The sequence below is a fragment of the Hevea brasiliensis genome, chromosome 10, assembly GCF_030052815.1.
Source record: "Hevea brasiliensis isolate MT/VB/25A 57/8 chromosome 10, ASM3005281v1, whole genome shotgun sequence".
Lineage (NCBI taxonomy): Eukaryota > Viridiplantae > Streptophyta > Magnoliopsida > Malpighiales > Euphorbiaceae > Hevea > Hevea brasiliensis.
In genome coordinates, this window is record NC_079502.1 from 83,086,675 (window position 1) to 83,156,856 (window position 70,182).

Genomic DNA, 70,182 nt, shown 5'->3' on the forward strand with positions numbered 1-70,182 from the left:
CAACGCTGGAAGTAGACAAGCTGGTTCCTTACTTTAAGGAAATTTTTGCTCTAGCAATAAGGGAAGGTTACCTCTGCCCTCAGGTAGTGGGATTGGAAGAGAGTACGGGGTGTCCTTATCATGGAGGGGCAGCTGATCACGAGCTGCAGGGCTGTGAGGGATTCAGGCAAGAGGTTCGGAACTTATTGTTTCTCAAGGTTCTGAGATGCCAGACAAGGTCAAAGGTGGAAGAAGGAGTGAACACCACTAGATACGGCCAGAATACTTCTACCCCTAAACCCAGAATCACTTTCTCACCCTCGGTAGCCTCACCACCGGTAACGGTTATCCGAGCCCCATCTCAGCTCCCTGTTACCAACACCCATGCCTTACCTTGGAACTACAATTTCCAAGTCTTCACTCAAGGAGCGTCGAGCAGTATACCGGCTCCTAGCCTTGCTTCACCTCCTAAGCCATGTTTCACTCCTCATGCACACTTTCATATGACTTATGCTGGGCCCACCACCAGTGCTACTCCTCAGGTTGATCCCCAACCCGTCACTACCACAAAGCCCTCCTCCCTGGAGCAAGAGGTCGAGTTCATAACTCGAAGTGGGAGGTGTTACAGTCACGAAGAAAAAGAAAAAAGAAAAGGGAAAGTAAAGGTGGGAGAGTCATGGAAGAATGCGGATGAGGATGTAGAGAAGACAGAGGAAGCAGAGCCTGCTGAGCATAAAGCAGAGGAGGAGTTGTTACTCCAAATAATGAAACAAAGCGAGTATGATGTGGTGGAACAGTTGAGGAAGACGCTGCCGCAGTTTCACTGCATCATCGATCCTGAGCTCAAAAGTGCACCGTCAAGCCCTGCAGAGAGTTCTGGATCAGGACTTTGTAAACCCCGACATTACTCCGGGGCAGTTCGAGAAGATAGTGGGACAAATCCAGGCATCCAGCTTTGTTACTTTCTCGGAGGACGAGATAGACCCTGCGGGTTTAAGGCACACTAAGGCTCTACATGTAACAGTGAAGTGTAAGGGTTGTATAGTAGCCAAGGTACTTATTGATAACGGGTCAGCTCTCAATGTACTCCCTAGCGCTACCTTAGCTAGGTTGCCAGTTGACCAATCGGATATACGTCAAAGTGCTATGGTGGTAAGAGCCTTTGACGGTACCAGGAGAGAAGTGTTGGGAGATATTGACTTGCCACTTCAGATTGGCGCATGCACTTTCAGCGTCACATTCCAGGTGATGAATATAGAGCCAACCTACACTATGTTGCTGGGGAGGCCTTGGATCCATTCTGCCAACGCCGTTCCCTCAACTCTGCACCAGAGAATAAAATACATCATGGATGGCAGAATCATCACGGTGAGAGGAGAAGAAGCCTTATTAGTCACCAAGCCACAATCACTTCCTTACGTGGAAGCGGCCGAGGAGTCGTTGGAAAGTTCTTTCCAGGCCCTTGAGTTACAAGAAACCAGAAATGAAGGGGCTATGGCTATGGTGGCCAAAGTAATGTCAAGGAATGGATATCAGGAGGGAAAAGGCCTAGGCACTGCCTTGCAAGGAATTGTGGAACCCATACCGGCTATTCAGAAGGTAGGCCGATGTGGTTTGGGATATGAGGAGGATGCCCTCATGGATGGGCGATTCTGGATGAGGAAAATACTTCGGGATCAGAGGTTCGATCAGAAAATGGGCAAAGGAAGGGTAGTCCCGAGAATCACGGAGATCTTCACTAAACCGGTCATTCAGCATCCGGCAAACACAGAAGAATCACCCGATGATCCATCCATAGATGTCATCCAACTGGATTCCCTGTATGAGGCCCTAGTCTCGCCAATGACTGAGGGGCAAGAGCTGAACAACTGGACAACCGAGGACGTCCCTGTACTCAATTTCGAGTAAAGTACCTTTGGTTATCTACACTTGATCATTTTGTCCATGGTGACAAGTGTAATACTGTAAATGGACCTTTTCTTATGGCACAAACGTTAATGAATTAAATAGCGCATTTTAAATCCAATTCTCTCTTTCTTTTGAATTCCATCCTTAATATACATTTTTTTTTATTCATTCAGGACCATTCATCAATTTACACCTAATAATCCAATAGATTCAGAGATTCCTCTGATTAATTTTGAAATCTCCTTAACTGCCATTACTTCAAATGATTCTGAGGAAGACCCTACACAAGAAGACAGTGAAAAGGATGAGCCCTCCCTCGTGCCTTGTGGAGACGGAACGCGCACCATAAATTTAGGCACAGAAGAAGTAAAAAGGGAACTCAAGGTAGTGGAGAGTGAAGAATTGGGAGATATGATCAGTCTGCTTAAAGAATTCCTCGACGTATTTTCCTGGAGCTATGATGATATGGTGGGTTTGGACCCTCAGATAGTGACGCACAAAATTCCCCTAATTCCGGAGACAATCCCTGTAAAGCAGAAGCTAAGAAGAATGAGCCCCGACACACTGCTCAAAGTTCGGGATGAAGTCAAGAAACAGTATGACGCTGGGTTCCTGGAAGTGGTCAAATATCCCCAATGGATAGCTAATGTGGTCCCGGTAATGAAGAAGGACGGGAGAGTTCGGGTGTGCATCGATTACAGGGATCTCAATAAAGCAAGCTTGAAAGACGATTTCCCTCTCCCTCACATTGATGTGTTAATTGACAATGCTGCGGGATTGGGCAGGTGTTCGTGTATTGATGGGGCATCAGGGTATAATCAGATCCCGATGGACGAGGAAGATAAGGATAAAACTGCTTTCATCACTCAATGGGGAGTATTTTGCTATCGGGTCATGCCTTTTGGGTTGAAGAATGCTGGTGCTACCTACCAACGTGCGATGGTCACATTATTCCATGATATGATGCATAAAGAGGTGGAAGTATATGTGGATGATATGATCATTAAATCCCGGGGAGAAGAAAGTCATGTGCAGGTACTGAGGAAAGTATTCGAGAGACTCAGGAAATACCAGTTGAAACTGAACCCTGCCAAATGCATATTCGGAGCTAGATCGGGAAAGTTGTTGGGATTCATAGTAAGCGAGAGGGGAATAGAGGTTGATCCAGACAAGGTTCGAGCTATTCAAGAGATGCCATCCCAGGAAACGAGAAAGGGAGGTGCGCAGTTTTCTGGGAAAGTTGAACTACATTTCGAGATTTATTTCCAATCTCACTGCCAAAGCTGAGCCAATTTTCAGGCTACTCCGGAAAAACAACTCTACCCAATGGGATTCAGTTTGCCAAGAGGCTTTTGAGAAGATCAAGCAATACTTGTCAAGACCACCAGTATTGGTCCCACCTGTGGCGGGCAGGCCTCTGATCCTGTATATGGCAGTCCAGCAGAACTCGATGGGATGTGTGTTGGGACAACACGATGATACCGGGCGAAGGGAGAGGGCTATTTATTACCTGAGTAAGAAGTTTAATGATTGTGAGTCGAGGTACTCTTTCTTAGAAAAGACTTGCTGCGCATTAGCTTGGACAGCGAATCGCCTCAAGCACTACATGTTGAATCACCAGACATGGCTCATCTCCAGGATGGATCCTATCAAATATGTATTCGAAAGCCCATTCGTGCCAGGTAGGATAGCCAAGTGGCAGGTTATACTCTCCCAATATGACATAGTCTATATGACCCGAAAAGCGGTGAAAGGTAGCGTGATTGCTGACCTCCTAGCAGAAAATCCTATCCAGGATTATGAAGCTCTGGATTTTGAGTTCCCTGATGAGCATATTAATGAAGTGGATTGCGAAGAAGAGGGGACAGCCGATGTATGGGAAATGTATTTCGACGAAGCTGTCAATTTGTCCGGGAATGGAATTGGAGCTTTATTGATATCCCCGGATGGAAAGCACTTCCCGATAGCCGTTAAGTTGAGATTTGACTGCACCAACAACGTCGCGGAATATGAAGCTTGTGTGATGGGTCTACAGGCCGCCATCGAAATGAAAATCAGGAAGCTGGAGGTATACGGAAACTTCGTACGATTATTTATCAAGTCAAGGAGAATGGCAAACCAAGGATCCCAAGCTAATCCCGTGTCGAAGTACCTATTGGGTGATCAAGAAATTCGAAGAAATCTCTTTCACTCACCGTAGTAGGGACAAGAATCAATTTGCTGATGCCTTAGCTACTCTAGCTGTTATGGCTCAAATCGAAGAGGGTCAGATGATTCAGACATTGAAGATTAAAGTAAGAAGTGAGCCAGCATATTGCTTCATGATTGAAGAAGAGCCCGATAGAAAGCCTTGGTATCATGACATCCTGGTCTACTGTAGAACCAGAGAATTCCCTTTGGGGGCAAGCAAGAATGAAAAGAAGATGATTCGAAGATTAGCGTTGGGATACTTCCCCAGTGGAGAAACCCTATACAAGAGGAGCTCCAACGGCGAATTATTGAGATGTGTGGACGCAAAAGAGGCGAAGAAAATCCTTTTTGAGACTCATGAGGGAAATTGTGCAACCCATGCCAATGGGCACATGATGGCTAAGCAAATCATGCGACATGGGTAAGTTTTGGACCACAATGGAAAAGGATTGCGTAGAGTATTTCCGAAAATGCCATAAGTGTCAAATCTATGCCGATCCAATCAATGTGCCACCTCACAAGTTGTTCAACCTAGACTCACCATGGCCTTTCGCAATGTGGGGCATCGATGTGATTGGTCCCATAAATCCCAAGGCATCCAATGGGCACAGATTCATCCTTGTGGCCATCGACTATTTCTCCAAGTGGGTCGAAGCAACATCCTATGCGCACATCACATAGAATACGTTTCTCAGATTCCTCAGAAGCAACATCATCTGTCGGCATGGCCTCCCCAATGAAATCGTCACTGACAACGCCAAGAATCTGAATGGCCCGAAGATCCAGAAATTGTGTGATCAATACAAAATCCGACACCTCAATTCCTCCCCATACCGTCCCCAGATGAATGGAGCGGTGGAAGCTGCAAACAAAAATCTCAAGAGGATAATCCGGAAAATGACGGTCACGTATAGGGATTGGCATGATATGCTTCCTTACGCTCTCCACGCATACCGGACTTCTGTGAGAACCTCAACCGGGGCAACTCCATACTCGCTGGTTTACGGCATGGAGGCAGTATTGCCTATTGAAGTTGAAATTCCTTCCCTAAGGATTCTGAAGGAGTCAGGAATTGATGAGTCAGAATGGATCCAGTCAAGGTTGGATCAGTTAAACTTGCTTGATGAGAAAAGGTTAGCAGCAGCATGTCATGGGCAGTTATACCAGATGAGAATGGCTAGAGCATTTGACAAAAATGTTCGCCCACGCGAATTCCAACCCGGGGACTTAGTTCTGAAGAAAGTACTGCCGAATCAAAATGATCCCCGGGGCAAATGGTCACCAACCTACGAGGGGCCCTATGTAGTTAAGAAGGCATTTTCTGGAGGAGCCTTGATCTTGACCCACATGGACGGTGAAGAGTGTTCGAGACCTGTGAATGCTGACACCGTCAAGAAATACTATGCCTAAAAAAATAAATAAAAAATAAAGGTAGGGGTGAAAACCCAAAAGGGCGCTCCTAGCAAAATGTGTGAAAGAAGGCGAAAACCCCGAAGGGGCGCTTTCTGTAAAACGAGTGAAGGATGAAAACCCGAAAGGGCGTCCTAAAAAAAAAAAAAAAAAAAAAAAAAAAAATCTAGGGGTGAAAACCCGAAAGGGCATCCCGAGAACAAAAGGGAGAAATAAGGAATGGGGGGGCATGAAACCAGGATGAAGAGGAAACTGTCACGGCATGATGCTTCAGAGAACTTGAAATAATGGCATTTAAGGGATTTCAAAATCAGCCACAGGGAATATGTGAGATCTATCCTTGTACCCTTATTCTTTAAAACTTCTTCTTTGTGTATATTAAACCGTAATAAAATCGCACTTCATTCCCTATGCTTCTATCTTTCCCTTATATTTTTCCTTCTGCAATCTCGTTAATGCGCTATTTAAATCAGTTAAAATTTTTGCCATAAGATTAAGATTTGACAATTGATAACCTCACGTACTTTACTATGAGATTTGCAGGGAATGACCTAAAAAAAAAAAAAATCTAGGGGTGAAAACCCGAAAGGGCATCCCGAGAACAAAAGGGAGAAATAAGGAATGGGGGGGCATGAAACCAGGATGAAGAGGAAACTGTCACGGCATGATGCTTCAGAGAACTTGAAATAATGGCATTTAAGGGATTTCAAAATCAGCCACAGGGAATATGTGAGATCTATCCTTGTACCCTTATTCTTTGAAACTTCTTCTTTGTTTATATTAAACCGTAATAAAATCGCACTTCATTCCCTATGCTTCTATCTTTCCCTTATATTTTTCCTTCTGTAATCTCGTTAATGCGCTATTTAAATCAGTTAAAATTTTTGCCATAAGATTAAGATTTGACAATTGATAACCTCACGTACTTTACTATGAGATTTGCAGGGAATGACCTAAAAAAAAAAAAAAAAAACTAGAGGTGAAAACCTGAAAGGGCGCTTCTAGTCATATAGACGAAGGGGAAGTGAAAACCCGCGAGGGAGCTTTTTGGGAAAAAGTCTCAAAAACAGAAAATGGGCATTTGAAGGAACAAGGCCATAGGTCAAGTCTTGCGACTCGTCCTCCATTCGTCATTGGTCTTCGAGATTCTGTTAAGTACACTTCATTGGGGAAGAACTTCTTGTGTCCGGATCAATATTGCTTTGTGAGTGCAATTTAAATTTCCTGTTATCAACCTCTGGTTCCTTGATCTAAGTTGATTTTAATTTCCTGCAATTTAAATTTCCTGTTATCAACCTCTGGTTCCTTGATCTAAGTTGATTTTAATTTCCTGCAATTTACATTTCCAACTATCAACCTCTGGTTCCTTGATCTAAGTTGATTTTAATTTCCTGCAATTTACATTTCCTGCTATCAACCTCTGGTTCCTTGATCTAAGTTGATTTTAATTTCCTGCAATTTAAATTTCCTGCTATCAACCTCTGGTTCCTTGATCTAAGTTGATTTTAATCTCCTGCAATTTAAATTTCCTGTTATCAACCTCTGGTTCCTTGATCTAAGTTGATTTTAATCTCCTGCAATTTAAATTTCCTGTTATCAACCTCTGGTTCCTTGATCTAAGTTGATTTTAATTTCCTGCAATTTACATTTCCAGCTATCAACCTCTGGTTCCTTGATCTAAGTTGATTTTAATTTCCTGCAATTTACATTTCCTGCTATCAACCTCTGGTTCCTTGATCTAAGTTGATTTTAATTTCCTGCAATTTAAATTTCCTGTTATCAACCTCTGGTTCCTTGATCTAAGTTGATTTTAATTTCCTGCAATTTACATTTCCTGCTATCAACCTCTGGTTCCTTGATCTAAGTTGATTTTAATTTCCTGCAATTTAAATTTCCTGTTATCAACCTCTGGTTCCTTGATCTAAGTTGATTTTAATTTCCTGCAATTTATATTTCCAGCTATCAACCTCTGGTTCCTTGATCTAAGTTGATTTTAATTTCCTGCAATTTAAATTTCCAGCTATCAACCTCTGGTTCCTTGATCTAAGTTGATTTTAATTTCTTGCAATTTACATTTCCTGTTGTCGACCTCTGGTTCCTTGATCTAAGTCGATTTTAATTTCTAGCAATTTACATTTTCTGTTGTCGACCTCTGGTTCCTTGATCCAAGTTGATTTTAATTTTCTAAGTCCTTTAAACTTCTGTTGCCTATCTCTAGGTCACTGGTTTAGGTATGCTTTAGTTCCCTAACTTCGAGCACTTAATCGTCCAAAATATGAGTCTGAATCTTTACATAATTCCTACACGGGAAATTTTCCCTTTAATAGAAATTACGTAAAGAGGGGCAGCTGTCGACACCATATTTTGGCCGATCCCCAAAATTAATAAAACTTTGGAACTGACCTCAGTACTAAGTCCCCTTTTGACAGCTAATCACGTTTCCGATCTCTCTTTGATAGACAGTCACATTTCCGATCTCTCCTCACAGAGAATTAAATCAATGCTAGGTCCTCACATCAGTCAGAGCCTTACCGGTCTATTAAATCGCTCACCGATCTCTCCGACCCGTTGTAGTATAAACAAAGTGAACTAGATCTTTTCTTACCAGTTTTATTGCCAATCTCCCTTTCAAAAGTTTAAGAGTTAAGGTTTTGGTCTGGTTTAATGAGGATTTCGATCTTAAGTGTTCAAATCAAATTTCCAATTTTAATCAAGTCCCGTTCAGCATTTCTTCCCTACCGATCTCATACTCTTTGTGTTTTCCGATCTCTCACACTTAGGTTAATAATCATCTTCAGTTATTTCAACATACTCAGACAATCAAGTGTTTAATAATTTAGAAATTTTCCGATCATAACCATTCATCGAACAAAAAGGGCATTCCACTTCATTTCATTTCAAAAATTTGTACAAGTCATTCGGCTGGGGGATCACCCCCAGCCTGATCTACATTTTGCTCATTTTCTCTCTCACCCTCGGCCTCCTCTTCGCTTTCCTCCTCGCCTTCAGGAGCCAGGTCGGCCATCCAAGAGAAGTCCTCTTCCGGGTAACGCTTCTGGAGTTCGGCCAAGAGGTCCTTGTGAGCATTCACATAGGCACCAGCTATCCCCGTCACCATTTCCTCGTCTTTCGCCTTAAGCTCCTCGATAAGTTGGGCGACCTGAGAAGCTTCGTTGGCCCGGAGCGCCTCGACTTCCCTGAGAGCCCGATCCCTTTCAGCCAGAACATGATTCTGTTCGGCCACTCTGTCTTCATAGAACTTCGCCCGCCCCTCAACTTGAGATATGTAATCCTGAGTGGATGCGAGTTGGGATCGGAGGGAAGCCATTTCCTGATTCTTCTTCTCGATCTCCTTGCCCAGGCGATGAGCCTTTTCCCGAACTATGGTTTGGTTCACCAGGCACTCCACGTTCAGGCTCATGGCGCGAGTCAAGATATCATCAAGGTTGTCCGGGGATAGCCTTTCCCGATCCTCCCGAAGGCAGATGGAAGACCCCAACACTTTGGCAAAACCGGGGTTCTCCCGAATAGTCCGGTTATTCTTCAGGGACTCCATCAAAGTTTGAGCGCCACGAGAGGAGGATCTCACAGAAGGTTGAGAAGGACCCCTTTCTGTGCTTGGAGCAACTGGAGGGGGTGGAGCCGGCTCTTCTTGTTGAGGAGGAGATCGGACAGCTTCAGTGATCGGCGGCCCTGAAGGTCGGGACGGGCCTCCTTGCGTCTCCCCTGGTTCATGGCCGGGAGTTCGAGGCATCTCCGAACGCTTCATCTCCTTTACTTTCCGGGAGATCTCTCTTTCCTTCTTCCGCTTCCTAGAACCCTCATCACCCGCCATACCTGCACAAAGGAGAGGTCAGTGAGATCGCTAAGGTCCTGAGATTTGAGATTTAGAAAATACCAGTGCCGAGGTCAGAGAGCGGAAGTTCGCGATCTTGGCCGATGAGCAGCTGTAGGGTCCAATGGTGCAGCTCGGCGGTCACTGCGTCTAAACAGGAATACTTTTGAGTGGCAGCCTGACTTTTCAGATCCATCACTATTAAGCTTTCTTCCTGGTTCAGGTTAACGTGCTTCGGAAGCAAGGGCCCCTGGTGCCACCAGCTACGAGGGAAGTCCTCAAAGCAGGTCGGATTTTTGCTCCTCAGAATGAAGAAGCGGTTCTTCCAATTTTTAAGGGAGGAGGGCAGATCGGTGAAGAGCCCGCAATGAGGCTTCGCTTGAAAGAACCAGTGATCATCGTCCTTTCGGCGAGTTAGCCTGTGCAGTTCGGCGAACACCTTAGCCGTAGGTCTGATTCCCTTAGATCGGCATAGACCTCGGAAAGCTACTAAGATCCGCCATGAGTTAGGGTGAATTTGAGCAATGCATACCCGGTGAAGTTTTAGGACCTCCTTGAAGAAGTCGTCCAGAGGGAATCGAAGACCGGCCTTTAACTGTTCCTCGTATACCATAACCAGGTCATTTTCTTCAAAGAAGTGATCGGCTCGGTGATCGCCGTGGCACCGGATAAGTTCGTACGAATCAGGGCGAATATTGTACTCCTGGCTAAACGATTGTAGATCGGACTCTTGTAAGATCGATGGCAGCTCATCCATAGGGAGATTCTCCCTCCCTGAAGAAGGTACGTGCCTTGATGGTCCGACCCGCCCCCGAGTTGGAACAGAGGCCCTAGGAGGTTCTGTTTGCGCGCTTGGCCTGACCACTTCTTCTTCGTCAGACGATCACGAGAACTGAATGGAGGGAGGACTCGCCGCTCTTTGACCTTCGGCACCGCTCATTTTCAAAAGAAATGAAGAACTTAAACTAAAAAAGAAGATCAAAGCCCTTACCGGAGTCTGATCGGCGTCGGAAGAACTTGAGAAAACGAGAGAACTTCGAAGTTGTGAGCAGGGGACTGAAAATGGAATGAGAGAACAACTGGCTAACCCCCCACCCCTATTTATACTAGTCCGAGCATTTAATGCTCATGAGGCTCTAGGCAACGCATCGATTGGTGGGACTCGCCAGTTGTTCTGACACTTCTCTCAAATATTCGAACATTCCAAAGAGATCGGTTAAATGGAGATCGGCATAATAAGTTGAATATCTTGAATGAAGGATTAGTTAAGAGTCGTTTTGTTAGGAATCAGATCGGACAAATATATCAGAGATCGGAAAATAATCAATAATTGGAGAAATAAGATTTTTATTTCCAAAAGATCGGATTACATCATTTGGGCGATCTCTAGGGATCGGATTACAATAAAGGTCTAACTACGTCATTTGGGCGATCCCTAGAGATCTGATTACATTGAAGGATTACATCATTTGGGCGATCTCTAGAGACCGGCGGGACATCCTATCTAAAGAGTCCCAGGTTTATAACTGATCCCAAGGGTGTCACCGATCGGAGCTTAATCCGCTGTCGGAACACCCAATGTGGGAGGAAACCGCTGTCGGAACACTCAATATGGAGAGAAGCCGAATGAACTTGAGGAAGCAACCGCCAAGGATCAGCGGAGCATCAAACAAGGTTATGCGATCACCGGGGTCGTAAATCTTCAGTCGAGGAATAAGGAAGTCCATCGGAGAGGGATCAAAAACCACAATCATGGCCGGAACGACCGCCAGAGCAGCTAGAACTGGAAAAGAAAGAAGGAAGAGGGAAAAATCAGATAAAGGAAATTTTAAAACAATAAATTCAAAATAACCTCAAAATTCTATATTTTCATAATTTTTTTTTAATTTTTTTAATTTTACTTAAATTTATGGAAGAGGACAATTTCATTCATTTTATAGTGAAAGACTAAATAATTTAATAATTAAAATAGAAAATCAATTAATAATTATAGCCAACTTATAAAGCAAATAACAATATACCAAAAGGATTTAATAATAGGATCAGGCATGGCCTAAATCATATTTAGTCAGCTTTTTATTATTATTTTTTTATATAATGAGTTAATATTAAAAATTAAACTCACATCTTCACAAAAAGCTAATCTGAACTATTACACTATTAGTCAAATCTTGCGATATTTCTACATGTTTAGAAAAAGCTTTTATGTTGCATTTTTTAATTTGTTTTTTAAAGAAAAATTTTTATTTAAACTTGAGCTATTTTAAATTTAAAATATAAATATATGAGACTCATATATTTAATAAATAAATCACACCATATATCTTATATATTGAGCCTATTTATACTAATATTCTTTTAATCTGTCCCTTAGCAATTTTTTTAATATGATAATATTCATATTTAATTCAGAAAATAACATAATATATAACTATAATATATGGGGATTTTAGTTAAATACATATATGTTATAAATATCACTATTATAATCCTGCTCTCTCATTATTTAGAAGAAATAAAAAAATCTTCAACGTATAAAAATATTTCCTGCTTTTGTGTTGGTATACAAAAATAAACTTCAAAGATCGTAAAAAAAAATCACAGCAAGATTCAAATGTTGAATATTTATTCAAAATAAATAAAAGTATAAGATTAATGTTAAACAAAAATCTCAAATTTTGTTTTTTTTTAATTTATTTTTTTTTCTTTAATTTTACCAATTTTACATTAAATATAAAATTAAGAATAATTTTATATAAATTTAGAGAATTATATATATACACACTTTTTTTGAAGCATTTATATAATACAGAATCCTTTTCCTTTTTTTTCCTTGTAAAAAAATAGAATTGCGATTTTTTTTTTATCCAAATAAAAATACATTGACTTTTAACAATATAATAATATATTAAAATATTAAAATATTATAAATAATTTCAATAATTAAAAAAGAAGAGAAAGAAATGTTAGTGCTCATATGGGTACCAAAAAATAATAGTTGGAAAAGCTTGACTATTTGTTCAGGCGGGCAATAACCGGCCCGTGAAATATATATATTTTTTAAATATGGGCCATGATTTATGCTTGTTTACTTATATGGGCCAAGCTGATAATGTCTTCTTAAAAAAAATTGTTTTGCTTTGAATATTGTAAGAGAGGAAATAATCAAAAATAAATTTAAGGTTAAATTATTTTTCTTTTAAGATTAGGCAAATTGATGAGTAGATTTCTATTATTTTAATAAAATATCCTTGTATTTTAGTTTTGTTAAAAAAAAAATTACTTCATTCATTTAAAAAAAGTTTTATTGTTATCATTATTAATGTTAAAATGATTAAGGGCCTGTTTGGTTTAACTGTTGAATACAATCGATAGTTTGTTGGTGATAAAATTCTTGTTAGGTGATAGTGATAACCGATAGTGATGATAATTTGTTTTATGTTAAGTGTTTGGTAAAATTATATTTAGTTGTTGCTGTTAATATGTGAAATGACTAATAAGGGTATATATCATATAATTTATTTTATTATTTAAATAAATATAAAATTATAAATTTATTACATTATATTAAATATATAATTATTAAATTAATATATTATATTATTTAAATAAATATATAATTATTAATCTTTTATATTATATCATTTATTTTATTATTGAAATAAGAAAATAACTATTTTTTAAGATAATTAAATAATTTTAAAAATATAAATAAAATAATAAAATAATTATTATTGTTAATAGAAAAATTTATAATTAATTTTAAGTTTTTAGATATAAATAAATATTTTATATTTTATGTTATTAATAAAAAAATATTTTATCAAAATTAAAATTAGTTAATTAAAATGTTAAAATTTAAAATGAAAAAATAAAAATATTAATAATATTAATTTTCTAGTTAAATAAAAAAGGATAATATAGTCAAAATAAAAAATAAAACCAAATCAGCTATCAGCTGATGAGAAACAGCTCTAAAAATAGAGCTGATACAAACTGCAGCTGATGGGTATCATATCAGTTGCCCATCAGCTATCAGCTCTATTTTTTTGAGCTTGCCAAACACTATAGTTCACCTGTTTGGGTGTCTATCAGCTATCAGCTGCACCCAACAGGTAAACCAAACACCCCCTAAATTAGTCTTGTTAAATTGTATTTCTTGCAATAATTAATATTAAATTTAACAGTAAATTATTTTTTAAGATTAGGTAAAACTTGCTAGTAGATTTTTATTATTTTAACATTAAATTAAAATATCTTTGTATTTTAGTTTAGTTAAAAAAAAAAAAAAGCTATTTCATTCAAAAAAAAAGTTATTTAATGATTATGTTTTACTTGCATAAACATGATGGGCTCTCTTAACCCTACAAATATTAAGCATATCATGAGTACCAACTTCTCCAACTATCCTAAGGACTCTGAATACAAGGAAATGCTCGACATTTTTGGAGATGAGATTTTCAACTCCAATTCTGATTTATGAAAGCATCAGAGGAAGGCTATTATTGCACTCATCAATCATGAGTAGTTTCTTGGATTTCTCTTGAAGGCTGTAAATGGCAAGGTGCGAAAGGGGCTCATCCCAATTCTTGAATATGTCTCTAAACATGGCCTAATAATAGACATGCAAGATTTGATTCGTAGGTTTACATTAGATGTTACATTGATTTTAGTTGCAGGATAGGACCCAATGTCTCTCCCCATTGAATTCCCTGAAGATGAGGTTGCAATTGCCTTGGATTATGTTGAGGAAGTCATATTTTATAGGCATGTTTTACCAAAACTATTTTGTAAGTTACAAAGGTGGCTAGGGCTTGGCAAAGAGAAGAAATTGAGAAAAGCTTGGGAAATGTTAGATTGTGCAGCAACTTCATACATAGTAAGGCAAAGAGAACAACTCAGAGAAAATTCCATAAAATCAAAAGATTTGTTGACGTCATGCATCAGTAACAAGGAAAAAATCTTGATATCAAAAATCAAAGAACGAATTTTTGAGGGACATCATCTTAAACTTTTTGATTACAAGACAAGAAAATTCCTTGGCTCAATTCTTTTGGCTTATTTCATAGAATCCAATAGTGGAAGCCAATATTAGAGAAGAGCTAAAATCAATTATGACTCCAGGAAAAGATCCTAAACCTGAAAAGCTGCAACTCTTTAACTTAGAAAAGGTAAACAATCTGTTCTATTTACACAGGGCATTATGTGAAACCTTAAGGCTATATCCACCAGCTATGTATGAGCCAAGGCTCCTCTGCAACCAGACATCCTTCCAAGTGGCCACTAGCTCGATCCAAAGATGTAAAAATTATTGTTAACATATGTGATGGGAAGAATGAGATCAATATGGGAAGAGGACTGCTCATATTTCAAGCCAAAAATATGGATTTCAGAGCAAGGAAGAACTATACAGCAATCACCGTACAAATTCCTGTCCTTCAATGCAGGTCCAAGGACTTGTCTGGGAAAGGATATTGCTTTCACTAAAATGAAAGTAATGGCTGATGTTGTAATCCATAACTACAATGTTGAGGTAGTGGAGGGACATCTTGTGGCTCCAAATTGCACCTCTATCATCCTTCATGTGAAGCATGGTTTAAAGGTTAAGATTAGTAGGAGATTGGCTCAAATTAATTTGATTATTCCAATAATCTCTATGACAATTATATGTTTCATATATTGTTGTTTGTAGTTTTTAGCTATCATTCAATTCTGCATTTCTGATAAATGTTGGTGAAGAATAATCCTGTTGCATTGCCAACATTCTTATATATCATGTAATAAATAATATACTTTTAGTGTAAGTGCAACTAATAAATATTGATGTTTTATTCTATTAATGAATTTTAATTTACAGTAAAGGTTCTTGGATCATGTTGATCCATATTTAATGTTTAAGGACATGAAATGCCCTTAACACTCCTTATCAATTTTGGGGGCAAAAACCGATGTTCCCTCCATCTACGTCTCTCCCCTCCTACAATTCCTTCCCTTTATTTTTTTTTTATTGAACTTTGGTCATTGAGCGAACAAAGATATTATGATGTTGTCATTTTCAATTAGTTTCTTTAATAAAAATTTATAATTTAACCATTAATAAAAAAGAGATCATAAAGCTCTTAGCACTTTTTATATCTGGGAGAAATTACATATTGATTTTTTCTCACTTCTCTATCAATGGATGCTCCAGTCTCCTATGGAAGCCATAGAAACAACAATAGAGCTGAAGATGAAATAGGCCAAAAGAGCAACACGAGTCATGAAGATGAAATCCGCTAAAGGAACAGCAGAAGACTTAATGATCTTCTATTAGAAATATTTAGACAAAGTGAAGATGACAATGAAGATGATTGTGAAGATGATCATTTTATTTAATATGGAGAAGAATTCCAGTAAAATGCCAGAGCAGAGAAATTACAACAAGAAATTGAACATAATCATGGAGTTGATGAATTGTAGGTATTTGAAAATGGCAATCAAAATATTGTAAGTAGCGAAAAGAATCAAGAAAATAAGGTTGCAATATAGCATGGAGCTCTAAAATTTGGTAGTTATTATACTAACAATGATGTATTAATCTTACCTTTCTTATGCTAGGGAGAAAGGTTTTAGCATGGCTAAGAAATTTTTTGTGAAAGGCACTGGCAATATGCATAATACCAAACAATCAACTACAATAAGGGGAGAAAATCAAGTGAGGAGTGGGCATCAAAGAGAATAAATTGTCCAGCTCGATTAAATGCAATTTTAAGAAGCAATGGCTTGTGGCAAGTTACAAAATTGGAGACTCATCATAACCATGATTTGGACCCTAATATGATTAGGTTCATGAACACGCATAGGAGTTTATTAGCTGGTATGAAAAGGAAGCTTAAAGCTCATGACATTATTGGCAAAAGGACAAGCAAAAATATTAGACTGTTACAAATCCAAGCTAGGGGACCTAATTAGTTAAGTTGTTTGCTAAAGGATTATCATAATTTTACTGAGAGAACAAGAAGGTTGAGGCTTGGAAATGGAGATGCTAACTGCATAAGTAGGTTGTTTTTAAGAATGCAACTATAAAATAGAGATTTTTTTTTCCATTTAATTAATACAAATGAGGAATAAAGGCTTACTAATATGTTTTGCGTGCATCCTCACAGTATAGCAGCTTATGAAGAGTTTTTTGATGTTGTATGCGTGGATACAAATCGTTACAGAATGCTATTTGTAAGCATTGTTAGAGTTAATCATCATGGTCAATCAATTTTATTAGGTAGTGCACTTATCTATCATGAGGATGTTAATATTTTTAAATGGCTTTTCAGTACGTGGCTTACAGTAATAGGTGGTCATCCTTCAAATGCGATAATGACAGATTAATGTGAGAGCATAAAAAGTGCAATAAGAAAAGTTATACCTAATACAATTCATAGGTTTTGCATATGGCATAAACTATGTAAGGTTCCTCAGAAGTGAAAGGCCATTAATGAGCAGGACAAGGCAAAAAATAAGTTTAAAGTAGTGATATATAACAGCCTAACTCTGGCAATGTTCGAGAGAAATTGGAATCAGTTTGTTAAAAAGTACAATTTGTGAAAAAAATGATTAGTTGGTGAAGCCTTATAATGAAAGAACATTTTGGGTTCCTGTTTATGTGAACCATATTTTCTAGGTAAGAATGCTAGCAATTCAAAGGAGTAAAAGCAAGCATGTGTATTTTGATGGGTATATTAACTCCATGAGTATTCTGAAGCAATTTGCTGAGCAACATGAGATAGCATTGCCTGATAAGCTGGAGAAAATGTTCTTTACTGATTACAAATCCAAAAATAGTTATTAAGTACATTTCTTATTTTCATTGGGAGAGACAATTTCAAGAAGCATATACAACAACCATTTTTAAGCAAGTTCAATGTGAAATTAAGCGACTGTGGTGTTTCCATACACATTAATCTACTTAAGCTAAAGATGGTAATGAAGGTGATGAAGAAGTTTTAGAGCTAGGGTTTGAAAAGCATAAAATTCTTGAAAAGAGTTTATGAATGATTAGTATGTGAAGGAGTATGTTTATACTGTCCTTATAGAGAAAAAGGATTTGTGTTCAAATGCAACTATAGGAAATTTGAATCAAAAGGGATATTATGTGCTCATATATTAAAGGTAATTACCTTGAAAGATATTAGAAGAGTTAATGAGAGATACTTGTTAAGAAGATGGAGGAAATATGAGGATCGTAGGCATAACAAGATTTTTTTTTTCTTTATGTAGGGTATCTTGACATGACAAAAGAACATAAAAAATTCAAGGAAATTGAAAAGATTTTTAATGAAGCTGCAAACATGTTAATGGAAGGAGTTTTAAAATTACAACATATAAGGGCATGTCTTGAGAATCTTAAGTTAGATTTTGTCAACTAGGATGGTGGATCCAATGATTCCAATGAAAACATAAATGTCGATGCAAGGAATGAAATTGATGGAAATGTACAAACTGAACTAAGGGTTATTAGAAATCCAACAGTTGCATCCACTCGAAGACGTATATGGGGTAACCATTTCAAATCTAGATTTGAAAAAATGCCACATCAAATATCTAACCAGGGTGCTCGTGGTCGTGGTCAAGGTGCTCGTGGTCGTGGTCAAGGCAAAAGTGGTATCGTGGTCACGGAGTAACTTCAAATAATGTTTTATCTCAAGAATCTCAATGATAGGTACATTTTATACCCTCTCAATCTTTTTTTTAACTTAAAATGTTTTTACAATATTTCTGTCATGACATTAACAATTTTTCCAACTTTTAACCTTTGTAGACATCTTATATTGGATTAGGAAATATTAATCTAAATTTGAAAGATAGTTATTTTGATTCCTCCTCCTAAGCTGTAGAGAATTAGATCAGTCTTTGATAGATTTACTGTTGAAATATTTAAGGCATTTTGAGTTATTTATTCATAATGTTGAAATGTTGATATATAATGTTTATATTTTTTTATATGTAAAATGGATTTGAAGACTTATGTTGTCATGTGTACCTGAAAGTATTTTGAGATAACTATTGACATATAAAGAAATGTACCAAAGGTTGGTTATTAACCTATTTATAATGCACTTTTTTTGTCTAATTTTTCATTTTTTTTTAACATTCTGAATGCCTACTATATTCAAACTCCCCATGGAAGGAGATAAACATCAGAAGATTATTAAATATGTTATTGTGCTCTTGGCATTAACAATATGTCGCATATGCTTATGAAAGACTATTTTTCTTTGCTGATGGATTGGCAAAAAATTAGTTATTGGTCAATCAAGTATATAAAAATTGGTATATATACTTTCAACAATCTTAGTAAGTATCTTGTATAATCTAGTGGTAGGTTGACTATATTTTGATGTTAGTTGTTTTATTGTAAAAAAAATTATTATGTCCTGCACTTTTAGAATCTTCTTTCTTTAAACAACTTTGCCTTTATAAATTATCACTCTTTACATAAGATAGACAATTGGCAAGAAAACCAAAGTCGATTGTTCTATTTTCTAGCCCTCTTACGCTTCAAGTTGAAAGCCATTATAGTTAAGATTTAATAAGGCAGAGAGAGAGTTTTTAAGTAGATGAAAGATTCCAAACAAATAAATATTTAAATACAATGCTTAAGACAGATTCATTTTATAAACTAATTTAGAAATTTCTTAAATTGTTCAACAATAAATAGACAATAAAACAAAAGTACTTAACAGGCAAATTTCAAAAATATAGATAATTGTTTTAAAATTATACTCCCTGTAGCTTCACAAAAAAAAAAAAAAGTTGTTGAATGTGTAGCAAATCTACTAAATGTGTAGACATCACCTTTCTTCAACTCATAAAATTAGATAAAAGATACTCATTGCCTCTTGAACCTTATTTGTTATTTAGGACGTCTCATTGATTTGTTAAAAATTTCGCAGCAAACATGACCTACTCTAAAAGGCATCGATCTCTCAATGCATGTTAAGGTGACTATGCAATTTCTTGTGCCAAGCATACTAATTACTTCTTGTGCAAGAATGTTATATAACACAAAATAATTTGTAATACTAAATTCTTAAACATTTTAAACATATATATTTCATAAAGTATGCGCAAAAATACCACTTTATATTTCTGGTCATAAGTTCTGCAAACACATTTGAAAGTCTAAGTAGAAATAGGCAAGTCAATTCCTACCATTTAAAAAAAATACAAACAAATGAATATTCAAATAAATTACTTAAATAATAAGAAAAAAAAATAACACCAGAGTTTTAAACATACAAACATGGAATTTATGAGCGCATGGAATAAGTGATCTCCTTTCCTTCATTATCAAATATATTCACTGCAAAATCTTTAGCTATAAGAAACTTGAATTCAATCTCATAACCAATTCCAACCTTTAAATGAAAAAAATAAAAAACCTCATGCTCCATCAATCATGAAAGCGGTATCCTCTCCTTCTTTTACATAGACCTCCCAGATTTTACTTGTCGACATACGCAATTGAAATGTTGCTTTGTTTTCTACAGTGCTCGACATCAGCATATGAAATGGTATTTCCTTCAAAAAAAATAAAAGTAAAATAAGTTTGTGAATTTAATATACAAGAGGCAGTTTATATGGAAAAAAAAAAATCTAACAGAATAAAGAGTAAAAGAATTAGTGTTAAACTTACTATTGTTCATTATTTATATACATCTTTTGTTACTTGAATCTTAAAGCTTTCTCGCATAATTTTGACAATATGCAAAATAATAGCACATATATTTGGATTTGATGAGAAATCACGCAATAAATATGGAGATATAAAGAATTCTTAGTGTATTTATAGTACAACTATCAATAGTGACATTATAACTATGTAATCAATTAGCTAAAAGTAGTTACATGGAGCCTACAACTTTTTCATATTTGCATTTTCAAAGAAAGTTATTGAACATTCATTTGCTATTATATTTTGCATGTCATTTCAATTATCCACTAACAAAATATTGACCAAGAAAGTAGCTAATAATAAGATTTCATGTGCTACAACCCAATGAACATGATTCAAACTTATAACATAACCGAATAAAATATTGGAGAATGATACATAAACTGATTGTGTGATATATAGAAATTAAAAGAAGAAAATTGAAGACTAATATAGAGTATAAAATAAAACTTGATATGGTTTACCTGAGAAGTTTAACAATGGTGTTCAAAGTCGAAAAGTCAAAGATTTAAAGATGAAGACGATTGAAATATTATATTGTGATGAAGTCTTGTTCTTTTAATGCATAAAATAAGAAACTAACTCTTGATCTACTAGAAGACAATTTGCTAAATAAGAAAAAAAAATTATTATTTTTCATTTTATTATTAAAAATCTAGACAATGTAGTTTTATGAGTGTTGTGTTAGTGATTAAATGATATATTTTCTTATATTAAGGTGAAAAATTATAAATAAGAGAGAGAGAGAGAGAGAGAATTAATTAGGATATGTAATTACTTCTAAGTGAATAGTGACATGTTATATAGTACATACTATATAGTAGTTATATTTATAATGAAACATTGTTAACGTAATATAATAGATGAATAATTAGGATATCTAATTACTCATAAATAAATAGTGACATGTTTAAAGTATATACTATATAGTAGTTACATTTTTAATGACACATTGTTAATATAATATAATAGATGAGTAATTAAGATATCTTATTACTCATAGGAGAATAATAATATGTAATATAGTACATACTATACAATATTTACTTTTAGAATATCTAATTACTCACAAGTGAATAGTGATATATTATATAATACATGCTATAGAGTAGTTATTTTATAATGATATATTGTTAATATAATCTAATAGAATAGTAATTATGATATCTAATTACTCACAAGTAAATAGTGACATATTATATAGTATATACTATACAACAATTACTTTTATAATGATACATTGTTAATATAATTTAATAGAATTGTAATTATGATATCTAATTACTCATAAGTGAATAGTGACATGTTTTATAGTACATACTATATAGTATTTACTTTTATAATAACACATTGTTAACATAATCTAAGAACATAATAATTATGATATCCAATTACTCATAAGTGAATAGTGACATATTATATAGTACAACTATAGAGTAATTACATTATCATATAATCTAATAGAATAGTAATTACAACATCTAATTACATATAATATTTCATTTATAGTATAATACATTTAGTCATAAGTGAATAGTGACATATTATATAATACATATTATATAATAGTTATTTTATAATGATATATTGTTAATATAGTGTAATAGAATAGTAATTATGATATCTAATTACACATAAGTGAATAGTGATATGTTATATAGTATATACCATATAGCAGTTATTTTTATAATGATACATTGTTAATATAATTTATTATAATAGTAATTATGATATCTAATTACTTGTAAGTGAATAGTGACATGTTATATAGTACACACTGTATAGCATTTAATTTTATAATGACACATTATTAATATAATTTAATAACATAGTAATTATGATATCTAATTACCCATAAGTGAATAATAATATGTTATACAGTACAACTATATAATAATTACATTTATAAGGATACAGTGCTCAAATAATCTAATAGAATAGTAATTACAATATCTAATTACATATAATACTTCATTTATAGTATTATATTTTAAATTTAAATTAATATATTTTTTATTGAATTATTTTATAATTTTCATGAATATTTATTTTTTTATAATAATATGAAATTTAGTTTAAATTTATAATAATATGAAATTTATTAGTTAATAATAATCATAATAATAGTTATTTTAATCAATTTATTTGTTTTATAAAAATATTTAAAAATATAATTTCAAAATTGATTTTAATTACAATATATATAATAATTTTTTAATTTTTTTAAAAAAATAATATAAATATGAAAACCTTTAAGATGATTGAAAAAATAAAAAATGTCGTGCTAACATGAATACAATACCATTTTATTTTAAAGATCTGAATTATGGAATCAATATGATGAAATTGTAAGCACCCTTTATATTTTATGTTTCAAAAATCAATGTAATTGACGCATACTTGATTATGATCTAATCAATCAAAGCATACTTGATTTTTAATCTAATTGATCGAAGCATACTTGATTATGATCTAATCAATTAAACCATACTTGATTTTTGATCTAATCGATCTAAGAAATCTTGATTATGAAGCACACTTGATTTTGATATAATCGATCGAAGCACATTTGATTATGATCTAATTGATCGAAGTATACTTGAATATGATCTAATTAATCAAAGCATGCTTGATTTTTGATCTAATTGATCAAAACATACTTAATTATGATATAATCAATTGAAGCATACTTGATTTTTTATCTAATTGATCATACTTACTTGTTTTATGATTTAATTGATTAATAGTGGCTTGATTAATTGATAAATAATTATGATTAACTGATCATATTTACTTGATTTATGATTTAATTGATCAAAGCAATCTTGATTGACAATCCAATTGATCATATTTAATTTATTTTTGATATAATTGAGCAATTGATAAAATTGATCTCCCTTGGTTAATTGATCTATTTGATAAAATTGCTTTAGCATACTTGTATGTTCTAATTGAGATTAGGTTCTTCTAGTTACTTACATCAATTTTTTTTTCTTCAATTTAATCAAATTTGAACCCTAATTACATAATTTCATTAGTATTGCCCTAATTTCAAACAAATAATTGTATGGCTTCACGGTTACTATAATATTATCACAAAATATGTAATTTGATAAAAAAGATATAATCATGCAATTTTTTTCCTAATTTAACTAATAAGGCACTTTAAATTGGTGGAATTATATTTAATCATGTAAATATGATTGAAGTCTTATCTAATCACGTAATATATTATGGTAATTGAAAATAGAACATCGTCAAATTAGGGGTGTAATTTTGGGTATTAAATGGAGAGATATAATTTTGTATATTAAGTTGGGGGGATAAAATTTTGGGTAATACACAAGAAGAAATCAAATGGAGGGGTAATATGTTTGAGAACCAACCAAAGTGTACAAATAGTAAACACTAATGACACAAGCAATCCAACATTAGGGTGGCTGCATGTTGGTTGCCACTTGCTAGGGATAAAGAATAAGCCTCGTAAAATGTGTAAATATAATCACCATGGCTCACTATAACATAGCAAATAATCTAACAAATAAGCAATAAGGAACTTTAGCATGCTTGTATACGTTTCCAACGTGAAATCTCAAGTTAGGGAACTGTTATCCAAAAGATCATTTACTCTAGTTTCATGTTTTCAACAATTAATACTTTGGAGCCTAATGGTTTAAGGAACGCCATAAAGATCATTGTACATCTTCTTTCTTCACTCTTCTTTAAACAAACTCAATAAAAAGATAATAACCATAGATCGGTAAAGAACAAAACAAGGATTGAAGATGGCTCCATCATTCTGAACTAATATCATTAGCTGATATGGCGTGTAATGTTGTGGTAAACCTTTTTTTTTTATATTGAAGCTTATATCCACACTTCTCCTAGAATAACATTGCAATTAAATTTCATAGTTGTTTGATTTATGATGCAGAGGATTCCAAATGGATTAATTCAAAATGAGCCTCAATATTACCTTGTAAATTTGCAACTTGTGATGCCTACACGTGAACTTTGGGATGTGATTACCTTTCAAGGGTTAGGCAAAAACATAATAAGGAATGGATTAGAAGATTTCTTCAAATTTTACAATTTTTAAGTCAGCTTCAAATTTTCTTTTGAATATAAATCTCTAAACAAGTTAATGTTCAACATTTACAACAAAACTAGAAATGAGATGCATATCCAGGTGAATTTTTTTCAAAATTTCAATATCTTTTTTCTATTTATAATGTGAAAATGTCCATGTAATTGGATCTTACTCTACAATGTTAATGTAATTAAAACCTTGATGTAGATCTTATGCTGTGGGTCTTGGAAATATGTATTGGTAATGTCACACCTTACCCCTCTGTAAGGCATAACATGATCCCGTAGAATACCTAATGAACTACCGAACTTCACCTACCCATAACTCATTAAGTACCCTACAAGGGATTTAAAAAAAAACATTTTCTTACTTTTTTGGAAGTGATGAGCATTTTCTTACATTTAATAGAAGTTTAAAAGCTAGTTAAGATTTTTGTTCATCTTCATTCGTCCACAAATTTTGAAAAATTTTCGGCCGAGTGCCGTCTATATTTGGGAAAAATAATTCTTCAAACACCTGTGAAAAACACTTCCAAATAATTTATTTCATTTCTCAACCCCAACTGCCAATATATCCTCAAATCAATACAATTCAACCAAATTTCAACTCAAATTTCACAACTTAAAAATTGTTCAAAATAATTCAATAATTCATAAACATTGCATTAAATTAAATTTACATACACAAATCTTAATTTACAAAAGAAAAATCAAAAATAATATTATGACAACTTTAATGTACAACGGCTCAATTTTACATTAACACATATGACACTAAACTATTTACATCAAAATAAACTACAAGGGTATAACTAAATACCCGTACAAAAGCCTCCGTGTAGTCCCAACAATCATTTACTCACTCTACTATTTTTTCCTTGTCTCTATCTGTGATAGCAAAGAAAACTATCATTGCGTATAAAAATACTCAATGGTGCACAATAAAATGAAAAATGCAAAATATAAAACATTCATTATCAATTCACAGTTCAAATATTTCACAATCACATTTCACACATTTTCAAATCACCTTTATAACAAATCACAATTTAAATATTTCACAATTTTCAAAGCTTAATATAACACAATTTGACCAAATAATTTAATAAACACAGTGTTGTCAATCAATAACGCAACTTAGGCCATGACACAAAATTTCCAAACGTGTCGTGTTGTACACCACGACAAGGCAAACTCACCCCACTAATCGAAATCAATGAGGGAGGTGGCTAGCTAGCTAATGAGTATTCATCCAAACTCACCTCAGACTGGCAAGCCAGCGAGGGAGGAAAATGATCAAATATCAAACTCAATCCCACAAGTAGAGGAGGAACATAGTAAGGGACTGCCATGCCAAGTGTGAATAAAAAACAATTTCAAAATCATATTATTCAACATTTCATGCAAAACACAAATCAATTTCCAATTCAAATTTCCATTCATAAAATGGCAACACAGCATTTCTCGAAACTCATAATTAGTACAACTAATTCACAATGCATAGCTAAATAATTTTTCAATTAGAAAATGATAAATTAAAGTTTATTATACACAAACCTGATGTGAGTCACCTCTAGGCCTTAACTCAATTTGCCCTATCCTTTTCCAGGTCTTTTTCAGTTGAAACACGCAATTAATAGTGTTTCAGTATCTTATTTCATAATAAATCTAATAATTGATTCATATATACTTAATTTTAGTCCCAATATACTTAAACTAACGTTCTTGGAAATTTTCATTTTGGAGTTACTATTCACGACACTATTCAAGTCAATTTGTTAACTTTCTTATGCTTAATATGTATAGGGATTTCAATTTCACCCACATACCATATTTTGGTTATCTAACTTGTTGGTTTTGGTTGTTTTCCTCAAATCTTAAATCTCTTAGGTGAAATTTCAAAATTTCAGATTTGATATCCTGTTTTGCACTTTTCCATTGGTCATGTTACTGTGGTAATTTGGCTAAGTTCTCTCATAGAAGTTGTTTGTTATTGTCTTAACTTTATTTCCCTTTTCGAATCACTCCATTTGGAGTTTTGTAGCCTAAGTTATAGCCATTTGAACATGGCTGGCTGAATTTGGTGTTACCCAGAATTCTGGGCAAATTCCTGGTTATTGGCAGTTTTTGTGGGTTGACTGCAAGTGAGTTTTTGGACAAATTATAGTCAAAATTTGGGTTTGTTTTCTCCATAAAAGTTATAGGGCTATGTCTCAGATTTCTTTTGGTATAAAATTCAGGTCATTTGGACCTTTCTAAACCAAGTTATGGTCATTTACGTAACTACTGTTCATTTGGTCATTTTTGCATAGGGCAGTGTGCCCAATTCTGGATTTGGTCTAATTGTTCACTAAGTTATGGTCACTTTCTGGGCATGATTCCTAAATGAAAAATGTGCCATTTTGTGTCTAGTTTCATTCCCCATTGGCCTCGCACCAATTAGGTTGATAAATTTTCAGTTTTGGTCCCTGAAAGGGACCTAGGTCAAGCTGCCTATAGATTGACCCTAACCAATCCGAATTGGAACTTAGTTCCAACAATTCATACACACTACAAATGGTCATAATTGACCATTTCTCAACTCAAATGAGGTCATTTGCATCAAGTGATTATTTTTTACAATTTTTTTCACCCAAACCCTAAGTGCTATAAACCCTAATTTCTAATTTATCAAAATTCATCAAATCAAAGTGTGTCAATCACATCTACATGCTCAATTAGGCTTGCATACACATTTACTTGAACTAAAACATATCAACACTTCACAATTCCATGGCTGGCCAAAATTTACACCTGTGTTCTCATACATAATTTTCTCAAATTTTTATGTTATTCCATCCATTTCTACTTTAATTCAAACATTTCTACTTAAAAGAAAAGGTTAGATCAACTTACCTCAATTGAAGTTTTTCCAAAAGCTCTAATTCTTCTAATTTCTTCTTTCTTTTTTTTCTCAATAAGCTTGCCAAGATCCAACAATAAGATTTATACAAGAAAATTATGGGATTTATGGGGTGGATTCAAGCTTTGAAAGCTTGAATTTTCATGGCCATGGAGGAAACTAAGGAGAGAAGAGAGAGAGAGGAGAGTTTTAGCTAAATGAAGAAGAAACTCTTTTTTTTTTCTTTTGAATTTTTTTAACTTTATTAATACTTAATTATTCACAATTTTAATTTTTAAATATTAGATTTATTGCATCATGCTTATGTAATGCATGATGTAACTAAATTTTTTTCTTTTCTTTTTTTTTTGTATTTATTTTTCCATTAGTTCTTTAATTTAATTCTTGATCCTGAAATTTTCTTTTCTCCGATTTTATTGGACAGTTAGGTCAGGTGTTAGCTCTAGGGGTGAATTGACCAAATTGCCCATTGCCGGTTCGATCCGGCTTGCAAGTAATTCAATATTTCTTTCGGATCCCTGACCTAATTATTTGAACTGCTTAACAATTTTTTTCTGTGATTTTCTCTTTTTCACTGTGTTTGCAATAGTCCTAAGGACTACAACATCACATTTTTTGGTTCGAAATTTGAGTTTAGACTGACCTTGCAGTCATTCCCGAGAAGGTCACCCATCACTGTGACTCTCGACTCATTTAACTTCTTGTGTTCTGTTTTTCTTATTTATACTTAACTATTTGGCAATTACTAATTATTTGTGTTCATAGCTTATCTAGGTGTCTTAGATGTGGTTCTAATTCTCTTAATTGTCCGGACCGACACCTATCACCGGAACAATAACATATACCAGGCTATGCAAATAGGAGTGTTACAATTCCCACCCCCCACCCCCCCCCCCCTTTTAAAAGAAATTTTATCCTCAAAATTGTGTTCACTATCTATTCACAAATAGTCATACGTATTGTTTTCTCATGTTTTTCTCACATTTTTACGTAGCTTCATAGTCTAAATAATAGTCTATAACACTTTAGCCAATATTATTTGCCTAATCATTGGTCTTCTGACTATTCTAGTCAATAATCTTGATAATATTCATAATATTTCTTTATTATATCTGAACTAACTATTCAACTTTTTACTTCCATAACTCTTTTATCTATCAATGTTCTATAGCTTATTTTGCACTGATGTGTAGTCATTACTTCCTTTTGTACTGTACTATAACATTTCGATATTCTAACTTTAGAGTTTTAAGTCTCGGGTTAGGATTTTCAAACTGCCTTCCAATAATAAAATTCTATCTCGGCAGAATTTTATCAAAACAGATGCCATTTGCAACTATTCTTATCTTGGTACAATATCAGGTAGTACATAGCTCTACACAATAAATCCCAAGTCAGTACTGTAATATGCAGCTTACAGTACAAACATCAAGAATATTGCATAGTTACTACGATACATCCCAATAGATCAAACTTTCCTATATCTTATTTCTTTCAAATCCACTAATATCTTAAACTTATTTTGATTATGGTACCCACTAACATTTATCAGCAGTAATACCTTTACCCGCATTTAAGGTAGCTATATTACTATAACTTACTTTTAGGTCCTCTTGCCTTACCTAATTAGGCTTACTAATTAACTTTATAAATTCTTATGTGCTAGCAAATACATTTCGCTGACAAACTCTTCTGAAACTAATTTTAAAAAGACTAGTCACTAACATATCAAAATTGATTTTTTTTTTATACATATACATATCTTAGTTAAGAATTGAGAAAATACAAGTAACCATGTCAGAAGTCTCATCCTCATCCCTCTATCGCATAGTGTATACTCTCGCTGGAGCATCACCTTGTCCTTACTGATTCACAGTACTCTGACTTCTAGGTGTACTACCCCTACCTCTGCCTCTGCCTCTACCAACTGCTGGTGGATTTTTTAGGGTAGAAACTTGGGCTGATCCTTCTGACGTGGTAAATGATCCATAACAGCGTGGACTTACACAATCCTTAGCAAAATGACCAGTCCCTCCACAATTAAAACATGCTCCTATAGCTCTATAACATACTTCACTCTGTGGTTTACCACAAGTCTCACAAAGTTGATCCGACATAGTATTTCTGTGTGTCTGCTGAGTTTGCTGATCGGGGTGGTTTTTGTCCAGAAGATCTACCTCTAGTCGATTCGTGTGAGCTAGATCCTCCAAAATGTTTTCTCTTCCCCGAACTACTTTCTGTAGTTTGACCAGTAGCTTTTTCTATTTTCTCTTTCTCTTCTGTACTCTTTTTCACTGCCCCTTCTGATTCTATTCTTTCCAGTTCCAGGGCTTGTGAAATCAATTTAGAAAAATTCTAGTATCAGAACACCACCACTTATATTCTCAAAGTAGGTCTCAACCCGACCTCAAACCTCTTACATCGATCTCTGGGGGTGGTGACCAAGCTTCTAGCATAGTGACTCAATCGAGAGAAGTCTCTCTCATACTCTGCTATGGTCCTATCCCCTTGCTTCAGACTTAAAAATTCTTATAGTTTCATGTCCACATATGTGTCGAGACCCACTTTTGCCAAAATTCCCTCAAAAAATCTGCCCATGTGAGGACTGGTGGCTTTACCAGATTATGGGGGTTGGTCTTCCACCACTCATATACATCCCCTTGCAGAAGTGATACTGAATATTCGATCTTCAACTCTTCAGTACACTGTAGTTTTCTGAAAACCCATTCCATCCTCTCTAACCATTGTTTTGCTTCTAGTGGATCCACTGTTCCTTTGAATTCTGTAACCCCAAATTTCATTAACTTCTCTTATTGTCTTACTGGGGGCTGTGGTTGTGCTGTAGGGGCTTGTGTCTGAGCTTGTGTTGGTAAGTTTCCCGCTATTTGTTGAAAGAACGTAGCCATCTGCTGTGCAAACTAAGTAGGAAACTGCTGTGCTTGAGGAGGAGCTGGAGTGGCTGACCCACTCACATTCTGGAATGCTGACCCACTCACATTCTGGAGTGCTGGGGCTTCTCCTTGGGCCTCAGCCTCGACAGATTGCTCTACTGAATGATCTCCCTCTTCCATTCCGTTTTCCAAAAATTCTACTTCCTGAGATCAAACACAAGGAGTTTGACCTCCATTAGTGCATATTCATTATGTAAATATGTCATATGTATCAATTTAAGACACTTGAGCAGTTGTACTTATCAAAAGAAATATGTACATGCACAATCAAAATTCATTTCAAAACCATGCTTTGATACCACTAAACATGTCACACCTTACCCCTCTGTAAGGCATAACATGATACCGTAGAATACCTAATGAACTACCGAACTTCACCTACCAATAACTCATTAAGTACCCTATAAGGGATTTAAAAAAAAAAAACATTTTCTTACTTTTTTGGAAGTGATGAGCATTTTCTTACATTTAATAGAAGTTTAAAAGCTAGTTAAAATTTTTGTTCATCTTCATTTGTCCACAAATTTTGAAAAATTTTCGGTATAGTGCCATCTATATTTGGGAAAAACAGTTCTTCAAACACCCGTGAAAAACACTTCCAAATAATTCATTTCATTTCTCAACCCCAACTGCCAATATATCCTCAAATCAATACAATTCAACCAAATTTCAACTCAAATTTCACAACTTAAAAATTGTTCAAAACGATTCGATAATTCATAAACATTGCATTAAATTAAATTTACATACACAAATCTTAATTTACAAAAGAAAAATTAAAAATAATATTATTATAACTTTCATGTACAACTGCTCAATTTTACATTAACACATATAACACTAAACTATTTACATCAAAATAAACTACAAGGGTATAACTATATACCTGTACAAAAGCCTCTGTGTAGTCCCAATAATTAGTTACTCACTCTATTGTTTTTTCCTTGTCTCTATCTGTGATAGCAAAGAAAGCTATCACTGAGTATAAAAATACTCGGTGGTGCACAATAAAATAAAAAATGCAAAATATAAAACATTCATTATCAATTCACAGTTCAAATATTTCACAATCACATTTCACAAATTTTCAAATCACCTTTATAACAAATCACAATTTAAATATTTCACAATTTTTAAAGCTTAATATAATACAATTTGATTAAACAATTTAATAAACACAGTGTTGCCAATCAATAACACAACTTAGGCTATCACACAAAATTTCCAAACATATTGTGTTGTACACCACGACAAGGCAAACTCACCCCACTAATCGAAATCAATGAGGGAGGTGGCTAGCTAGCTAGCTAGCTAATGAGTACTCATTCAAACTCACCTCAGACTGGCAAGCTAGAGAGGGAGGAAAGTGATCAAATATCAAACTCAACCCCACAAGTGGAGGAGGAACATAGTAAGGGACTGCCATGCCAAGTGTGAATCAAAAATAATTTCAAAATCATATTATTCAACATTTCATGCAAATCACAAATCAATTTCCAATTCAAATTTCCATTCATAAAATGGCAACACAGCATTTCTCGAAACTCATAATTAGTACAACTAATTCACAATACATAGCTAAATAAGTTTTCAATTAGAAAATGATAAATTAAAGTTTATTGTGCACAAACCTGAAGTGAGTCGCCTTTAGGCCTTGACTCAATTTGCCCTATCCTTTTCCAGGTCTTTTTTAGCTAAAACACGCAATTAATAGTGTTTCAGTATCTTATTTCACAATAAATCCAATAATTGATTCATATATACTTAATTCTAGTCCCAATATACTTAAACTAATGTTCTCGAAAATTTTCATTTCAGAGTTACTATTCATGACACTATTCAAGTCAATTTGTTGACTTTCTTATGCTTAATAGGTATAGGGATTTCAATTTCACCCACATACCACATTTTGGTTACCTAACTTGTTGGTTTTGGTTGTTTTCCTCAAATCTTAAGTCTCTTAGGTAAAATTTCAAAATTTCAGATTTGATGTCCTGTTTTTCGCTATTCCATTGGTTATGTTACTGTGGTAATTTGGCTAAGTTCTCTTCATAGAAGTTGTTCCTTATTGTCTTAACTTTATTTCTCTTTTTGAATCACTCCATTTGGAGTTTTGTAGCCTAAGTTATAGCCATTTAAACATGGCTGGTCAGATTTGTTGTTACCTAGAATTCTGGGCAAATTCCTAGTTATTAGCAGTTTTTGTGGGTTGACTACATGTGAGTTTTTGGACAGGTTATGATTAAAATTTGGGTTTGTTTCTTCATGAAAGTTATAGGGCTATGTCTCAGCTTTCTTTCAGTATAAAATTTAGGTTATTTAGACCTTCCTAGACCAAGTTATGGTCATTTATGTAACTATTGTTCATTTGATCATTTTTGTACAAGGTAGTATGCCCAATTCCGGATTTGGTTTAATTGTTCACTAAGTTATGGTCACTTTCTGGGCATGATTCCTAAATGAAAAATGTGTCATTTTGTTTCTAGTTTCATTTCTAATTGGCCTCATACCAATTGGGTTGGTAAATTTTTAGTTTTGGTCCTTGAAAGGGACCTAGGTCAAGCTGCCTACAGATTGACCCTAACTAATCCGAATTGGAACTTGGTTCCAACAATTCATACACACTACAAATTATCACAATTGACCATTTCTCAACTCAAATGAGGTCATTTGCATCAAGTGATCATTTTCTACAATTTTTTTCATGCAAACCTTAATTTCCAATTTATCAAAATTCATCAAATCAAAGTGTGCCAATCACATCTACATGCTCAATTAGGCTTGCATACACATTTACTTGAACTAAAACATATCAACACTTCATAACCCCATGGATGGCCAAAATTTACACCTTTGTTATCATACATAATTTTCTCAATTTTTGATGTTATTCTATCCATTTCTACTCTAATTCAAACATTTTTACTTAAAGAAAAGGTTGGATCAACTTACCTCAGTTGAAGTTTTTCCAAAAGCTCCAATTCTTCTAATTTCTTCTTTCTTTTTGTTCTCGATAAGCTTGCCAATATCCAACAATAAGATTTATACAAGAAAATTATGGGATTTATGGGGTTGATTCAAGCTTTGAAAGCTTGAATTTTCATGGCTATGGAGGAAACTAAGGAGAGAAGAGAGAAACATGAGAGATCGACGGCTAAATGAAGAAACTCTTTTTTTTTTCTTTTGAATATTTTTAACTTTATTAATACATAATTATCCATAATTTCAATTTTTAAATATTAGATTTATTGCATCATGCTTATGTCATGCATGATGTAACTAAACTTTTTTCTTTTCCTTTTTTTTTTGTATTTATTTTTTTATTAGTTCTTTAATTTAATTCTTGATCCCTAAATTTTCTTTTTTTCTAATTTTATTAGACAGTTAGGTCAGGTGTTAGCTCTAGGGGTGAATTGACTAAATTGCCCCTTGCCGTTCGATCCAGTTTGCAAGTAATTCAATATTTCTTTTGGATTCCTAACCTAATTATTTGACCTGCTTAATAATTCTTTTCTATGATTTTCTCTTTTCCACTGTGTTCACAATAGTCCTAAGGACCACGGTGTCACATTTTACGGTTCGAAATTTGAGTTTAAACTGACCTCGCAGTCATTCCCGAGAAGGTCACTCATCGCTGTGACTTCCGACTCATTTAACTTCTTGTGTTCTGTTTTTCTTATTTATACTTAACTATTTGGCAATTACTAATTATTTGTGTTCAGGGCTTATTCAGGTGTCTTAGATGTGGTTCTAATTCTCTTAATTATCCAGACCGACACCGATCACCGAAACAGTAACATATACCAGGCTATGCAAATAGGGGTGTTACAGGTAATATCAAATGGGATTGTACAACTATTGACATGCTGAATAGTTACTTCATTTTAAATGATAAGGGACGTAATCTTTTATTTTTATTTGTTGTGTACTTTATTTTGAATTGTGCACCATCTACCAAAACATGAGGCTTTTCGTGTTTTTGGAGGAAAAAGCAAAAGTATTACCTTACGGAGAAATCACTTTTCAGTGGCATTTAAGGTTGAGTATATAGCTTGTGATAGTCAAAATGGATGCATGAACTTTGTGTCTATAGTGAACAAGATTCATATGGGTTGGTTCAAATTTATTAAGTTTTATGGCATTGAGAAGGGAGATTTTATTACTTTCCAAAAGATTGGTCATGAAGGAACTAAGTTCTTCGTTTCAGTGTAGCAAAATGGAGTGGACTTACTTTGAATGTTGATTTACTACCTGCTTTTTGGTTTTTTTTTTTTTTTTGAAAGTACTATGTACTTTTTAGATTAATTTCATGGTTTAAAAACTTTTATGATGATGGTTGTGTAGTGATGTTAATTGATATGTACTGCTTTTTGCTGAAATTTTGGTTTATTTTAATGTCAAATTTGTAATTTCTTAAATGTCATTCAGATTGAAATATATTTTCTCTTTAATCTGGCAAAAAATATTTCACTTTTAAGTTTGAACAAATAAAGGGGTTTTAACCTAGCCCATTTAACTCTGTTTACTATTATTTTTGTAACCTAAATGTCCCGTACTGATAGACAATTTCAAATTGGTGACATGATTCTAGAATTAACTTTAGCTCTATATAAAAACTCAATAGATTGTTAAATGAGAATGAAAAGCTCCTTTTTTTTTTTTTTTTTACTCTTCAATTCTTGTTATGGTATTAGAGTAATATTCGTCACTTTAGTTTTTTTTCTGAGATCATTATTTTTTCAGTTTCTATTTTTTTGTAGTCAAATTCTTGACAAAATCTTCTTAACTTTGAGTCTATGGTGAATCAAACTCTAGATCATTTGTATAATCCCATGATGTGTTCCATGCGTCTTTCTTAAAACCTGCCCACTCTAATATCTCTATTGCAACAATTCTACCACCAGTTTCCTCTATTCAAGCTCCTTATCCACAAGCCATTTTGGATAGGCGTATGGTTAAAAAAAGGCAATCAAGCTGCTAATCAGTACTTAATTCACTAGATTGTATGGAAGGGTGTTGATAAAATGTAGCTTTTAATAAGTGTGATACATTTTAGTTTTAGTATATTGTATGTGCTTTCACATGTGTTTAGCTAGCTGATGTAACATTTGTAGTAATGGGAAAGAATTAAGCAAAAGTTAGTTTATGAGTCCACTTTTACAATTATACACTTGGATAAGTAGTTAATCAGCTATTATAGATAGATGCACTATGATGTAATTCATTCTTTGATCCCATTATGGATGCAAGCAAATTGAAGGAGCTAAGAACTGAAGCTATCAAAATGTTAATTGAACAATGCAATAAATAAGATAGCTGGAAATGAACTAAAAGTTCTATTATTTGGGATTCAAAGTAAGAATAAAAAAAAGGTACAATAAAATCAAATCCAATTTTAGACATCATCAGCCCTATAGGGTCAAATTCATATTTTTAAAACTAAAATTGCTGCCATTGTGTGCAACACTTTGACATTAGCTAATTTGGATTTCATCTCCACTATGATTTATTGAGGTACCAAGATGACCATGCACATTTTCCTATTAAAGAAACAAAATATGAAGAATTAAAATTCATTATTAATGAACTAATTATAAAAAAAATTAAAAAAATACCTAATTAGCTATCTAATTATAATTAACATCAAAATTATATTATTATAACTTGATCACTGTTATTTTTTGTAATGAAGTTTATGGTTCGTCCTCCACCAGCTACACGCATGCCATGTCCATGTCAACCTCTCCTGCCTCTAGTTCTACCGCAGTTGCTTCCTCTATTCAATTCACGTCTTGATCGAAATCGATTGCTTCATGGCCTTTTGCATCTATGAGCCTCATTTAGATTCAAAATAGCAACTGAGCTGTCCAAATTTGCAATACCAGCATTTTCTTAGCCTACTACAAAAGCTAACAATCCATCATTCCATTTTGATAAATTTACTTGCAAAACTCGAAGCTACCTCTTAACATACTCTACCTTCTGCATGTTGCTAATAACAATGTCAATTATTTGTGCAAAATCTCCCTCAAGTTCATGGTATCTTTTGTATTCCTCTGTCATCATTGGATAGCCTCCAGCAAAAAACCTATTAATATATGGACGATGCATATCTTTTCTCCACCTCCTAAATAAATATCTTTCATTTATTTCCTTAATGCATTTTGTAACTATCACTTTCAAGATGTGGTAGTAAAGTATTCCGTTTGAATCGAATCTTTTGCAATTATAGTTGAAATATTGCCCATTTTCCCTATGCTCAACTTTGTAGACAAACTCCTTGTGGTGCCAATCATTGATTATGCACCTCTCTAGTATATTGTATCCCTCCATCCCATGCTCATTGCTTTCTTCATCCTCATTTTGAGGATTCATATCGCAATACCACATGAGCTTAATTTTCTCTTGAAACAACTTGAAAATTTCATGAGTGAAGGCATGTTGAAACTATCATTTCATGAGTGAAGGCGTGTTTAAACTATGTTTCCCATCCAAACTGAGATATGTAGTTAACAACCCTGTTTTTCAATATGAACTCTAAAAGTAACTCCCTTTTCATTCATCCCATGTATGGCCATCTCATATTGTTCGACGAATTGCGTCAACGTGCTTCCTGAGTTAATGTAACCATCAAAGTAAGCACGAATGCCCTCGCTCTTTGTGTAGAGATCATTCCAGCCCATAACATGCATTTGAGATAAAGGAGTGCCCAATTCTCCCTTTCAAAATAAAGCTTTATCAACCATTCATTATTTTCCAATCCATGCTTGGTCAAGAAATCATTCCAATTTATTTCAAACATCTTAATCGTCAAACTGTTAAATATTGAAGCCTTAAACTCATTAGTTGCTTTTGTAAAATCTTCCACACCCTTAAACTTCTCTGATAATTTGCTAAGTATATGCCATAAGCAGGATCTATGTCTTGTTTCAAGCATGACTTCCCTAATGGTAGCCTTGATGCTTACGCATTGATCAGTGAGAATTGCATGGAGATAAATATCTCCCATTGTTGAGAGCCAGGTTGAGAAAACTCGCTTGAAAGTCTCTACATCCTCATGGGCAATAGGGCACAAGCTAACATAATAGATTAGCCATGGTGATTAGCACCAATGAATGTTGTAAAGGGAATTTGATTTTGGTTCACAAGGTAAGTTGTGTCAAAGCATATAACATCAAGGAATTCCTCATATCTAGATCTACCTCGCAAATGAATCCATAACATATTTCTAAGCCTGCATTCCCAATCAACATTGATCACATAGAAGAAAGTACTTTCTATTACTTGTAACCCATAAAAGAGCTTTTGGATGGACTCAACATCTCCATCGTCTAGTCCTAACCTTCTCCTACTAGTAATAAAATTCCTGCATTCTTTAGGCAAACATCCCATCTTTTCTAGACCTCTGAATTGTACTTCTAGCAATTTAATGCTCTTAGAAGGCCTTATTCCAATTATATCATTGGCCTTTAGTAATCTTTTCATAACATTAGATGAACCCTTATGACGAGTCATAAACCTTGACATAGATGGATCTAATTGATGGATATGGTCAGTTATGACTCATCCAACAACCCATAAGCTATTGTCTTTCAAAGAAGCAATTATTCTTATTAGACAATTCACCCGCTTAGTTGATTTACCACCATGTGGTTTACTCCCATTGTCACAGGTAAGTAGCATATATTTATGAACTGAACCATTGCCTTTAGAAGAAAATCTTATCACAATTGAAAATCCTTTCAAGTTGGCATGATACTTGTAGAAATTAACCAAATAGTCTATGGTTGGAAAATGCCTCTCAGTTTTTTAGACCTTCCTCCATATTGTAAGCAATTTCATCCTCATGAACATTTAAATATTGGCCATCGCTGCCTAATTGAGATTCTTCGACTAAGCCTTCCTCATAACCATAAGAAGGTGTGTCATTAATGCTGTTGGAAGGTTCATCACTAAGAGAGTTTTTAGCAAATAAGCTATCAGCCCTAGTGTATCATACAACTCTCTACATCTTCTTTCATTGTGAACCTCCATTTTCCTTAATCAATATTATAAGATTCACCCACTATAGCACAAAATCTTGGATGGTATGGGTATGTTATAAAAGAATGGAAGAAGATGGATAATTTTCATTCTACCCTAAACCATGGACTCTAAGAGATGAAAATATGATTTGGATGGAAAAATATGAATATATATATATATATATATATATATATGATTGGCTCAATTTTTTGAAGGGCTAAACATGATTGGTTGAATTTTCGGTGGGATATTATTGGTTGAGAGATTGGTGAAAGCTATTGATTAGTTGAAGATTTGGTGTAATGTAATAGGTTGAGACATTGGCGATAGCTTATTGATCAAAAAAAGGAAGGCAATGATTAGCTGGATTTTGGAGAGAAATGATTTTAGAGGAAAAATGAATAAATATGGAGCCTAAATGGTTTAAGGGCAAAGTTGACATTTTATCTCATTTGTACAATTTTTGTAAGCATTTTATTATACCTAATCAAGTCCTTAATTTAATGTTCTTATAACCATCGTAGATAAACATTGTGCAGTTATAAAATTTGGTTTTTTTTTTTAACAGTTATAAAATTTAGTGCTTGAATTCTGACTAGAGCTAAAAAAAAAAAAAGTATGTGTCACATTAAATAATCATTATTTAATGATTTAACTATGGAATTCAATTTTATTATAGATTATTAGGTACACTTGAAGCATATACACCATCTTTCATAGGACTCACTCTCCAAATTACAATGATGACTCACTTTTTTGTGAGAGATGAAATACTACTTTTGTGTGTACTAGGAGTACAATACAATATTCTCAATTTTACAGGGAAAATTGTTTAACAAACCTGTATAGAAAATTAACTATAATTTTTATTGTTTCAATAATTAAAATAATGTAAACCTTTGTATTTAAAAAAAAAAATTGATCATAACATTTTATTTTGATAATTTTAGCATGATTTGAGATTTTTTTTTATTGCAAATTAGTTAGCCAATTATAAATTTCTAATTAAAATAAAAATAAATTAATTTTTAACAAATTGAAGAGAAGAGTACTTGCTCAGTCATTTTCGTAAATATGATATTAAATTCATGAGTAGTATACATTGTCTCGATGACTAGGAATGACAACGAGTCAAATTTTTGTGAATATTCGATTCGATCGAACCTTAATAGAACAGAGTTGAGTAGTATATAATTGGGTATGGAATGGGTTTGGGCTTAAAAACCGGATCAAATTCATGTTTTACATGTTAGGTATTCGTTACTCAAACCTATTTATATAAATATTTAATTAAATATAAAATATGTGTTTTCTATAATAATATTTATAAATTTTTATATATTTATTTTATAAAATAAAATTGAAATATTTTATAAAATTATTAAATTTGTAAAATATGAATTATTAATAAAAATAATTTTTTATGTAGATTTTAATTAAAATAGACAAACTTTAATAAGTTCAGATATTTTTCAAATAATAATAATCGGATTTAAAACGGGTTTGGATAATTAAGAATAAATATTAATCAGGTTTAGAATTAATTTAAATGTTAATAAAATTTGTGTTCAAATATAGTGATTTTCATAGATACTTTATCTGTAACCATCCCTATTGATGACGAGGAGAACCTAAATCGAAACCACCTCACTAGCGATTAGCCTATGAGACTGCCATAATCAGTACGGTGTTTGCATTTACTGATTTTTCTAAATCCAATAGAAAAATTAAATTAAAAATTAAAATAAAAAATATAAAAATTATATTGAAACAAACTTATTTGATTCTTTTAATTATTTATCAATAACTAAATTGAGAGTTATATTAAAATTGAAATCATAACTAATTTTATATATAATTTTTTTTAATATAATTATATATAAATATACAATAGTTGTATATTTATATATAATTATTATAAATTTATTTAGGTCATATCATTTTTCATTCTCTTTAGTTTTTATTAATAATATATATTTATGAATGTATTAAATTAATTTAATTATAATTATCTTTTATTATATTCTATTTTTAATTAAATATTCTTGATAAGATACTTGATATTATGAAACAATTACAAATCTCGAATCATATATTGAATTTCATAACTAAATGATTTATTAAAATTAGGTAAGTGATTAAATCTAGGCAAAAGGCCCATTTTAACCCTTCAACTATTAGCAAAAAGTCAAAAAAACTCCTAAACATTTTTTGGTCCAAAGAGACCCCTCAACTATTTAAAATGGTACATGTTACATCAAATTTAAGAGAGATCAAATGTCATTTCACTGTAGTTTCACTTACATTAGCATATTATGCATATTTCCATGATAAAGTAACTGAAAATGGAAAGCACTCGAGGACTACAAATAAGACCATAAATTCATGAAATAATTCATGCAAAAAAAAAAACACACACACACATGGAGGGAGAGAGACTTGTTGGAATTTAAGGACATATATATATATATATATATATAACAATAATTGTATGTTATGTCCATCATAAAAAGGCTTGGCCCAAATTGTAAAAGTGATCTAATTTGGTTAAAATTAAGATAAGCCTAAATTATGTCATAAAGTATGAGTTTAAATGTATAGACACTCTATATATAGTTTCTAATTTTATGATTAGCCAAATTATAAATAGGGAAAATATATCCATATATAAAAGGGTTATGATCCCCAAATTATAGGCACGATTTTTTTCTGACATTCCATCATTAGAAAAGATAGAATTCTCTCTCTTGATCATGCATATCAATTTGGAAGACCTAGAACCACAATACTATATATATATATTAAGATTAATAATAATTGTATGTTATGTCCATCATAAAAGGCTTGGCCCAAATAGTAAAAGTGATCTAATTTGGTTAAAATTAAGGTAGGCCTAAATTATATCATAAAGTATGAGTTTAAATGTGTAGACACTCTATATATAGTTTCTAATTTTATGATTGGCCAAATTAGAAATAGGGAAAATATATCTAGATATAAAAGGGTTATGGTCCCCAAATTATAGGCATAATTTTTTTCTGACATTCCATCATTAGAAAAGATAGAATTCTCTCTCTTGATCGTGCATATCAATTTGGAAGACCTAAAACCGCAAAACTGCAAAATTTTATCAGTATCATGGATTCAGGTACGCTTCCACATCCAATTTAATTTCTTGATGCTTTGGCATGATCGATTATGGCTAGATGGAATCTAGGGTTTCTATAACAATTTGGGTTTCTTTAACAATTGGTATCAGAGCCACCTTTATATTGATTCATTGAGATTTGATTTTTTGGCATTTGGTTTTCATGGCTTCCTTTGGTATATTTGTTACCGGTTATATATTATGTTTTAATGGCCATGAGATTCAATATTTTTGGTGTTGCCTTGGACTTTGATATTTACAGTATTGCGGCATCTATGTGTATATATTTTATTGATTTGTTATTTTCGAGATTTGCAACAACCATCTGTTGCTTTGATTTGTTTCTTTATTGCTTTGGCTACTACACATGTATATATAAAAATTGAATTTGTTTAAGGTACAATAAATTTTGTTAGCCTTCTAAATGTTGTGACTACATGCAATTTTTTTTTTTGAGTTGCCTTCCTTTATAAAAAAAAAAAAAGGCAGTCGGTTAAGTTTTTATATAAAGTGCCAAACTTTGGGATTTTGTTTGGGATTTAAATTTGAATATTGGTGTGTATATATATATATATATATATATATATATATATATATATATATATATATATATATATATATTGAGATGAATTAATTGATCCAACATGTTGCCAAAGTGACCTCTGTGGAAATAAATTAATTTATTTTGAAATATATAAATGATTGAGTGTATGTAATTTATATGAATTTTGATTGGCCCAAAGGAAAATCTATATTTAGCATGATTGCATATGCACTTGTTGTAATAAACATGTGATAATTATTTAGTTTTTGCATGTGAGTAATGAATCGGCCAAAAGGAAGATTTATTGCTCGACATGTTATCTTATTATCAGTGTTTGATTACTACATCAAGATATCACTTACAAGTTAATATTTTGTCCAAAGATGAAATATTAATGGAGTGCCCAATATCTTGAGATGGGGTTTGCCATTATTTGAATTTATGATTCCTTTTTTTTTTGGTACTTATGTGAGTTTGTTTGTTTTATTTGTTTTGTTCTTAATTTAGTTTTTACTCCTACTGCTAATATCGCTACTAGTATCAACTCCATTCTTATGCTAAATGGCATAAATTTTAAGGCATGGCAGGAAAGTGTAATGATTACTCTCGAAGTCATGGATCTAGACCTTGATTTAAGAGTTCCCAAACCTGCTAATCTCACTAATAATTGTACCTCTAATGAAAAGAGGGAGATGGAAAAGTGGGAAAAGTCTAATCGTATAAGTCTCATGGTTATTAAGTGTGCCATTCCAGAAGCTTTTAGGGGCACTATGTCCAATCAGGTGGATACAGCTAAAGCTTTCCTTGAGGACCTTGAGAAGAGATTTACTAAGAATGAAAAGGCTGAAACTAGTACAATCTTAACAAAGCTCATCTCTATGAGGTACACAGGCAAAGGAAATATAAGAGAGTACATTATGGAAATGTCTGATCTTGCTTCAAAATTAAAGGCACTCAAGTTGGATTTATCTAAAAACTTATTAGTGCATTTGATTTTGATATCCCTTCCAGGATAGTTCAGTTAGTTGAGTGAGCTATAACTGTCAAAAGGACTCTTGGTCCCTTAATGAGCTCATCTCACACTGTGTTCAGGAGGAAGATAGATTGAAGCAAGAAAGAACACCAAGTGCTCACTTGGCCTCCACCACAAAGGACAAAAGGAAAGACAATAAGAGAAAGAAGAAAAAGGAAGCTGCGAAAATAGCACCACAAAAGAAACAACATAAGTAACCAACTCAGCATGGTTGTTTCTTCTATGGAACGACAGGTTATAAGAAGAAGCAGTGTGCCAACTATCATGCATGGCGTACAAAGAAAGGTATGCTTCTTAACTTTATTTGTTCTGAGGTTAATTTGGCTTTAGTACCTAGACACACATGGTGGATAGATTCTAGTGCAATAACTCACATCAGTGTGTTTATGCAGGGTTGCCTGAATTACCGAAAGCCTAATGATGGCCAAAGATACATCTATGTTGGTGATGGCAAGTTGGTAGAGGTCGAAGTAATTGGAACTTTTAGATTATTGTTAAGAACTGATTATTTTTTGGATTTGATTGAGACTTTTGTTGTACCGTCCTTTAGACGGAATTTGATTTCTATTTCAGTATTGGACAAGTTTGGTTATTGTTATTCATTTGGAAATGGAAAATTTAGTCTTTTTCAAAAATCAAATTTGGTTGGTTCCAGTTCTTTATCAGGTTGTGATAATCTATATTTGCTTAATACAATTGCTTCATTCAATGAATCCTTGCATGTTAATGTAATGGGTAAAAAACGCAAATTAACCAGTGAGAATTTAGCTTCGTTGTGGCACAAGAGATTAGGTCACATCTCTAAAAAGAGAATTGAGAGACTTATGCCTGACGGTATTCTCAATCCCCTTGATTTTTAGATTTTGATATGTGTGTGAATTGCATTAAGGGGAAACAAACAAATGTCAGGAGATTTGGTGCCAACAGGAAATCAAACGTCTTGGAACTAATACATACAGATATTTGTGGACCATTCCCTACGACTTCTTGGAATGGTCAATAATATTTCATAACGTTCCTAGACGATTTTTCACGATATGGCTACCTTTATCTCATTCATGAGAAATCGCAATCACTGGACATGTTCAAAAGTTATAAAGATGAAGTTGAGAATCAACTCAACAAAAAGATTAAAAGCATTAGATTTGACCGTGGTGGTGAATACTATGGCAGATATGATGGATCAGGTGAACAATGTCTAGGTCCATTTGCTAAATTCCTAGAGGCATGCGGTATCATCCCACAGTACACTATGCCGAGTTTGCCCGCTATGAATGGTGTTGCTAAAAGAGGAAACAAAATGCTTAAGGATATGGTAAGGAGTATGATAAGTCATTCTACCTTACCTGAATCACTCTGGGGAGAGGCATTAAAGACCGCAGTATATATACTCAATAGAGTACCAACTAAGGCAACTGAAAAGACCCCTTATGAGCTTTGGATAGGTAAAAAGCCTAGTTTAAAGCACCTTCATATTTGGGGATGTCTAGTTGAGGCAGGACCTTGTAGACCAAATGAAAGAAAACTGGACTCCAGGATTGTCAGTTGCTATTTTATTGGATACTCTGAAAGGTTTAGGGGTTACAAATTTTATGATCCCATGACTAAGTCCATTTTAGAGATAGGTAATGCTCAGTTCTTTGAGGATGTTCAATTTGCAGGGGGAGAAAGACTTAAGGACTTTGTCTTTGAAGAGGAATATGTCGATATTTCTTTAATTGCTATGGACAATGACTAGGAATAGTTTCATATGCCTACATTGTTCAAGAAGCAACTCCAGATCAAGACAATGTCATTGACCCTCATACTCAACCTCAAGAAGTTGTTCCAGAAGAGCAAACTCTATAACCTCAAGAACCATTGCCATTAAGGAGGTCCACTGGAGAAAGGAGAAATGTGATTCCAGATGATTATATTGTGTTTCTCCAAGAACATGATGTTGACATTAGTGTGATGGAAAATGATCCAATCAATTTCCATCAAGCCATGGAAAGTTCCAATTCTCAAAAGTGGAAAGATGCTATGAATGAAGAAATTAAGTCTATGAAGGATAATGACGTATGGGATCTCGTCCCATTACCTGAAGGTATGAAGCCCATTGGTTGTAAATGGATATTTAAAACCAAGAGGGATTCAAAGGGCAATGTGGAGAGGTACAAGGCACGTCTTGTTGCTAAAGGCTTTACACAGAAAGAAGGAATCGATTATAAAGAGACTTTGTCTCCAGTTTCATCGAAAGACTCTTTTTAGGATTATAATGGCATTAGTGGCATATTTTGATCTTGAGCTACATCAGATGGATGTCAAGACAGCGTTTCTCAATGGAGACATTAATGAGACAATTTATATGGTGTAACTAGAAAACTATATATTAGGTGATGCAAAGTTAATGGTTTGCAAATTAAAGAAATCCATCTATGGGCTTAAGCAGGCATCTTGTCAATGGTATTACAAATTTCACCAAGTTGTTGTATCATTTGTTTTTGAGATAAATTTGGTTGATGATTATATATACCACAAATTCAATGGGAGTAAGCATATTTTCTTAGTTTTATATGTCGATGACATATTGCTTGCCAGCAACAATATAGGATTGTTGCACGAGACCAAGAGATTTCTAGCAAGAAAGTTTGACATGAAAGATCTTAGTGATGTAACTTTTGTATTAGGGATCCAGATACATCTGGATCGCTCTTGAGGTATCCTAAGATTATCCCAAAAGGCATATATCGAAAAGGTTCTCAAGAGATATGGCATGCAAGATTGTAAACTAGGTGATACCCCTGTGGCTAAAGGAGACAAGTTCAGTCTTGGACAATGCCCTAAAAATGCTTTTGAGGAAAAGGAAATGCAAAAGGTTCCTTATGCATTAGCAGTAAAAAGTCTAATGTATGTCAGGTTTGTACGTGTCCAGATATTGCGTACATAGCTAGAGTGTTGGGCAGATATTTAAGCAATCCAAGAATGGATCATTGGAAAGTAGCAAAATGAGTCATGCGGTATCTACAGAGAATAAAACATTACATGCTCACATATAGAAGGTCGAATAAGTTAGAGATCATTGGGTATTCAGACTCCGACTTTGCAGGATGTCAAGATAGCATGAAATCTACATCATGCTATATCTATTTGCTTGTTGGAGGAGCTATCTCATTGAAGAGTGCTAAACAGACAATCGTAGCTTCTTCCACTATGGCAGCTGAGTTTATAGCATGCTATGAGGCATCTAATCATGGAATATGGTTGCTAAACTTTGTCACTGGGCTACAAATTGTAGACGAAATAGAAATACCACTTAAGATTTTCTGTGACAATAAGTCAGCAGTCTTGTATTCCAATAACAACAGGAGTTCAAGTAAGTCAAAGCACATAGACATTAAATTCCTAGTTGTTAAAGAAAGAATTCAAAGTGGTCAAGTGTCTATAGAGCATATTGGCACAAACTCTATGGTCGCGGATCTGCTTACTAAGGGATTGCCACCCGAGGTCTTTCATGGGCTTACTGCTCATATGGGTGTCATGTCTTTTGAGGATATTCAGTTTTAGTGGGAGTTTGTATTTTTGCTTTTCTATTACAGACACATTTTTAGTTTTTAGTTTATGGATATTTTAAGGATATTTTCTGCCAAAATAAAATTTCTTTTAGTTATTCACACTTTGATTTTGGTATGTTTTGATCTCATTAAGGTTTAAAGTGGACCAGTTGAAAATAGACATGTTTAGATCACATTGCATGCAATTTTCATGCTACACATCCATACTTGATCTATGTCATTTGATTATGTTAATATGCGTGATTAGGGATGGACTTAGTTACGACATGTGTAACGAAAGTTGCCTTAGTTCTATGTTGGCCTAATTGATGGACGAGATTGTTTGGAAATGCCTTTGAATCATGATAGTAAAATTTTGAGCTCATAAGGTTATATTATGACATACAATTATAAAGTGATACATATGTGCATGATTGTGTGTGTGTGTGTGTATGTGTGTGTGTGTGTGTAGTCCAAGTGGGAGATTGTTGGGATTTATGGACACACACACACACACACACACACATATATATATATTAAGATTAACAATAATTGTATGTTATGTCTATCATAAAAGGCTTGGCCCAAATAGTAAAGGTGATCTAATTTGGTTAAAATTAAGATGGGCCTAAATTATGTCATAAAGTATGAGTTTAAATGTGCAAACACTCTATATATAGTTTCTAATTTTATGATGGCCAAATTAGAAATAGGAAAAATATATCCAAATATAAAAGGGTTATGGTCCCCAAATTATAGGCATGATTCTTTTCTAACATCCTATCATTAGAAAAGATAGAATTCTCTCTCTTGATCGTGCATATCAATTTGAAAGACCTAGAACTGCAAGACCGCAAAATTTTATCGGTATCATGGATTCAGGTATGCTTCCGCATCCAGTTTAATTTCTTAATGATTTGGCATGATGGATTATGGCTAGATGGAATCTAGGGTTTCTACAACAATTTGGGTTTCTACAACAAGACTTTGTTATATATTTTCCAACTGCAACTACTTTAAAAAGTACAAAAAGGAACATTAAAACCATACCACTTCTTTTGAATTGCCAAGGAACATTAAAACCATACCACTACTTTAACTTGGTTGTATTTTATTTCTAAAATTTTTCCTAAATTTTTCTTATTAATATTGGAGTTAATTATGGTTCCTCACTTTAGTTTAAATATTTTTCCGGACGTTCTAGCTGTCCGGACCAACATTGGTCATCGGAATAGTAGACTGTACGGATTAGCTAAAGTGAGGATGTTACAGTTTATGAGCCCGCTTTTGTAATTATACACTTGGATAAGTAGTTAATCAGCTATTATAGATAGATGCACTATGATGTAATTCATTCTTTGATCCCATTATGGATGCAAGCAAATTGAAGGAGCTAAGAACTGAAGTTATCAAAATGTTAATTGAACAATGCAATAAATAAGATAGCTGGAAATGAACTAAAAGTTCTATTATTTGGGATTCAAAGCAAGAATAAAAAAAAGGTGCAATAAAATCAAATCCAATTTTAGACATCATCAGCCCTATAGGGTCAAATTCATATTTTTAAAACTAAAATTACTGCCAATGTGTGCAACACTTTGACATTGGCTAATTTGGATTTCATCTCCACTATGATTTACTGAGGTACCAAGATGACCATGCACATTTTCCTATTAAAGAAACAAAATATGAAAAATTAAAATTCATTATTAATGAACTAATTATAAAAAAAATTAAAAAAATACCTAATTAGCTATCTAGTTATAATTAACATCGAAATTATATTATTATAACTTGATAACTGTTATTTTGTGTGATGAAGTTTATGGTTCGTCCTCCACTAGCTACACGCATGCCATGTCCATGTCAACCTCTCTTGCCTCTAGTTCTACCACGGTTGCTTCCTCCATTCAATTCACGTCTTGATCGAAATCGATTGCTTCGTGGCCTTTTGCATCTATGAGCCTCATTTGGATTCAAAATAGCAACTGAGTTGTCCAAATTTGCAATACCAGCATTTTCTTAGCCTGTTGCAAAAGCTAACAATCCATCATTCCATTTTGATAAATTCAATTGCAAAACTTGAAGTTGCCTCTTGACATACTCCATCTTTTGCATGTTGCCAATAACAATGTCAGTTACTTGCGCAAAATCTTCCTCAAGTTCATGGTATCTTTTGTATTTCTCTGTCATCATTGGATAGCCTCCAGCAAAATACCTTTTAATATATGGACGGTGCACATCTTTTCTCCACCTCCTAAATAAATATCATTCATTTATTTCCTTAATGCATTTTGTAACTATCACTTTCAAGATGTGGTAGCAAAGTATTCCGCTTGAATCAAATCTTTTGCAATTATAGTTGAAATATTGCCCATTTTCCCTATGCTCAACTTTGTAGACAAACTCCTTGTGGTGCCAATCATTGATTATGCACCTCTCCCGTATATTGTATCCCTCCATCCCATGCTCATTGCTTTCTTCATCCTCATTTTGAGGATTCATATCGCAATACCATAGGAGCTTAATCTGCTCTTGAACCAACTTGAAAATTTCATGAGTGAAGGCATGTTGAAACTATCATTTCATGAGTGAAGGCGTGTTCAAACTATGTTTCCCATCCAAACTGAGATATGTAGTTAACAACCCTGTTTTTCAATATGAACTCTAAAAGTAACTCCCTTTTCATTCATCCTATGTATGGCCATCTCATATTGTTTGACGAATTGCATCAACGTGCTTCCTGAGTTAATGTAACCATCAAAGTAAGCACGAATGCCCTCACTCTTTGTGTAGAGATCATTCCAGCAAAGAACATGCATTTGAGATAAAGGAGTTCCCAATTCTCCCTTTCAAAATAAAGCTTTATCAACCATTCATTATTTTCCAGTCTATGCTTGGTCAAGAAATCATTCCAATTTGTTTCAAACATCTTAATCGTCAAACTGTTAAATATTAAAGCCTTAAACTCATTAGTTGCTTTTGTAAAATCTTCTACACCCTTAAACTTCTCTGATAATTTGCTAAGTATATGCCATAAGCAGGATCTATGTCTTGTTTCAGGCATAACTTCCCTAATAGTAGCCTTGATGCTTACGCATTGATCAGTGAGAATTGCATGGAGATGAATGTCTCCCATTATTGAGAGCCAGGTTGAGAAAACCCACTTGAAAGTCTCTACATCCTCATGGGCAATAGGGCACAAGCTAACATAATAGATTGGCCATGGTGACTAGCACCAAAGAATGTTGTAAAAGGCATTCGATTTTGGTTCATAAGGTAAGTTGTGTTAAAGCATATAACATCAAGGAATTCCTCAAATGTAGATCTACCTCGCAAATGAATCCATAACATATTTGTAAGCCTGCATTCCCAATCAACATTAATCACATAGAAGAAACTACTTTCTATTACTTGTAACCCGTAAAAGAGCTTTTGGATGGACTCAGCATCTCCATCATCTAGTCCTAACCTTCTCCTACTATTAATAAAATTCATGCATTCTTTAGGCAAACATCCCATCTTTTCTGGACCTCTGAATTGTACTTCTAGCAATCTAATGCTCTTAGAAGGCCTTATTCCAATTATATCATTGGCCTTTAGTAATCTTTTCATAACATTAGACAAACCCTTATGACGAGTCATAAACCTTGACATAGATGGATCTAATTGATGGATATGGTCAGTTATGACTCGTCCAACAACCCATAAGCTATTGTCTTTCAAAAAAGCATTTATTCTCATTAGACAATTCACCCGCTTATTTGATTTACCACCATGTGGTTTACTTCCCTTGTCACAGGTAAGTAGCATATATTTATGAACTGAACCATTGCCTTTAGAAGAAAATCTTATTACAATTGAAAATCCTTTCAAGTTAGCATGATACTTGTACAAATTAACCAAATAGTCCATGGTTGGAAAATGCATCTCAGTTTTTTAGACCTTCCTCCATATTATAAGCAATTTCATCCTCATGAACATTTGAATGTTGGCCATCACTGCCTAATTGAGATTCTCCGGCTAAGCCTTCCTCATAACCATAAGAAGGTGTGTCATTAATGTTGTTGGAAGGTTCATCACTAAGAGAGTTTTTAGCAAACAAGCTATCAGCCCTAGTGTATCATACAACTCTCTACATCTTCTTTCATTGTCAACCTCCATTATCCTTAATCAATATTATAAGATTCACTCACTGTAGCACAAAATCTTGGATGGTATGGGTATGTTATATAAGAATGGAAGAAGATGGATAATTTTCATGCTACCCTAAACCATGGACTCTAAGAGATGAAAATATTATTTGGATGGAAAAATGTGAAAAAAAAATATGATTGGCTCAATTTTTTGAAGGGCTAGATATGATTGGTTGAATTTTCGGTGGGATATTATTGGTTGAGAGATTGGTGAGAGCTATTGATTAGTTGAAGGTTTGGTGCAATATAATAGGTTGGGACATTAGCGAGAGCTTATTGATAAAAAAAAAGGAAGGCAATGATTAGCTGGATTTTGGAGTGAAATGATTTTAGAGGAAAAATGAATAAATATGGAGCCTAAATGGTTTAAGGGCAAAGTTGACATTTTATCTCATTTGTACAATTTTTGTAAGCATTTTATTATACCTAGTCAAGTCCTTAATTTAATGTTCTTATAACCATCGTAGATAAACATTGTATAGTTATAAAATTTAGTTTTTTTTTAACAGTTATAAAATTTAGTTTTCTTTTAACAGTTATAAAATTTAGTGCTTGAATTCTGACTAGAGCTAAATAAATAAATAAATAAGTATGTGTCACATTAAATAATCATTATTTAATGATTTAACTATGGAATTCAATTTTATTATAGATTATTAGGTACACATGATGCATATACACCATCTTTCATAAGACTCACTCTCCAAATTACAATGATGACTTACTTTTTTGTGAGAGATGAAATACTACTTTTATGTGTACTAGGAGTATAATACAATATTCTTAATTTTACAGGGAAAATTGTTTAACCTGTATAGAAAATTAACTATAATTTTTATTGTTTCAATAATTAAAATAATGTCAACCTTTGTATTTAAAAAAAAATTGATCATAACATTTTATTTTGATAATTTTAGCATGATTTGAGATTTTTTTATTTCAAATTAGTTAGCCAATTATAAATTTCTAATTAAAATAAAAATAAATTAATTTTTAAGCAAATTGAAGAAAAGAGTACTTGCTCAGTCATTTTCATAAATATGATATTAAATTCATGAGTAGTATACATTGTCTCGATGACTAGGAATGACAACGAGTCAAATTTTTATGAATATTCGATTCGATCAAACCTTAATAGAACAGAGCTGAGTAGTATATAATTGGGTATGGAATGGGTTTGGGCTTAAAATCCGGATCAAATTCATATTTTACATGTTAGGCATTCATTACTCAAACCTATTTATATAAATATTTAATTAAATATAAAATATGTGTTTTCTATAATAATATTTATAAATTTTTATATATTTATTTTATAAAATAAAATTGAAATATTTTATAAAATTATTAAATTTGTAAAATATGAATTATTAATAAAAATAATTTTTTATGTAGATTTTAATTAAAATAGACAAACTTTAATAAGTTCAGATATTTTTCGAATAATAATAATCAGATTTAAAACGGGTTTGGATAATTAAGAATAAATATTAATCAGGTTTAGAACTAATTTAAATATTAATAAAATTTGTGTTCAAATATAGTGATTTTCATAGATACTTTATATGTAAACATCCCTATTGGTGACGAGGAGAACCTAAATTGAAACCACCTCACTAGCGATTAGCCTATGAGACTGCCATAAGCAGTACGATGTTTGCATTTACTAATTTTTCTAAATCCAATAGAAAAATTAAATTAAAAATTAAAATAAAAAATATAAAAATTATATTGAAACAAACTTATTTGATTCTTTTAATTATTTATCAATAACTAAATTGAGAGCTATATTAAAATTGAAATCATAACTAATTTTATATATAACTTTTTTTAATATAATTATATATAAATATACAATAGTTGTATATTTATATACAATTATTATAAATTTATTTAGGTCATATCATTTTTCATTCTCTTTAGTTTTTATTAATAATATATATTTATGAATGTATTAAATCAATTTAATTATAATTATCTTTTATTATATTCTATTTTTAATTAAATATTCTTGATAAGATACCTGATATTATGAAACAATTACAAATCTCGAATCATATATTGAATTTCATAACTAAATGATTTATTAAAATTAGGTAAGTGATTAAATCTAGGCAAAAGGCCCATTTTAACCCTTCAACTATTAGCAAAAAGTCAAAAAAACTCCTAAACTTTGTTCGGTCTAAAAAAACCCCTCAACTATTTAAAATGGTACATGTTACACCAAAATTAAGAGAGATCAAATGTCATTTCACTGTAGTTTCACTTACATTAGCATATTATGCATATTTCCATGATAAAGTAACTGAAAATGTAAAGCACTTGAGGACTACAAATAAAACCATAAATTCATGAAACAATTCATGCAAAAAAAAAAAAAACACACAGACACATGGAGGGAGAGAGACTTGTTGGAATTTATGGACATATATATATATATATATATATATATATATATATATATATATATATATATATATATATATATATATATATATTAAGATTAACAATAATTGTATGTTATGTCCATCATAAAAGCTTGGCCCAAATAATAAAAGTGATCTAATTTGGTTAAAATTAAGATAGGCCTAAATTATATCATAAAATATGAGTTTAAATGTGTAGACACTCTACATATAGTTTCTAATTTTATGATTGGCCAAATTAGAAATAGGGAAAATATATCTAGATATAAAAGGGTTATGGTCCCTAAATTATAGGCACGATTCTTTTCTGACATTCCATCATTAGAAAAGATAGAATTCTCTCTCTTGATCGTACATATCAATTTGGAAGACCTAGAACCGCAAGACTGCAAAATTTTATTAGTATCATGGATTCAAGTACGCTTCCGCATCCAATTTAATTTCTTAATGATTTGGCATGATCGATTATGGCTAGATGGAATCTAGGGTTTCTACAACAATTTGGGTTTCTACAACAATTGGTATCAAAGCCACCTTCATGTTGATTCATTGAGATTTGATTTTTTGGCGTTTGGTTTTCATGGCTCCCCTTGGTATATTTATTACTAGTTATATATTATGTTTTAATGGCCATGAAATTCAATATTTTTGGTGTTGCCTTGGACTTTGATATTTACAGTATTGCAGCATGTATGTATATATATTTTATTGATTTGTTATTTTCGAGATTTGCAACAACCATCTGTTGCTTTGATTTGTTTCTTTATTGCTTTGGCTACTACACATGTATATATAAAAATTGAATTTGTTTAAGGTACAATAAATTTGGTTGGCCTTCTAAATGTTGTGACTACATGCAATTTTTTTTTTTTTAAGTTGCCTTCCTTTATATAAAAAAAAAAAGGCAGTAGGTTGAGTTTTTATATAAAGTGCCTAACCTTGGGATTTAAATATGAATATTGGTGTGTGTGTGTGTGTGTATATATATATATTGAGATGAATTAATTGATCCAAAATGTTGCCAAAGTGACCTCTGTAGAAATAAATTAATTTATTTTGAAATGTATAAATGATTGAGTGTATGTAATTTATGTGAATATTGATTGCCCAAAGGAAAATCTATATTTAGCATGATTGCATATGCACTTGTTGTAATAAACACGTGATAATTATTTAGTTTTTGCATGTGAGTAATGAATCGGCCAAAAGGAAGATTTATTGTTCGACATGTTATCTTATTATCAGTGTTTGATTACTACATCAAGATATCACTTACAAGTTAATATTTTGTCCAAAGATGAAATATTAATGGAGTGCCCGGTATCTTGAGATGGGGTTTGCCATTATTTGAATTTATTATTCCTTTTTTTATTGGTACTTATGTGAGTTTGTCTGTTTTATTTGTTTTGTTCTTAATTCAGTTTTTACTCCTACTGCTAATATCGCTGCTAGTATCAACTCCATTCCTATGCTAAATGGCATGAATTTTAAGGCATGGCAGGAAAGTGTAATGATTACTCTCGGAGTCATGGATCTAGACCTTGCATTAAGAGTTCCCAAACCTGCTAATCTCACTGATAATTGTACCTCTAATGAAAAGAGGGAGATGGAAAAGTGGGAAAAGTCTAATCGCATAAGTCTCATGGTCATTAAGTGTGCCATTCCAGAAGCTTTTAGGGGCACCATGTCTGATCAGGTGGATACAACTAAAGCTTTCCTTGAGGACCTTGAGAAGAGATTTACTAAGAATGAAAAGGCTGAAACTAGTACAATCTTAGCAAAGCTCATCTCTATGAGGTACACAGGCAAAGGAAATATAAGAGAGTACATTATGGAAATGTCTGATCTTGCTTTAAAATTAAAGGCACTCAAGTTGGATTTATCTGAAGACTTGTTAGTGCATTTGGTTTTGATATCCCTTCCAGGATAGTTTAGTCAGTTAAGAGTGAGCTATAACTATCAAAAGGACTCTTGGTCCCTTAATGAGCTCATCTCACACTGTGTTCAGGAGGACGATAGATTGAAGCAAGAAAGAACACCAAGTGCTCACTTGGCCTCCACCATAAAGGACAAAAGGAAAGACAATAAAAGAAAGAAGAAAAAGGAAGCTACGAAAACAGTACCACAAAAGAAACAACATAAGTAACCAATTCAGGAAGGTTATTTCTTCTGTGGAACGACAGGTCATAAGAAGAAGCAGTGTACCAACTACATGCATGGCGTACAAAGAAAGGTATGCTTCTTAACTTTATTTGTTCTGAGGTTAATTTGGCTTTAGTACCTAGACACACATGGTGGATAGATTCTGGTGCAACAACTCACATCAGTGTGTTTATGCAGGGTTGCCTAAATTACTAAAAGCCTAATGATGGTGAAAGATACATCTATGTTGGTGATGGCAAGTTGGTAGAGGTCGAAGTAATTGGAACTTTTAGATTATTGTTAAGAACTGATTATTTTTTAGATTTGATTGAGACTTTTGTTGTACTGTCTTTTAGACGAAATTTGATTTCTATTTCAGTATTGGACAAATTTGGTTATTGTTATTCATTTGGAAATGGAAAATTTAGTCTTTTTTAAAAATCAAATTTGGTTGGTTCCGATTGTTTATTAGGTTGTGATAATCTATATTTGCTTGATACAATCGCTTCATTCAATGAATCCTTGCATGTTAATGTAATGGGTAAAAAACGCAAATTAGCCAGCGAGAATTTAGCTTCGTTGTGGCACAAGAGATTAGGTCACATCTCTAAAAAGAGAATTAAGAGACTTGTGTCTGACGGTATTCTCGATCCCCTTGATTTTTTAGATTTTGATATGTGTGTGAATTGCATTAAGGGGAAACAAACAAATGTCAGGAGATTTGGTGCCAACAGGAAATCAAACGTCTTAGAACTAATACATACATATATTTGTGGACCATTCCCTATGGCTTCTTGGAATGGTCAACAATATTTCATAACCTTCCTAGACGATTTTTCACGATATGGCTACCTTTATCTCATTCATGAGAAATCGCAATCACTGGACATGTTCAAAAGTTATAAAGATGAAGTAGAGAATCAACTCAACAAAAAGATTAAAAGCATTAAATCTGACTGTGGTGGTGAATACTATGGCAGATATGACGGATCAGGTGAACAATGTCTAGGTCCATTTGCCAAATGCCTAGAGGAATGCGGTATCGTCCCACAGTACACTATGCCGGGTTTGCCCACTATGGTAAGGAGTATGATCAGTCATTCTACCTTACCTAAATCACTCTGGGGAGAGGCATTAAAAACCGCAGTATATATACTCAATAGAGTACCAACTAAGGCAACTGAAAAGACCCCTTATGAGCTTTGGATAGGTAAAAAGCCTAGTCTAAAGCACCTTCATATTTGGGGATGTCCAGTTGAGGCAAGACCTTATAGAACAAATGAAAGAAAACTGGACTCCAGGACTGTCAGTTGCTATTTTATTGGATACTCTGAAAGGTCTAAGGGTTACAAATTTTATGATCCCATGACTAACTCCATTTTAGAGACAGGTAATGCTTAGTTCTTTGAGGATGTTGAGTTTGCAGGGGGAGAAAGACTTAAGGACTTTGTCTTTGAAGAGGAATATGTCGATATTCCTTTAATTGCCATGGACAATGACTAGGAACAATTTCATATACCTGACATTGTTCAAGAAGCAACTCTAGATCAAGACAATGTCATTGATCCTCATACTCAACCTTAAGAAGTTGTTCCAGAAGAGCAAACTCTACAGCCTCAAGAACCATTGCCATTAAGGAGGTCCACTGGAGAAAGGAGAAATGTGATTCCGGATGATTATATTGTGTTTCTCCAAGAACATGATGTTGACATTGGTGTGATGGAAAATGATCCAATCAATTTTCATCAAGCCATGGAAAGTTCCAATTCTCAAAAGTGGAAAGATATCATGAATGAAGAAATTAAGTCTATGAAGGATAATGACGTATGGGATCTCGTCCCATTGCCTGAAGGTATAAAGCCCATTGGTTGTAAATGGATATTTAAAACCAAGAGGGATTCAAAGGGCAATGTGGAGAGGTACAAGGCACGTCTTGTTGCTAAACGCTTTACACAGAAAGAAGGAATCGATTATAAAGAGACTTTTTCTCCAGTTTCATCGAAAGACTCTTTTTAGTATTATAATGGCATTAGTGGCATATTTTGATCTTGAGCTACATCAGATGGATGTCAAGACAGCGTTTCTCAATGGAGACATTGATGAGACAATTTATATGGTGCAACCAGAAAACTATGTATTAGGTGATGCAAAGTTAATGGTTTGCAAATTAAAGAAATCCATCTATGGGCTTAAGCAGGCATCTCGTCAATGGTATTACAAATTTCACCAAGTCGTTGTATCATTTGGTTTTGAGATAAATTTGGTTGATGATTGTATATACCACAAATTCAATGGGAGTAAGCATATTTTCTTGGTTTTATATGTTAATGACATATTGCTTGCCAGCAACGATATAGGATTGTTGCACGAGACCAAGAGATTTGTAGCAAGAAAGTTTGACATGAAAGATCTTAGTGATGTAACTTTTGTATTAGGGATCCAGATACATCTGGATCGCTCTCGAGGTATCCTAGGATTATCCCAAAAGGCATATATCAAAAAGGTTCTCAAGAGATATGGCATGCAAGATTGTGAACCAAGTGATACCCCTGTGGCTAAAGGAGACAAGTTTAGTCTTGGACAATGCCCTAAAAATGCTTTTGAGGAAAAGGAAATGCAAAAGGTTCCTTATGCATCAGCAGTAAGAAGTCTAATGTATGCTCAGGTTTGTACGCGTCCAGATATTGCATACATAGCTGGAGTGTTGGGCAGATATTTAAGCAATCCAGGAATGGATCATTGGAAAATAGCAAAATGAGTCATGCAGTATCTACAGAGAACAAAACATTACATGCTCACATACAGAAGGCCGAATAAGTTAAAGATCATTGGGTATTCAGACTTCGACTTTGTAGGATGTCAAGATAGCATGAAATCTAGATCATGCTATATCTATTTGCTTGTTGGCGGAGCTATCTCATGGAAGAGTGCTAAACAGACAATCGTAGCTTCTTCCACCATGGCAGCTGAGTTTATAGCATGCTATAAGGCATCTAATCATGGAATATGGTTGCTAAACTTTGTCACTGGGCTACAAATTGTAAATGGAATAGAAATACCACTTAAGATTTTCTATGACAATAAGTCAGCAGTCTTGTATTCCAATAACAACAGGAGTTCAAGTAAGTCAAAGCACATAGACATTAAATTCCTAGTTGTTAAAGAAAGAATTCAAAGTGGTCAAGTGTCTATAAAGCATATTGGCACAAACTCCATGGTCGTGGATCCGCTTACTAAGGGATTGCCACCCAAGGTCTTTCATGGGCTTACTGCTCATATGGGTGTCATGTCTTTTGAGGATATTCAGTTTTAGTGGGAGTTTGTATTTTTGCTTTTCTATTATAGACACATTTTTAGTTTTTAGTTTATGGATATTTTGAGGATATTTTCTGCAGAAATAAAATTTCTTTTAGTTATTCACACTTTGATTTTGGTATGTTTTGATCTCATTAAGGTTTAAAGTGGACCAGCTGAAAATAGACATGTTCAGATCATGTTGCATGCAATTTTCATGCTACACATCCATACTTGATCTATGTCATTTAATTATGTTAATATGCGTGATTAGGGATGGACTTAGTTACGACATGTGTAACGAAAGTTGCCTTAGTTCTATGTTGGCCTAATTGATGAACGAGATTGTTTGGAAATGCCTTTGAATCATGATAATAAAATTTTGAGCTCATAAGGTTATATTATGACATATAATTATAAAGTGATATATATGTGCATATGTGTGTGTGTGTGTGTGTGTGTGTGTGTGTGTGTGTGTGTGTAGTCCAAGTGGGAGATTATTGGGATTTATGGACACACACACACACACACACACACACACACACACACACACACACACATATATATATATATATATATTAAGATTAACAATAATTGTATATTATGTCTATCTTGGCCCAAATAGTAAAGGTGATCTAATTTGGTTAAAATTAAGCTGGGCCTAAATTATGTCATAAAGTATGGGTTTAAATGTGTAGACACTCTATATATAGTTTCTAATTTTATGATGGCCAAATTAGAAATAGGAAAAATATATCCAGATATAAAAGGGTTATGGTCCCCAAATTATAGGCATGATTCTTTTCTAACATCCTATCATTAGAAAAGATAGAATTCTCTCTCTTGATCGTGCATATCAATTTGCAATAACTAAAACTACAAGACCGCAAAATTTTATCGGTATCATGGATTCAGGTACGCTTTCGCATCCAATTTAATTTCTTGATGATTTGGCATGATGGATTATGGCTAGATGGAATATAGGGTTTCTACAACAATTTGGGTTTCTACAACAAGACTTTGTTATATATTTTGCAACTGAAACTACTTTAGAAAATACAAAAAGGAACATTAAAATCATACCACTTCTTTTGAATTGCCAAGGAAGATATCAATTGAAATGATAACAAGTTTACAAGAAGCAGAAAGTCAAAGCAAACAACTTATAGTGTAAAACATGCACAAACAAGAAGTTCATTTACCTAGAAAACTATTAGGTATCAGTATCGATACTTCAAGTGGGAGAAAAGTAGTCTTTAATTTGTTAGTATAAAGAGTATTAATATGCTTATAGATGTTTTAAATTTTTTTTGAAACATTTTTAAACATATGTCAACTCTATTTATTATTTTTAAGCATAAATTTCAAAAATGCATTCTTTTCTTTTTGATGCAATTTGTACCTGAAATTAAAGCCTATTTTAAGAATCACTGCAAAGCTTCTAATTAAATCAACATGTCTTTAACTACTAAAATTAATAAAATTATGGCCAAACTAGAGTAGAAGAATTCCTTAAATGAGAGTTTGATCATTGCTCTTTTGAGATAATGAAATGGAGGTTTCTAAGAGAGTGAGGGAGAGCAACAAACAAAGTAACTGCATTAGTTCACACATCATGCCTTAGTGGGCCATTCTTGTTCAGGAGTCATTCATTGGCAGTAGCAGGAACAGCCTTGACTTGACGCAAATTAAGTTGTTCATATATCCACCTAAATTTGTCTTTGAGCCTCTTAATCCTTTTCAACTCAATTTCTACGTCCCTCTTTTGTTGGTCTAATGAATGCTGTAAATTGGTGATGTCGATAACATTATACAAATCATCTTCAAATGCAGATTCTTGGTCCTGCTGGAGAATATTGGCAATAAGCAACTTGTCTATAACTAGCATCGAAAGAAAATAATTGAACTTTAATTTAGCAAAGGAACAAAAAAATACTCTTTTATGCCATGGAATATCTATTGTACCATAAAATAACTATCCTTTGAGATGAAGGAGCGAATCTTCGATTCTAATGAGTATTGTCTAGAAGATCAGCAAGCCTTGTTTCTGTTGATTGAACAGAAGAGCATGAGTCAATTCCTAAGGCCAAATGACATAGCTTAACTTCTGCCCTTGACTTGTTCTCAAGCATTTCATTGGCAATCGCGCCCAAGGATGACACTTGGGAGATCTCAGCTAATGCAGAATTAGCTCCCGTGGAAGACTACTCTGAGCCACCAAAGGAATCCAAGAATTGGCGTAACCCAACCTGATTCTTATTGTGGAGGGACCATGTTACGTAGTGTGTGGTGCTCACTAAATCCTCCATACATTTTTCATGTTATGCTCTTTATGTAGATTCTACAAAATTATTGAAGGCAGAAGCAACCCACCTAAGGAATACATCATGAACACTTAGATACTCACTATCTTTATGATATTTACCTGCACCAGCACATCTGGTCGAAACTCACAAATAACCAGAAGAACATTATTAAACTAATACAAAGAATCCATTTGTCTCCCACACTCCCTCTTACGAATGATGAAGATACCTACTATATTCCATATGTATCACTAAAGACTCAGATGATGGTAGTTTGTTGGAATGAAACGACCATCAGCCATCACGTGATCACGTGGCAGACAACTAATATTCATCAGAATTTTGTGTTATATGAGACATTTTAAATAGTTAAGGGGTTTATTAGGACCCCAAAAAAGTTAGGGATTTTTTTGACTATCGGACAATAATTAAAGGGTCAAAAAGAGCACCTTAAATCTATTATGTAACAACATTAAATAAATTAATAATGAACGTGTTATATAATTTTTTTATAATTTAATAAAAATTGTATATTATTATAAGTATTATAAACAATTATTAAAATTTAGTAAATTTCAATATGCAAATTATTTTCTAAAAAACAATTTAAACTTTTAATTGAAATTTTATATTTTAAATAACAATAATTTATATTAAGAGGAATACTTACAATAAAATTTTCAGAATAGTAAATTTATTTATATCAATAAAAAATAAATTTTGATATGTTAAATTTTATAGGGCAATAGAATTTTTGTGATAAAAAAATAATTTAATTAATTAAAATTAACACAATAATAAGATATATTATTAACATCATTGGTTAGTTAAATCATACCCCATCCTTAATATTCAATGCGTCCACTTTATCATTGTCATCCACAGAGCCCAACATGAATTTATAAACCTCTGCAACTTACTTCCCAACTTTTGACCTCTTTAAGTAATATGGAAGGGTTCATTTTTTGAAAATGACTCTGCTAATGCTTTGGCTTGGTTGCTGGATTCACCTTGTGGTCCTTGGAAATTTGACAATATGATCAAAGGTGCTTTTAATTTGGTTGCTTGTATTCCTAATGTATCCTTTGTCTTCTCTCATAGAGAATTGAATGAGCTTGTTGATAGTTTAGCTAAAATGGGCAGGCATAGGGATTTCTGATTTTGTTGCTTTCTTATTATAATTGGACAGTTTTGGGTTTTGTATTGGTTGTTCTTGTTGACTCTATTTTAGAGGGGTTTTTTCATCAGGGATTTTGTTTTAATTTGTAGGCGGATGTGAGAGGTTGACTTACTTAGGGCAATCTCTTATTGGTTTCTAATATATTATTAATCCATTGCTAATCAGCAACGGACGCAACCAATTTCTAATTTTTATTATTAATTCAGATATTTTTTATAACGTATATTGATCTGAATTTGATGCATTAACCTATGCTATTTGAGAAATGAAATGATTGAATTCTATTAACTGTACATATTGAAATCCGACCTATTTAAGAATGCAATTTAAAAAATGAAGCAATCGTATTCATTTAGGCATTCAGGATTAATCTGATTTAATAGATAAAAGCATATCATTCAAATAAAAAGTGCTAGATTTAAATCTCCACTCTCCATATATATAATCTAGCCTGAATTCAATTTTTAAAGGTATAAGGATTGGAATCTAACCCATTAAAGTATGCAATTTGAGAGATGAAATGATATGTTATCATAATCAGCCCATTTAGGTAAAGATTGAAAATTGCAATGATTATAGGCATACAAATCACAGTCCAGCCTATTTAAGTATACAGATTGAAAAGTGAAATTATCTGGCCCTTATAAGTGCATGGATCATAATCTGGTCCATTTAAGTATGTGGATGAAAAAATGAGTTGATTTAGCCAGTGCAGCACAGGTATAGGGATTTATAATCCTGCCCATTTGGGCATACAGATGGAAAAATGGGAATTTATATTTAAAAGTTGAAATTAAAATTTATAACCTGCACTGAACACATCGAGGTTGATTTTCATTTCGTGCGCGATCAAGTAGTCCGATTCATTTCTTATCGAAATCGCACCATGAGCTACTTTAAGACAATCTGACAACTCAAGCAATAAATTATTTGAATTGAGGGGGCGTGTTAAGTGTTATCTCTATCCTCTGTATATATCATATTATTATGTATATATTCATTCTTAAATAATAGCTGAAGATGGATTACCATACTATCTCTTGTATTCTATCTTTCTGCACCTATATTTATTAGTTAACAATACAGTTGCCTTCAGTCGGTACATATACCGAACTATCGAAGCCGTTGGAGGGGGAACGAGTGCTGCTCAACGCAGCGTTTTGCTACTTTCCTTTTTTATTTTTTGCCTTTTTCTTCATTTCCTTTTTATTTCAAAAAAAAAATCCTCATTTCCTTTATTTAATGAAGCAAACAAGAAGTTTAAATAATAAACTAAATTAAGAAAAAAAAAAAAAGAAATGCCACAGATTTATTAAATTACATATATATATATATATATACACATAGAAAATATTTCATTAATTAGAAAATAAAATATAAATCAAAGTATTATATTTTCACATAAATGAAACTAATCACTCATACTAAAAATAAAATAAAGTATTTAAAAAATTTGATAGCATTAATAGAGCATATAGATTGATAACTAGACAGACTGTGCGCTATACTCTTCGACTTCATTATTTTTTTATGAGCCCCATTAGATAACTTGTAAATTTAAATTTTCTATTGAAGAAAACATTTGTACCTCGTTGATCACTCTTCACTAAAAAAACAAAATATTTCAACAATAAATAAATAAATGAATAACTCTACTATAAGAAAGAAAACACCACAAAATCTCAATAATTATCAATGAAATTTATTTACTTAAATTTTATTAAAAATGATAGATATGAAAACAAATATCCCAAATATATTCCAAACAATATACATTTGAGAGTTATCAGAAGAAAAAAAAAAAAAAAGATTATCACTGATAAAAACACCGAAAGAAAATATCAAAAAGGAAAAGAAAAAAAAAATAATAGTGAATAAATTTAGAATAAGTTAAAGTGAAATTTTGTAAATATTAAATATATATTAAATAGTTTTTTTTTTTTTAATTTTAAAAATTGACATCCCAAAGAGATTCAGATATCTATAGTCTTTTCCAAAAATTTAAAGAATGATGAAACCAATTGAGAGAAAATAATAAGACCCTAAACAAAGAAGTGGTTAGAAAATTAGAAGCAAAAACATTAAAATCTTTGATATTTTGGAAATTTTGCAAGAAATCAAATGAAAAAGACAAATGAAATTAAGGTGGGTATTGCACATGTTGTTGGATTGGACTGAAAATGACCAATACCCAAATATCAACTTTATTAAATTCTAAACTTTCATTTTTTTAATTATTTCTCCAACTGTGACAAAATTGCCTTATTTTAAACTACAATAATGCCTTCAAAAATATATTTTATTCTTGAAATATTTATAATAAAACGAATTCATCGCCGAAAGTAAAATAATAATAATAATAATACGTATATCATATTCACGCGAATATATGCTCTTTCTTTCCATCTGGTCGGCTCTTTAGCCATAATTTAATTAATTATATATATTTTTTTACATTATAATTTTGATACCATTCATCATTTGCATTATGAGTACACTTTCGCCGTAGAATCCAAAAAAAAAAGTAAAAGGTTCATAGTGAAACTTTATTTTGTTAACTTGCAAATAGTTAATTAAATTTAGTTTTTTATTATTATAATATAAAAAAAATATTTTTTTCAATCCATTATTTTCCCTCTTTTCATTTTTATATACAGATTAATAATAATAATAATAATAATAATAATAATAATAATAAGTTTTGTTATAAAAACTTAAATCATTTGAAAAGATCTTTTAACTTGGCAAGTATGAATAAATATACATTTTTTTTATGTATAATAAGCAGGTTTGCTAGTGTGGACAAATTAATCTTAATTTATATTATTTATTTCAAACCTAATACCCTTGCATTTTAGCAACCCATTTTCAACTTCTCTTAGTCCCAATTCTTTTTAAAAAAAAATTTGACGTACAACATGATTACTTCACTTAAATGAAGATTCATTCTAAGACATGCTAAATTTTTTCAAAAATCCAAAATGCTGAGAACATACAAAATATCTAGATAACTATAAAACATACAAAAATTACAATTAAATTACCGCCTCATGGAGACACCAACAGTCTTCCCCTATGGCCAATGGTCTTGGTGTGCTACCCGCGCACTTGAAGGCCTCAATAGTGACGAAGTCCACAGCAGCTTCTGCAACAAAAAATCAAACATGTACAAAGTAAATAAAAAATTGCAAACTGATATTGAAAATAACACTTTTCCCTCAACAAATTAAAGAAGGCTTCTAATAAGAACAAAAGAAAAACCTAATCTTCTTCAACCGCTCAAAGATCTTCTATCAACTTCACGTCCAATGCATTGGATACAATCTAAGAGTGCTTTCCATCCTCGTAATACTTCTGTCTATTTAGGAAACAATATGGAATCTTGATGGCGGGGATTGGCAACACTCACCATAAGTTTATCAAGTTCTTCAGCTATAGTTTAGCAGCTCTACAAACAGTTCAAAAGTCAAAATAGAAAATGTTAGAAAAAAAACAAATCAAGTATTGAATCAAATATAATTATTAGCGTGTGATAAAGATCGTTAAAGCCAGGTGATTGAGCTTCTCACGTCAAAGGCAAGTCAATGCTAAGATCAAGAAGCGGGAATTGTTGCCCAAAAGATAGCTTGTTTTAGATGCAGATGAGAAGTAAATGTACAAAAGAGCAGGTGAAGATGTGGATAGTGGGCTCAAAGACTTGGCTTACAATATGGAAGACATCATGGATGAGTTTGTTATTAGTCCTCTTTTATTTTTCTCCTTCATATTTACTTAGGGGCTTAAATCGATTTTTTTTTATTTGTTTTTTTGTTAATTTTTTTTAACAAACTTTGAGATTTGTGTCTGTTTTGGAACATGTGTTGGTTTATTTTTTCAGATTTAATATGTCACGACCAAACCTATGGGCCGGACCGGCACTAGGACCTGGGCCAGCCTAAAGCCCCCGAGACCCGTAGTAAGCCTAACTATTCCTTAACCCAACTCTAAGGCCCATTTGAGCCCAATTTCAAGAATTCAACCTGACAGAGTCCGGCCATAAAGTGGACCTTTCAACGGGGAGTTTTTGACTCACCAGACCTGTAAACACAATGTACAATCAATTGGGGAGCTCAGCTCACCCTCCATATACTCAAATGTCATAAAAATAAATGGGAGCTCAACTCCCTCATTCAGTCCATCAAACATACATATAATAATATGTTTACAGGTCCAACATAATAATTATATTACAGACCCAAATCAAATAAATATTTCTAACACATGCGGAAATTCTAGGAGTTAATAGAATTACACAAACATTAATAAATAACCTGCGAAGGAGAAATGCAGGTTAACCACAACAAAAATCCTCCTGTAGCCTGAAAATAATGAACAAGAGTGAGCGTTCGACTCAGAGAGTAAAATATTAATTTTAACCATAATCTCTATAACTATCTAAAGCTAATGCACCCTGTAGAGTGAAATGCAACATTAGCAATATTTTCACATCATAACAGCAAAAAGGTAATTTGGAGCACTCACACACCCGATAATGTCAAACAATACATATATGAGAGTTGATCCCCTATACAGCTCTCTTATTCCAACCTGTGCCAGTGAAGAACTCAGCTCGGACTTTCACTTAATAAACTAAATCGGGGTCTCAGCGAAGAACTCAAGCCGTGTTTACCCCGAAGGACCGGGTCCCAGTGAAGATCTCAAGCCGTGTCTACCCGTCCTATCCATAGCCAACACCACATCACACGCACGCGCGCACACTGCTCCAAATTACCACAATAACATTCATGGCACTTTAACAGTTGTGAATGCAACATAAAACGTGCCTAGAGTTTAACTACATAGATATATAAATATAAGTGATGCATGGGCATGCTTAAACATATAATACTATCAAAATTACAATTAAAATTAATATGTTACTCACAGACTTGACAGCAGTCATTGTGGCGGCTGGACAGAGGAAGAAGGCTGTCCCGGCTCACCTGACAATTATATTATAATTATTTAATACAATTGACTCAATAAAAACCAAGAAAAGACTAAATACGTCCTAAGTCGTGCCGAAAATCTGGCAGAGTCTTCCCTATACCTAGGACCTACCCAACCTGCAAAAGGGCTCAAAACGCACTTCTATATTCATAAATCATACACTCACAACTCAATCACATCACACAGCCCCTCCTGGGCCCATCCAAACAGTCATCAATCACAATATGTAAAATTACAGTTTAGTCCTTATAATCGACTCTTTTTGCAAAAACTACCCAAATAAACTCTAAAAATTCTAAAACTTTGCCCCGCAGTCCTTAGCAATATTACCAGGCTATTGCAAAAAGAATCATAATTTTTTGAGCTACCACGAATACTTTATGGATTTTTAATCCCATTTAACCACTAGAAAATTACGAAAAAGCAAGGTTCGAGTTTACCTATGCCAATTCCGATCTCAGGAACGAGCTCGGGGCATCTGACAATGGTGGGGTAGCCAAAATCTCGATCCAATACGGAGACTTTTTCGGTAGCCGGTCTGTCTGGTCGGAAATTCACAGACCCGGATAACTGTCGAATTCCCACGAATTGAAAGTACCTACAATCCCACAACACGGGAGTTAGTATAAAATTTTTATAGAATTTTTCTAAGCTCATTTAATGAAAAAGACAAATGAAATTAAGGTGGGTATTACACATGTTGTTGGATTGGACTGAAAATGACCAATACCCAAATATCAACTTTATTAAATTCTAAACTTTCATTTTTTTAATTATTTCTCCAACTGTGACAAAATTGCCTTATTTTAAACTAGAATAATGCCTTCAAAAATATATTTTATTCTTGAAATATTTATAATAAAACGAATTCATCGCCGAAAGTAAAATAATAATAATAATACGTATATCATATTCACGCGAATATATGCTCTTTCTTTCCATCTGGTCTGCTCTTTAGCCATAATTTAATTAATTATATATTTTTTTTTACATTATAATTTTTATTCCATTCATCATTTGCATTATGAGTGCACTTTCGCCGTAGAATCCAAAAAAAAAAGTAAAAGGTTAATAGTGAAACTTTATTTTGTTAACTTGCAAATAGTCAATTAAATTTAGTCTTTTATTATTATAATATAAAAAAATATTTTTTTCAATCCATTATTTTCCCTCTTTTCATTTTTATATACAGATTAATAATAATAATAATAATAATAATAATAATAATAATAATAATAATAAGTTTTGTTATAAAAACTTAAATCATTTGAAAAGATCTTTTAACTTGGCAAATATGAATAAATATACATTTTTTTTATGTATAATAAGCAGGTTTGCTAGTGTGGACAAATTAATCTTAATTTATATTATTTATTTCAAACCTAATACCCTTGCATTTTAGCAACCCATTTTCAACTTCTCTTAGTCCCAATTCTTTTAAAAAAAATTTGACGTACAACATGATTACTTCACTTAAATGAAAATTCATTCTAAGACATGCTAAATTTTTTCAAAAATCCAAAATACTGAGAACATACAAAATATCTAGACATACAAAAATTACAATTAAATTATCGCCTCATGGAGACGCCAACAGTCTTCTCCTACGGCCAATGGTCTTGGTGTGCTACCCGCGCACTTGAAGGCCTCAATAGTGACGAAGTCCACAGTAGCTTCTGCAACAAAAAATCAAACATGTACAAAGTAAATAAAAAATTGCAAACTGATATTGAAAATAACACTTTTCCCTCAACAAAAGAAGGCTTCTAATACCTAATCTTCTTCAACCGCTCAAGATCTTCTATCAACTTCACGTCCAATGCATTGGATACAATCTAAGAGTGCTTTCCATCCTTGTAATACTTCTGTCTATTTAGGAAACAATATGGAATCTTGATGGCGGGGATTGGCAACACTCACAATAAGTTTATCAAGTTCTTCAGCTATAGTTTAGCAGCTCTACAAACAGTTCAAAAGTCAAAATAGAAAATCTTAGAAAAAAAAACAAATCAAGTATTGAATCAAATATAATTATTAACGTGTGATAAACATCGTTAAAGCCAGGTGATTGAGCTTCTCACGTCAAAGGCAAGTCAATGCTAAGATCAAGAAGCGGGAATTGTTGCCCAAAAGATAGCTTGTTTTAGATGCAGAGGAGAAGTAAATGTACAAAAGAGCAGGTGAAGATGTGGATGAGTGGGCTCAAAGACTTGGCTTTCAATATGGAAGACATCATGGATGAGTTTGTTATTAGTCCTCTTTTATTTTTCTCCTTTATATTTATTTAGGGGCTCAAATCGATTTTTTTTTATTTGTTTTTTTGTTAATTTTTTTTAACAAACTTTGAGATTTGTGTCTGTTTTGGAACATGTGTTGGTTTATTTTTTCAGATTTAATATCACTACAAAATTAATGAGAATAGGGGACCATATTAGAGAAAAATTAAAATTAATGGTCCCCAAAAAAATTTTCTTAAATAATTGGGGACAATTATTTAAATTTTCGCCGATTAATAATAGTTAGGAACGATAAAAAAAAAATATGGTACCCAAAAATATTTTATGGAAATAATAAATGAGGACCATTTAAAAATTTTGTCTAAATGATATAAATTTCATATATAAAGGGGAAGTATGTATATGTCATCTTTAAACACTATAAAAACTAATCATATGGATAATTTTTTATTGTCTCATATGGGGACAAAATATTTTGTTGTCTCTATTTCTATAAATTAGTATTAAAGTATTAAGATTCACAATATTAAAACTTTAGCTAATTAGGGGACATACAATTATCATTCCCTATTAGTTCTTGAACGAAAATTTAGTGATATGTAGAATTTAACTATTTTTTATAAAGAATAATAATTAATAAAAGATGAAAATAAAATTAGTCATAGAGGAACATGACTTTTTTATATTTGATATGTTCTCATAACTTCAAAATTATGACTCGAACAAAAATAGGAGATCAATCATTTTTGTGGTTCCCTATTTGTTGACCCCGTGTAGCTCAAAATGAGCATTGATTTTGATGATAACAAAACTCAAAGAGAATCTATCTAACCTAACCTTAAAGTGATGTGTAGATTCTTTGTCTTATGCATAAAGAACCTTTGAAGTTGCATATAAGAAGAAAAGATACTCAAAGGCATTCCAAGACAAATCCAAAATTAGAAAAAGGCTATGGAAATCAAGACTCGAAGCAAAGGTATGAAAAGCATAGTGTTAGAGTCTTAGGTCTTTTTGTGAAAAAGAATAGATGAGAATTTAGTCATATGGAGCTCAAAAATGAAAATTTATTTTCTGATTACTTTTTCTCATCATGACCTTGAACACCACTATTGAAATATTTTTTGAACGTCTAAATCATTTTGCATTGCAAGTTG

The 70,182-nt window shown here is 32.9% G+C and overlaps 2 protein-coding genes and 1 pseudogene across 2 annotated transcripts; 2 read left to right on the forward strand and 1 right to left on the reverse strand.

Moving 5' to 3' along the window:
• Window positions 1–13,652: 13,652 nt before the first annotated feature.
• On the forward strand, window positions 13,653–15,014 carry LOC110670407 (alkane hydroxylase MAH1-like; annotated as a pseudogene).
• A 33,975-nt stretch (window positions 15,015–48,989) lies between these two features.
• Window positions 48,990–50,173, reverse strand: LOC131169379 (protein FAR1-RELATED SEQUENCE 5-like). Its single transcript, XM_058128599.1, has 3 exons — window positions 49,673–50,173; window positions 49,591–49,622; window positions 48,990–49,464 (listed from the first exon to the last, which is right to left on the reverse strand). Exons 1-3 carry the CDS (start codon window positions 50,171–50,173, stop codon window positions 48,990–48,992), a joined length of 1,008 nt encoding a protein of 335 aa, XP_057984582.1.
• A 3,333-nt stretch (window positions 50,174–53,506) lies between these two features.
• Window positions 53,507–54,810, forward strand: LOC131169380 (uncharacterized). The gene is made up of 2 exons (XM_058128600.1): window positions 53,507–53,570; window positions 54,302–54,810. Exons 1-2 carry the CDS (start codon window positions 53,507–53,509, stop codon window positions 54,808–54,810), a joined length of 573 nt encoding a protein of 190 aa, XP_057984583.1.
• Window positions 54,811–70,182: the final 15,372 nt, after the last annotated feature.

What these genes read in the sequence shown, in the direction of transcription:
- LOC131169379 (XM_058128599.1), bottom strand. Translation starts at nt 50,173, where the DNA reads ATGGACTATTTGGTTAATTTGTACAAGTATCATGCTAACTTGAAAGGA. An exon ending in AGCTCTTTTACGGGTTACAA is followed by an intron (nt 49,623 to 49,672) that starts GTAATAGAAAGT and finishes TTGGGAATGCAG; the next exon opens with GCTTACAAATATGTTATGGA. An exon ending in GTTATGGATTCATTTGCGAG is followed by an intron (nt 49,465 to 49,590) that starts GTAGATCTACAT and finishes CTATTATGTTAG; the next exon opens with CTTGTGCCCTATTGCCCATG.
- LOC131169380 (XM_058128600.1), top strand. Translation starts at nt 53,507, where the DNA reads ATGGCCATGAAATTCAATATTTTTGGTGTTGCCTTGGACTTTGATATT. An exon ending in TATTTACAGTATTGCAGCAT is followed by an intron (nt 53,571 to 54,301) that starts GTATGTATATAT and finishes TTCTTAATTCAG; the next exon opens with TTTTTACTCCTACTGCTAAT.